Source organism: Cololabis saira, chromosome 15 (genome assembly GCF_033807715.1).
Source record: "Cololabis saira isolate AMF1-May2022 chromosome 15, fColSai1.1, whole genome shotgun sequence".
Classification (NCBI taxonomy): domain Eukaryota; kingdom Metazoa; phylum Chordata; class Actinopteri; order Beloniformes; family Belonidae; genus Cololabis; species Cololabis saira.
In genome coordinates, this window is record NC_084601.1 from 37,722,276 (window position 1) to 37,794,364 (window position 72,089).

The 72,089-nt window shown below is 37.0% G+C and overlaps 2 protein-coding genes across 3 annotated transcripts in view; both read left to right on the forward strand.

Moving 5' to 3' along the window:
• The first annotated feature begins 11,710 nt into the window (after nt 1–11,710).
• On the forward strand, nt 11,711–59,253 carry shisa7b (shisa family member 7). Of its 2 annotated transcripts, XM_061742184.1 has the most exons (8): nt 11,711–14,508; nt 19,410–19,652; nt 21,944–22,060; nt 23,294–23,433; nt 26,570–26,638; nt 36,544–36,780; nt 53,764–54,145; nt 57,773–59,253. In XM_061742184.1, the coding sequence occupies exons 1-8, from the start codon at nt 14,120–14,122 to the stop codon at nt 58,263–58,265; spliced, it is 2,070 nt and encodes a 689-aa protein (XP_061598168.1). In that variant the 5' UTR covers nt 11,711–14,119; the 3' UTR covers nt 58,266–59,253. The 2 variants fall into 2 exon arrangements, with proteins under 2 accessions (XP_061598168.1, XP_061598169.1); XM_061742185.1 differs by lacking the exon at nt 26,570–26,638.
• A 9,511-nt stretch (nt 59,254–68,764) lies between these two features.
• The window catches only part of LOC133460747 (BOLA class I histocompatibility antigen, alpha chain BL3-7-like), an 8,997-nt gene continuing 5,672 nt past the window's right edge, over nt 68,765–72,089 (forward strand). Inside the window, exons 1-3 of the mRNA XM_061741493.1 lie at nt 68,765–68,882; nt 69,947–70,213; nt 71,784–72,065. Of these exons, the coding sequence (XP_061597477.1) occupies nt 68,831–68,882; nt 69,947–70,213; nt 71,784–72,065 (601 nt within the window). The 5' untranslated portion in view covers nt 68,765–68,830. The remainder of the gene's footprint in view (nt 68,883–69,946; nt 70,214–71,783; nt 72,066–72,089) is intronic.

A 72,089-nucleotide genomic window follows, 5' to 3' on the forward strand; every position in this document is an offset into this window, starting at 1 on the left:
TTTAAATCTATTGGGCAAATTATCTACTTTGAAAAAAAATTAAGCAGCTTTTTCACATGAGATTTTTATGTAAATCAAGAAAGACTAGTCTTTGTATAAACTACTTAATTTTTAGTATGTACAAAATTCATTTGCAAGTAAAGTCAACTTAATTTTGACAGATAAAGTAAACTTAACACAGTTAAGTTGACTGTACTTGCCAACTGTATTATTTACATACATAAAATTAAGTAGTTTATAAAAAGACTAGTCTTTCTTGATCTACATAATAATCTCGTGCAAAAAGTTGACTTATTTTTTTCAAGTAGATCAAGCACAATATTTGTATCAGTGAGGGATTGGACCTGAATTTGTCCTGGAATGTCAGACCGTGCCTTTAGTTTGTCACTTCTGGGTGAATTTGCTGCTTTTAATCCGGTCTAAACAGGGCTGACGCTAATGTGTTGCACCAAACTGATCAATGTGTTTCTTTGCTTCTTCTTTGCCATCAAGCCCAAAGTGTTCCCAGGAGTGAGTCACCGTGACCATAAATCAGCTCGTCCGTCTGTGTTTTGTGACCTCCGCCTGTCCTTTAGCAGACACCTCCAGGTTGTCAGTGTTTTTAGTAAACGGAGCTCAGAGGAGACTGGCACTACGTCTCTGAACGTTTGACTCACTTTGGGGAGTATTACTCATACGCTGAGGTTTTGTAACACCGAGCTTAAAATAACTACATTTTGAGGTAGATTGTCTTAATGAATACCACAGTTTGGATAAATGACTCCTGATAAGAGCAGATACGGCAGGAGGGCAGGGGGGATTACAGTTAGTGGTGTGCAGAACTGATGTAGATTTTAGTTTTAAGTTAAAGGAGACCTATTATGGCATCTAATACCTATTTTAAACAGGCCTTGAATGTCTTAAAAACAAGCTTTTGATTGTTTTTGCTAAATAAATTAGAAATTCAGCCTCTGAGCCATGTCTTTATCTTCCCAGTTTCTAACCTCATTATCTATGCGGGATTCTGAGTGGGCGGGGCTATGATAATGAGGCTCTGTGCTGATTGGCTGCCTGAATGACGCGATACACCGCTACGAAAAAATGGTGGAAGCTCCGGCCGGCGGAGTTACCAAGTCCTAACACCGTGTCATAACTGCATGCGATGCGAGCGAGCGTCAGCGACAAAATCAATTCCATTGCTTTATTTTCTATTGGACTGTCCTAACTGGACGCAGCGAAGCAGCGCTTCCTGTCGCTCGCGTTGAAAGCGCTGCAGGAAACAGTCGCGGACGAGGAACGGCTGATCCAGTTAGTTGAAATGAGAAGTTATCTCTATGATTCCTCCTCATTTCACTACAAAAACCTCAATAAAGTGGCAGCTGCTGGAGGGAGATGGACAGAGAGTATGATGTCACGCAGTGCTACGATAGTCGGACGCTCATGCAGTTACACGGTGTTTAGTTGTGGGCGTGGTTTGCATTTTGGTTACGTAACGAAAATGTGCCGAATCTGAACGGCTCGTAGATCCACATCACACTGGACGATCATCCGGGCGGCTGTACAGACACTGCAGAATTTGGTTGCTTTCCTCCTTCTCTGAGTTGGCAGGCTGAGGGGAGACCACTTTATATATGTTAAAGCAAGAAAAGACCTGTTTTTCATAATAGGTCCCCCTTTAAACCAAATTAATTTATTTTAGAAATCGCTATTGTAGTTTTTGTGTAAGTGATGCAGACAAACAAACCAAACAACTTGACCCTCCTCTTTTATGGCATTGTAGCCTTTATTTGATTGTGGCTATAGGCAGGATACTTGGGGTAGAGAGGAGGATAAGACATGCAAGAAAGAGTCACAGGCCGGGATTCAAACCTGCATTTTCAGCACAAAGTGAACGTCTCAGTATATGAAGCTTCTGCTCAACCCACTGAGTTATCCGGCGCTCTACGATGTGACCGTTCTGAAAAAGTAACATCTTGTCCAGGACAGCAGGCTGTTGCCTTTGCATGGTCATTTATGGAATAACAAGTTCATCGCTGGTTTATCAAGGATTAAATAACTACTTACCAGCTGACAAATGTGAAGTATTGCAATACTTCTGAGAAACTACCTCAGGGCTGCGACGATTCCTCGAGTAACTCGATTACAAAAATCATCCAGGAATTTCCTCTGCCTCTAAGCCTCGTTTAATTAAGTTTGGCACAGACTATTTTTTGTCTCTTACAATGTGCTTACACGTGTGCGTCCCCTATAAAGTGGAAGACGACGGCAGCGGTTCTTTTCGTTACGTGTGTGAACAGTTTTGTCAAAACAGTGACCACGAGCAAACGCAGCAAAGCTAAAGTAATAAGAGACAGAAGATGTCGAAGGTTTGGGATCATTTTAAATTAAATTAAGGTCCCGGTCCACATTCTGTAAGACACTTGTTCCAAACTAATTATTGCTGTTTAAACGTGTTGGTTCTGAAGTTGCACAATTTAAAGTGTTTAAGAATTATTTTTATTTTTATTTTTGATACTTACAAAAAATAAGTTGGAAACAATTTTATTTACTGTATTTTTATTTAATTTTATGTCTCAGGAAATGTTAAGTTTGAAGTAATTTTATTTATTTTTATTGGGAAATTAACAAACAATTTACTAATTTGCATCATATGTAAATAAATGTAAATTCTTCTTATAAAGGAAACAAATTAATTGTTTTTAATAAGTGATATGTCTTTTCTTTACTGACGTTTTCTATTCTATAATTATAATTGGGCTTTAATTAAGCAATAGTAAGTTTTATCAATTAATTGATGGAATATTTGATAGAATAATCAATTACCAAAATATATTACAGCCATAAACTACCCATTTGCTTTGATAAATCTTGTTGGTGACCTTTTTTGACCATGCAGTGTTTACAGGTGGTGAACATGAATAAAACATGAATGACACAGTATATTCTACAAATGTACTTTGTACTCTAATGCCAAAAAGTTGTTTGCTCTTCCTCAAACTAATGGGATAATAATGTCCTATAGACAGTACTGGAGTTGTAAAATACAATCAGGGGGGATGGTGGATTTTATCATATGGGGACAGATAATTTGTGCTGATTACAAATAATACAATATATTACAAATAATAGCAGTGACCAAAACAGCTGCAGAAATACTGCAGGAATGACATAGCAGCAGTTAAATGCAGCCTTCTGTAAGCTTTAAATATCCACTGGGCTTACATCAAATACATCAAAACACAACAATAAAAAACACTTTTCTGAACTTATCAATATGACTCTGTCCTTCACAGGATAAGTAAAATGGATCACTGCAAAAACTCAAAATCTTAACAAGAATATTTGTCCTATTTCTAGTTAAAATTAAAAACAGTCCCTCCAGGAATTATTGTTTTTTTTTAAGTGGCTGAAATTTGCACATTTGTGGATTTTAACTGCTAATAAGAAAGAAATATTTTGCAAAACCAATGTGAGGCCCCTTGAGTTGTATTTTTGCCCTTTTCTTTGTTGTGCATTGCAAAAACTCAAAATCTTACCAGGAATATTGGTCTTATTTCTAGTTAAAATGTCTCATTTTTAGTAAAAAAATCACTGGAAAAAACAACAATTTTCACCTGTTTCAAGTAGATTTTCATTTGAAATAAGTAGAAAAATCTGCCAGTGGAACAAGATTTTTTTTGCTTGTAATGAGAAGATAAATCTTGTCCCACTGGCAGATTTTTCTACTTATTTCAAGTGAAAATTTACTTGAAACAGGTGAAAATTGTCAAATAAGCTATTTTTCTGATGATGTCATAAAGGATGGAAATGTGGATGGCAGTTTTACTGGGGAGATGATTTGGACCGTTTTTATTTCAGGGGGGATGCCATCCCCCCTCATCCCCCCTCATCCCCCCTCAACTCCAGTACTGCCTATAGATGTGTGGGGGAACATGAACTGGTGGCCTGTAATACAAATCAACACAAATACAAATCAACTGATAAAAAAATAAAGATACAAGTGGACTATTAAAACAGCTGGTACAGTACAGTAGCTGCAGCCCCGGATGGAAAGTTGGAAGTTCATGAAAAATTGAGTTGGACTCTTTCAGATGAAAGGACACGTTTCTCTTTGTCTTTTGATGGCACACACATGGATGTAGAGGACACACTCATGGCAGTAACATGTGCTGCCTCGTATACCGGCTCTCTGGCACATACTGTTGGCGGGGAAGCTGCACAGCAGGAGCTCACTAAGCAGGACAAATCCATACATGCATGTGGCAAACGCAGCGAGTGGACGGGCCGGATCAGCGGGAGACTGGAAGAGCAGGAAGATCTGCTTCCTGCAGGTTTAGGCACGGATTCAGATGCAGGAACGTACATGAGAAACAGTTCAGGCATGCACTATGAAATAAGACAGGAATACGGCATGCACAAGGTCTAAATTCTTTTATAACAACCCCCCTCAGGTTTTGTAAAATACTACTTATTTGTATATTTTAGTCTTCTTCATTATTAGAGCCCGAGCACTTACAGTGCAAAGGCCCTATTGTATCTGTAGGAATTTTTTATTTATTTTTTCCTTCTTTCCTTCTTCCTTTTTTTATTTTTATTTTTCCGACGAAATGAGGGCCTTTTTCCCCCTAAACGTGTCCCAAAAGTCACCAAATTTTGCACCAAGCCAGGCCTGGCGAAAAATTTACATTAATGGGCGTGGCCTAATGGCTCAACAGCGCCCCCTAGAAAACTTTGTGCCTCAAGCCCCACAATACGGTTTGACGTACATGCACGAAAATCGCTACTCACCTGTATCATGTCGCAACCAGTGGTGTAAAGTAACGAACTACAAGTACTTCGTTATTTTACTTAAGTAAGATTTTTGAGAATTTGTACTTTTATTGATACTTTCATTTTTCTGTACTTTTACTTTTACTTCGTTAAATTTTCAAGGAAATAATCGTACTTTTAATCCGCTACATTTAAAATTGGACACGTCGTTACTCGCTACAAATTAAAGAACAGCACAGCGGGGGCTGATTTATGGTTCCGCGTTACACCGGCGCAGAGCTACGGCGTAGGGTACGCGGCGACGCACACTCTACGCCGTAGCCTACGGCGTAAGGTGTGCGTTGATTTAACGCGGAACCATGAGGCGGACGGGAAGGAAGGGGGCGCGTGAATATACCGAGAAGGAGCCGCAGCTCCCGGGAGAGTTGCGCCGCAGAGGCGGGCCGGGAGGCCGGAGGAACCGCCGTCGCGTCGAGTAGCCTACCGAGGAGGACTGAAGCCTGAATTATGGTTCCGCGTTAAATCGACGCAGAGCCTCGCCGTAGGGTACGGGCGTTGGTCTAACGCGGAACCATAAATCAGCCTTGAGCGGCAGCCGACGCGTGTCCATGCGCACCATTCTTTGATTCCACCCCTTCTAAGGTGGTTTTGGCATTAAAAAGTTCAAAAGTCTCATCCTTTATCAGCTGGGGTCGCTTAATGTTGTCACTGCATACTACAGGCTGGGGGTGAACCTGTCAGCGGGGCCAATGGGGTACAGAAGCAGTGATGAGCAAAGGGAGAAATTAAAATGGGGTAATAAACGTTAAAGGGGTCAGAATAATATCAGCATTATTTAGAGTTGTAAGCAAATTCTTGGATTCTTCATTTCTTTGCAATCCTTTTGAAAATAATTTTGTACTTTGAATTTTGTACTTTAGTACATTTTAACCCATGTACTTTTTGTACTTTATTATATTTAAGTTGAGGTACTTTTATACTTTTACTTAAGTAATTTTCTTAATGGGTACTTTTTACTTTTACTTAAGTAATTTTCAAGCAGAAAATTTGTACTTTTACTTAAGTACAATATTTTTGTACTTTTTCCACCTCTGGTCGCAACTTAAAGTAAAATCTCTTGGCGCCATGGCCGAAACCCAACAGGAAGTCGGCCATTTTGAATTAATCGTGTAATTTTGGCGCAATTTATGCCACTCCTTCGTCCGAACCGTAACGTGCACCCAGATGTGTTATACATCAAAATGTGCGTCTCCATCCTGCGACAACGCACATTACTTTTCTCAGTCAAAAGCGTTACCGTGCCGACGATAAATGCCAAAAAGTGCGCCCCCCCCTTCATCTGATTGGTCCATATCTGATACTTCTACTTTCTGCCATAACTTTTGAATGGTATGACATAGAGAGTCGTGGGTGGTGTCATCGGACTCTGTATTGAGTCTTTGAACATAATTGGTGCAAATTAGCGCCCCCCCTTCTTCTGATTGGTCGATATTTGATAGTCCCTATTTTCTACCATAACTTTTGAATGGTTTGACATACAGACTCGTGGTGTCATCAGACTTAGTTTTGAGTCCTTGACTTTTATTGGTGAAAATTACACGCGCGAGGGCCCGTTCATCGCTGCTTGCAGCTTTAATTATTGGGTTTAAAATAATTTCACTTCTAATAAAAGCAACCAACATCCACAGACGTTCAGATGCAGAACATTGTATCCTTCGACCAAATGCTGATAGTGAAAAAAGAAATCCTTCCCTTTGCCTTCGTGTAGAGCAGTATAGTGTCAACCACATCCTGATAGTTTTTACCTCTGTACCTTTGTGCACATATATTCACAATATTTATTGAATTGGTCCACTTGCTGCCTGGAAAGCCAGTGGAAGTTCAGCTGTCTGTCAGCGGGGTCTTCTTAATTATGACATCTGAGGAAGCGGGTCGGAAAAGCTCCCGGAGGGTCGAGACACTGATGTGAAGCCAAGCTGTCAGGGCAGAGCTCTCCAGCAGAGAGGACCGGCCTAGTTACGCTACTGTAATTCAGGATATGCTTTCCATCAGCTCTTACCATTTCTGTTACCTCAGTCCTCAAACTGCAGTTTACCTTTCATCAATTATTTACTTTCCTTGTTTTTTTTCTGCTGTTATGTTGCATGTTTTGCTGTTGGCATTGAGGTCTGACTTCTGTCAGCTTCGGGTATTGTTGTTGCTCTGGAAACCGAGAATTGCCTCGTTTGTTGGCTTTGGAAAAGGAGCTGCACAATCTAAGGATCCTGGACAAGAGGCGAGAAATTCTGCAGATTTTATTTGTCATTTTTCTAATAAATCACTGTTTACAACTGTTCCAACATAACCCCGAAAAATAAATAAGCAGCACACAATATTTAGTGCTCATTGATGACTTATTTGACAATCGAAGTGTAACAACATCCTTTTAAAACAGATTTTTCTTTAATGTAATAATAATCACTATAAGCTTAAAATATTATAAGGACCGAAGTTTTGAGAGGGACAAGATAAATAAAATCAGTTTTGTTGTGATGGAATATGAAAATGGCAGTTAATGTCAGCACGAGGGGGCAATGGATCGACGTCAAAACAAATTCATATTTAAAGCCTCTGATAATACTCAAGTGTCATTTAACTAAAGTGATTTCTGTGGATCGGATCCTTAGCGAAAAACTTGGCTAGTTTTAACTTTGTACATGTGTTTTTTGCGTATACAAAGCAGACATTGTAACAATGAGCGGTCACTTACAAATGTTCACACTCCATCTGATTATAAGCTGTAGAGATGCTTTTACTCCCAAATGTTGCTTCTTTTTTCTTGAGCTCAAAACAACATGCAACTGTTTCAGACGGCATCTAGAAATGCAAGGACGCACAGAGCTGATGCAGAGCTGCGTTTTTTTTACAGCCGATCTTTGGCAGAGTACAGTCAGCAGCTTGCAGAGGCCGTCAGGGGGATAACAGGAAACATCATGTACTGTCAGAGTTACCCTTAAGTCATGACCAGTAAATATCTGGTAAATCACCTCTTTCTTTCAGTGATATTATTGATAAATAAATCTACATTTCCAAATGGATTTTCTTTCCTCTAAGAAAGAAAGACGAATGGATTTTACTCAGTGTCATTTGGGGCCAATTGTTATTAAAATTAAGGCTGCAAGCAGCGATGAACGGGTCCTCGCGCGTGCAATTTTCACCAATTAAAGTCAAGGACTCAAATTTGAGTCCGATGACACCACCATGACTCTCCAAATCAAACCATTCAAAAGTTATGGCCGAAAGTAGGAACTATGAAATATGGACCAATCAGTTGAAGTGGGGGGCACGCTTTTTGGCGTCTATCGTCGCCACGGCTTTTGACGGAGAAAAGTAATGCGCATCGTTGCAGGATCGTGACGCACATTTTGATGTATAACACACCTGGGTGCACGTTATGGTTCGGGCCGTATTAACGGCCAAGAAAAACGAGAAAAATGAAAAAAAAAAAAAAAACATTTCCTACAGATACAATAGGGCCTTTGCACTGTCAGTGCTCAGTAGGAATGGGTGATATTTTACCGTTCACGATAAACCGTCAAAAAAATTCCCCACGGTAAGAATTTGTATCTCACGGTAAAAACGATAAATTCCTGTTGATGATGTTTTTGTGTAAAAGCTGATTTATGGTTCTGTGTTAAATCCACGCACAACGTACGTGAAGGAAGGAAGGAAGGAAGGAAGGAAGGAAGGAAGGAAGGAAGGAAGGAAGGAAGGAAGGAAGGAAATGAGCGAGAAAGAAAGAAAGAAAGAAAGAAAGAAAGAAAGAAAGAAAGAAAGAAAGAAAGAAAGAAAGAAAGAAAGAAAGAAAGAAAGAAAGAAAGAAAGAAAGAAAGAAATGAGCCAGAAAGAAAGAAAGAAAGAAAGAAAGAAAGAAAGAAAGAAAGAAAGAAAGAAAGAAAGAAAGAAAGAAAGAAAGAAATGAGCCAGAAAGAAAGAAAGAAAGAAAGAAAGAAAGAAAGAAAGAAAGAAAGAAAGAAAGAAAGAAAGAAAGAAAGAAAGAGAAAGAAAGAAAGAAAGAAAGAAAGAAATGAGCCAGAAAGAAAGAAAGAAAGAAAGAAAGAAAGAAAGAAAGAAAGAAAGAAAGAAAGAAAGAAAGAAAGAAAGAAAGAAAGAAAGAAAGAAAGAAAGAAAGAAAGAGAAAGAAAGAAAGAAAGAAAGAGAAAGAAAGAAAGAAAGAAAGAAAGAAAGATTCCCGTTAATGATGTTTTTGTATTGGTATTTTTTAATCATTATCAGGATAAATGCCAGAAATTATCGTGATACATTTTTTAGTCCATACCGCCCATCCCTAGTGCTCAGGCCCTAATTACTCTTTTCATACAGTATACATCACCATAACCGATACTGTATGTATAATTAAGAGTAATAAAATGCCTCTTGAAGCGGTGTTACTGTATTTTGTCCCTCCCACTCCTGGCAGCGCAGGCCTTGGCCTGAGAACAGTACATGCACATACTGTACATGTGACATGACCGAGGTCTCCTTCCCTCCGTCCTTCTGTCACATACGTCCATATGGCATCTCTCATGTGTCCTGCTCTCTGCATCCAAGTCTGGTCACGGCGGAGGAGCAACATAGCTGCCTGGACTGAGCAAAATGACAGATTATAACATAAAAATCCCCCACACCTCTGTGATAATGTCATAATGTTAAAAATAACAGATTTGCTGCAGGGATTTTCTTTCCTATAAATTAAATAAGTATTTTTTTATTCATTAACTGCTTACGGCATTCAGCGTAAGTTCATAGTAGGGTTAACATAAATTAGATGTAATTTGTTGTATGTAATTAAACACATTCTGGTTTGAAATGCAGAAAGTTTAGTTCTGCACTGCAAAAACTCAAAATCTTAAACAAGAATATTTGTCTTATTTCTAGTTAAAATGTCTCATTTTTAGTCAAAAAAAATCTCATTACACTTAAAACAAGACTCATCACTGGAAAAAAAACAACAATTTGCACCTGTTTTCAAGTAGATTTTCACTTCAAATAAGTAGAAAAATCTGCCAGTGGAACAAGATTTTTTTTGCTTGTAATGAGAAAATAAATCTTGTCCGACTGGCAGATTTTTCTACTTATTTCAAGTGAAAATTTACTTGAAACAGGTGAAAATTGTCAAATAACAAGTTATTTTTCTGGTAATGACTCTTGTTTTAAGTGTATTGAGATTTTTGACTAAAAATGAGACATTTTAACTAGAAATAAGACAAATATTCCTGGTAAGATTTTGAGTTTTTGCAGTGGTCCTTTTCTTTTCTTTAATAACTCATGCAGTGAAATTTCTTGCCAGAACCAACCTGTTGGCTTTTATTATGTTTAAAACACATCCACACTCCAGGATGTTTAAAGACCCGCAAGTCAGTCACGCCCAAGATTTTACATGCAGACAAACCAGTCTCACATTACAGTGCTTTATTTTTACAAGCATTTTGAACATGAAATAACATCCAAAAATGAAAACTGTCAGTCTGTCTTTGTACAGTTAACGGCACCACAGGCCACATTATCTTTACAGTAAAAACAACGACGCTGTCAGGTCTTTTTTCACAGCTCAGAAGTGAAACCAAGATGGTGCTAAGAGCTAAACAGCTAAAGTGATGACAGCTGGCCTTTGGCTATTACTTATACATGTGTATCTTTATATAATTTACCTAATGTGGTACTGTATGTAAAAATGGGACTTATTTATGTGGTGTTTCTCTGGATACTCGGGCTTCCTCCCACGGTCTAATTTACATTCAGCTGAGTTTGAGTGTTGGTTCTGATCTGTCCAGGAGAGGAACTGCAAACGCAGCTGCGTGTTTGTGTCCGTTTGCTCCTTTTGAAGGATGAAGGATGTGTGAATTAAGATGTTGTTGCAGGATTTCTTTATATTTCAGAGCTGAACATTTCTAAACATGTGCTTTTCTGCATTTTTAAAGGAAAGTGGATGTTCTTTATTTGTGCAGACACCAAAAGCTCTTTATATTAAAAAATGATACCGTCATATTAAGAAAATGATTTGAAGCTATATATTTATTTGCTATTTGAAGACTGATGAATTAAAACTGAGAATATAAACGACACACGAAGTTAAGACTTTCATTTTAAAATATCAGTTTGACTTTCATTCGAGAAATGTGTTGACTTTTAGAAAGGATATGATTGTACTGACTTATTGTTGAAATATGGAGGCAAACATATGTTTGTCTCTTATTGTGACTTAGATTAAGATCATATTTGTTAATTAGATAAGCCTCAGTCTGCCAGAGTCTGTCCCATTAACCAACACCTAATCCAGATATTTTATTTACAGTATAAAATATCTCGGCCAATATCATACATTAATACACTGCAAAAACTCAAAATCCTACCAGGAATATTTGTCTTATTTCTAGTTAAAATGTCTCATTTTTAGTCAAAAAATCTCATTACACTTAAAACAAGAGTCATTACCAGAAAAATAACTTATTTGACAACTTTCACCTGTTTCAAGTAAATTTTCACTTGAAATAAGTAGAAAAATCTGCCAGTGGAACAAGATTTATCTTCTCATTACAAGCAAAAAAATCTCGTTTCACTGGCAGATTTTTCTACTTATTTCAAGTGAAAATCTACTTGAAACAGGTGAAAAATGTTGTTTTTTCCAGTGATGAATCTTGTTTTAAGTGTAATGAGATTTTTTTTTTTCTTTTACTAAAAATGAGACATTTTAACTAGAAATAAGACGAATATTCTTGTTAAGATTTTGAGTTTTTGCAGTGTATCCTTATTGGCGCATCTCTACCAAAAAGGCAGCTAAATTACTTTTAGACTTAAGTGCTTTAACATTGGCAGCTGCAGCTTAACCGAATGTTCTTATTCGCATATAGCATTAGCATATATACTCATTAGCATATATGTGCTAATGTTGTCTTCTTCTCTTGCAGTGTGGAAACAGATGAAGAAACAGATGAGGGAGAGTGAAGGCTCTAACCAGGACCGTCTCTGAACCAAGTGGAGGATTCCAGGGGAATTTTCCATCCGTTCCCTTTCTTTCTTTCAAAGCCAAGACTCGTCACAGACTAATCCCAGTCCGTTTGTCCCTTTTTTGGGGGTGTTGACTGTTGAGACTTCCGACCTCTACCCTCACCATCTGCCATCTTCCCTAGTGAGACCAAAACCAGACGCTAAACTGACTGTGTCAAGAGAGAAAGCAAAAAAAAAAATGAGAAGAGATAATCACCAGTCTTTCAGGACCTAATTTCATTAACTAACATTCAGCTCAGAATCCCTTCAGAACACAAAGACATTCCACCGTCACTCATTAAAATCATCTGTAAATCTGGACTACCTTAAAAGTTTATACGTGCAATCTCCGTCCGGCGTTTGCTGCTGAGACCATGACCAGTGCTTTACTGGTTCAAAGTGCTTTATCGACAGATAAATCCTCCGGCTCGTAGTTTGCTCGTAGTCGTGAGCGACGGCGGAAGCGCGTGCTAAGCAGCGAGAGCTTTCTGTCGTGCTCTCGACTTCGTCTGAACGCATTAACGGTTCGACGCGGCGGCGTTTGAGTGACGCGCAGCAGAAGCCATGTCTAAGCTGATAACGCCAGGCCCGACTGCTGCTGCTGCTTCTTCCTCGCAGGCTTAAACGTGCACCGTCCTCCCCGTCGTCCTCCCCGTCGTCCTCCCCGTCGCCGCTGCGTTAACACTGTTGACACTTTTGCTGGAAGGGCCTCTCACTACGGCTCTGAAAGCTCCTTTATCTACTCCCGCTTACTCCTCCATCCTTTCCTTTTACTCTATTACAAACATGCAAGTCAAAATCTTTTACATTTTTATTTGTGAGACGAGACCACGTTTGTAAATCTAAAGCCATACTGAACACCAGCCATACGGATACCTTTTACATTTACGAAACTCCTCATAATGTTACGTTTTCAGGGAATCTGTGAAAGAAAACACTAGATTTCATGCATTTCAACAGAACAGCTTTGTAAATTCTGATTTATTGTATTATTTTTCTACGTGCGTCTTGTTAGATCACGCTCTGTTGAATCAGCGACCGCCCGGCCTTGGGTGTTACAGCGTGGCAGTGACTGTGAGTTCCCGTCTCCGTCCCGTGTTTTTCCCCGTGTTTGACGGATGAATCCAGACATTTTCATGTCTGTTCTGTGGGCAGAACCTCGCTGCCCTGCTAGAACCGGGCCCAAGCCCTCCTTCGTTCTCTTCTGTTGGGCCAAACTAAATTCAGAGCAAAGACACTCGCGCAAGGAGCGCACATAGATCCAAAGCTCGGAATCTTTTTTCTGGACTTCCTAACCGGCCGCTCCCTCGTGAAACGGCTTTATAGACACTCGTCTTCTAGTAGCTGCTTGACAGTGGAACCGAGCAATCGTTCATTCCTCGCACTGTTGGAGAGAAGTTGTTGGTCAAGTAAATCTTTCTTTAGTGGCGGCGTACGTGAGAAATACAAGACATTTCTTATTGCAAGAAATAAGAGTAAAAAGCGTGTGCCAAATTTGGACGGACTTCGCCGAACAAAGCTGCCAGCGCCTGCCGTAGACGAACGGCAGGCGTGACATTTTAATTTGACTTTTTCCACGTTTGACAACAGAAGTGCCAAAGTGTAGGACGTTGACATCCAGCATCCGTTAAAAACCCGCGTTCTCTGTGAAGTTTACATATAGCGCTAAATGTTTACAGACCACGGTTCCTTTCCCGGCACACAGCCGTCAGAATAGTTTTCAGTTAGAAATACGATAGTTTAAGACGCTCTTTTTGCTTTTATATTAAGAGTTTACAGTTTTCTTCAAATCATTTTGTTTACATAAAATTAAAAAAAGAAAGTACTGCCAATTTTGAAGATTCTGAATTTTGGAAAAGGGACAAATGTCACTTTTTCAATCGAAAGACCAAATTTAATTCTTCAGTACCCAGTGCCATAAAACAAACCCATAATATTCTGTGTTTGTAGTTCTGAATATTCATTTTAGACAGACTATATTTCTGTGCAGGCGGTTTGTATAAGTTTGTATAAGGCCTACGATATCTGAACGACCTCAATGTTTACACGAGCTGCTTACAGGAAGGATTCACATACCGACAAATGTTTACATTCATATAAAAGAAGTAAATGCCAAACACATTCATGAAACAGCTGCTGAACACCGAGAACAACCTTCGCACCTGAACCGTGCAGTCAACATCACGCTGAAGATTCAACTTTTCATAAAGGATTTATTCTTTTTTTTTTAACTCAAAGAACCTGCTACAGTATCTTGGAGGAGACTGATAGTTGCTAAGGAACTATTTGTGAATATTTGTTTTTTTTTTCTTCCTAAGATTCTTAAGTACTTTGCCACAGAACAATGAAACCTACATTTCCAGAAGGGATGTTTTCTGCATCCGTCGTCCTCTTCCTTTCCTGCTGCCTGGCTCTTCCCGCCGTCCTGGACGCCGCGGGGCCGTCCCGTGCCGCTGACGAGGACGTCAGCAGCAACTCTGCTGCTGCAGCCGCTCCGTCCTCCACCTTGTTCCTCCTCACCGGCTACAAGTCCCGGCTGCCCAGCGGCTCCAAAACGGCCCCGAAAGCGGCCGAGGTGGAGGAGGACGGTCCGGCCGTGGCCGAGCTCCCCCCGAAGCCTCTTCCTCAGACCATGCTGCCCAGGAACGTGACGGCCGACGCCCTGAAGCCGCCGCTCGGCGCCGCCAACGTGGCCCCGCCGCCCAAACAGCTGGTGGACGTGGACGTTTGCAGGTACGACGGGGACGAGTGCAGTCATTTATGCCATCAATAGGGCTGCAATTAACGACTATCTTAATAGTCGACTAGTCACCGACTATTGAAATGATTAGTCGACTAATCGGATAATTAGTACCGTATTTTCTGGACTATAAGCCGCTACTTTTTTCATAGGTTTTGAACCATGCAGCTTATACAAAGGTGCGGCTATTCTGTGGATTTTTCTTCCACCGCTCGGGGCGCTCTAACCGGAATTAGAATCAAAACTAAGACAAAATAAATGCAAAGAAAAATACGCTACTTCTTCTTTAGCAGATAGAAGTAGAAGTAGATTTCAAACAGATAAATAGATAAATAAATACTGGTTATTTTCTCTTGGTTCTGTCCAGTTTTAATCAGCAAAGTTGCTGCCGTGTTAAAAGACACTGTTAGGAAAGGATCTATTTAGGTACAAACATGTACATCATTTACAGTTCAAAATCCTTCTGTACATGTAGTAAATATCTAATCTAACAACATAAATATCTGCGGCTTGCATGTCTTTTTTTTTTTAAATAGAGCGGGTGCGGCTTGTATGCAGGTGCGGCTTATAGTCCAGAAAATACGGTACATATTTTCTGCACTATAAGGCGCACCTTTCATTTCATTTTATTTTATTCTTTATTTCATTCAAAAAATAAAACAAACAATTCAATACAAATACAAATGTTCATAAATTGTGAATGAAAAGGGAGCAGAAAGAAGAAAAATCTTATCTAATCTGCCCCTTTTTCCAAGAAAATAAATTCACAAATAACACAAATTAAGAAAAAAAAAAAAAAAAAACAACTACCAAGTAAATAAAAAACTAAAACAAAATAAAATCACTGCCGTCTATGGGTATGTCAATCAAACTTAACTAAAATATTTCATTATATTTACTTAACATACAGGCTTTAATTGTTCTTTTGAATGTAATGTTTGATTTGGATTCTTTGTTTTCTTTATTCAGATTGTTCCATAAACTGATTCCTTTCACAGAAACACAACGTTCCATCCATTTTGTCCTGAATCTTGGTTTAAAAAAAAAAACCTTCAATGAATGACGTATTTTAAAACGTTTTCCATATATAAGGCGCACCGCATTATAAGGCGCTACAGTAGAGGGTGGGGTTACGTTATCATCCATTAGACCAACCCGCAGCTCTTTCATCCTTATACTGCGGCTCCGAGTGGCTTGGGAAAATAAATTACAAAAAAATAAAAAACGAATTATTTAATTGAAGTGTATTTTATTTGTGTTAGTTCTTTAATATTTTAGTTCTAAATTGTAAGATTATTGTGATCTTGACATATTAGAATAAATATATTTTATTGTTTTTCGTCGCTTTAAATAAACGTCATACTCGTGAAAGTCGGTATACCCGCCAAAACGCCATCCATTCATCGCGACTTTCAACCCCAGCAAGGCCAAGTATGGAGAAATGTAAGAAAAGAAAAATATCTGAAGAAAATGGAACATTCAATGATTCCTGGGCAGATTCATTTGCATTTACCTCTGATGAGAGTGGCCTACCAGTAGGCCTGATTTGTGGAGAAAAACTGTCTAACAATAAACGGTCAAATGTCGCAAGACATTTCAACAATACACACAGAGCCTTTGCTGAAAAATATCCAGAGGGAGAAGAGAAAAAAAGCTGTTTCGGAAGTGATGCGGAAACACTGATCTGACGAAAAATCCCTTCAAGAAGTGGGTGAAGTTGCGGCTCAATATTTATCCACATATAAGGCGCACCGGATTATAAGGCGCATGGTCAGCTTTTGAAAAAATTGGTGCGCCTTATAGTGCGGAAAATACGGTAATTAAAAAAAGAATTAGTATGAGGTTGCTTTAATTATGTGGCAAATGATAATAAACACAAGAAAGATGGCACTAGAGCCCTGATATAGCGGGACTGTTTTCTACATCCTGCTCCCGCATCCGCATTGATTTAGTGTCTTCTCTCGTCCCGCAAGAGAAATGTCAGGACAAATCTATCTGATTTAATGTTAACATGATAATTGTGAGCTTGATGGATAATTGACAGTTCATAGGCACCTGACTGAACGTTAGATGCAAATCCATCATTGTCATCGCACAAGCTTTTTCGCCCTTCACGCCGCATCAATTATGTGATTGAGGTTAAAGCAACGAGAGTAGTGGTGAGTGGCTCAAATAATACTAATAAATAACATGGAATAAACAAAGTTAACGAATGAAACGAATTAATTTAAGAAATAAAAATAGGCTTAATATCTTACCAAGGCGTCCGTTTCGTTCAACACTCCGACGTGCTTTCTCTTCAAATGCATTACACATGTGCTCCCGTTAAAAGCAACGTCGGGTTTGCAAACCTTGCAAGTTATCTTTTTACTCGCCGTATCGAGGCTAAAATGCTCTCAAACTTTTGAAGTTTTAATCATAGACGTATATACGTAGACACCACATCGAGTGTTCTTGCTGCTGCTGCGATACGTCAACGTCGCCGCCATATTGGATGTGGAAAGACTGCGCTGTAAACTAATACAAGTAAATAGACTTATTTTCATAAAGCGCCTTTCTACAAAGAAATGTACGTTTTACGTCTCATTTATTCATTCACACACGCACTAATATACTTGGGAAACAGTTAGGCACCAAATATAATATATTTAATTTTCTCAGATCACAAAAATAAGAACTTTATTGATCCCACATAGGAGTAATTCATGTTATATCAGCTATAGAGAACAAGGTAGTGCCGAAAAACAATATATATCCCCCCTCACAAAAATAAGAAAAATAGAGAAACATATTTTCTCATCGTTTGATTGATGTGAAATCATCATGTAGGGAGGTTTAATCTTGATAAAAATGTAAATATGTGAGATCTGAGGAGACATGGAGATGCTGGATGTTTTCCTCGTAGCATATTTCCTATACTATTAGGCGTGCGGCTGAATAGACGCCGCTCTTTTATGCTGTATATATGTATATTTCACGGATGCATCATGATTGTGCTGCAGCCCTCTTCTCGATCTCACCGAGGGTTATATTTTGCTCTGAGAGGCGTCTTGTTGTTGCTAAGAAACGCATAATCAGCTCCAAATCAGTTGTCTGTTGGAAAGCCACACACGGCAACTGTGAACAGCAGTTACGTTCAGGGAGGTGGAAACGGCACTAACGGTGTGATTACAGAAGACATTAAATCCAAAACCTGCTCGAACCTCCAAACCTCTGTTATTCATTCAAACTTTCACCGGGACGATCATCATTTCTGTTTGTCATGAATACGTCGCCCTCCGCTCCGGTGTGAGGGTTAACAGTTGGAGCTAGGGTTGCCAACTCCCTGAAAAATAAATAAGGGACACCTCATCCATGGCCTTCACCCTTCCTGGCGTGGTGAATTTTTTTAGCCCCTTTTTATGTGAGTGAAACTATTTTTTAACTATTTGACTCGAACCTGAATTGAATTAGATGCATATTTTTGAATGCCACGAACACATGGAAAAGAAATTATCCAGCAATTCCCTTTAATACAAAATAACAAAATGAACTGAATAAAATAAGTATCTTTCTTCAACAGAAACCTGTCCTGTTTAACTTAAAATTGTATAAATTAATATAAAACAATAGAAAGAAAGCAGAACATCCATTCTGTATTTAGTGCACATTTTTAGTGCAATAACAAAAGTGCAAACAGAAAGTCTGTAGAAAACTTGTAAACATATTTGTGCCTCAAAGGCCATGACTGTAGCTACAGTTGTAGTAAAACAGAAAATATAACTTATGAACTCAACAGCTCACACTGCAAAAACTCAAAATCTTAACAAGAATATTTAGTCTTATTTCTAGTTAAAATGTCTAATTTCTAGTCAGGAAATCTCATTACACGTAAAACAAGACTCATCACTGAAAAAAACAACAATTTTCATCTGTTTCAAGTAGATTTTCACTTAAAATAAGTAGAAAAATCTGCCAGTGGAACAAGATTTTTTTGCTTGTAATGAGAAGATAAATCTTGTTCCACTGGCAGATTTTTCTACTTATTTCAAATGAAAATTTACTTCAAACTGGTGAAAATTGTCAAATAACAAGTTATTTTTCTGGTAATGAGATTTTTTGACTAAAAATGAGACATTTTAACTACAAATAAGACAAATATTCATGGTAAAATTTTGAGTTTTTGCAGTTGCAATGCCATTTTCCATTGGCATTTTATGACTATTTTCTGACTCTCACAGTAATACGGGACAAAGTGCGTCCCTTTTCAGCTCAATACGGGACACGTACTTTAGTTTACAAATACGGGACGATTCCGTTTTTCAAGGGACGGTTGTCAACCCTAGTTGGAGCTAAAAGCCCCACTCCGTATTCAAATAAATTCATTCATTTTATTTATTCCGATCATGGAAATATGCAAACAGAAAAAAACTAAAAACAAACAAGTAAAATAACAACAACACAATCATCAACTAAAGCATATTCCATAACCAGAAAGGAGCAGGAAGAAGAAAATCTTATTATTCCTGCCCCTCCCTCAAAACTAAATTGAACAATAATAACAGATGCACAATTACAATTACTCAGTTAATATCACAAAGAAAGGAAAACAAAAAGAATCAAAGATAGATTGCCTGTCTCCATACGCATATATTATAAATCTTAACTATTTCATCCATACATTGCTATTTTTTCTCTTTACAACAGAAACACTCATCTGCTTTAAAGTTGTTCGGGCAAATAGATGTTTAAAATTACATTTTCTTCGACTATCTTCGTTATTTGAACTGAAAGTAAACATGTATTGTAAATGTTCTGGTAATGCTTTACATTTAGCTGTTACATGATTGTGAGTGTCTGTAACTTAACTAAATCATGGAGTGTCAGTAATCTTGATTCCGTGTTTGTTCTGCAGGGGTTACTACGACGTCATGGGCCACTTTGACAGCACGTTCAACTGCTCCCAGGGCAGTTACATCTACTGCTGCGGCACCTGCCACTACCGCTTCTGCTGCGGCCACCAGAGGAACCGGCTGGACCAGGACGCCTGCAACAACTACATCTCCCCCGTGTGGGCCGAGCCGCAGGACCCCGTCACCGTGCCCACGGGCAACAAGCCCGACCCCGACTTTGAGACGCTGCAGCAGCAGAGCAGCAGGTCGGTCCGCCCGCGTTTCACACTGCAAAAACTCTAAATCTTACCAGGAATACCTGTCTTATTTCTACTATCTACTTGAAACAGGTGAAAATTCTTGTTTTTTCCAGTGATGAGTCTTTTTTAAGTGTAATGAGATTTTTTTTTACTAAAAATGAGACAAATATTCTTAAGATTTTGAGTTTTTGCAGTGCAGTACCCTGTACTCCCACTTTACCCTGTTAATGGTACAACCACCACTTCTAAATCAAAGACTATTTATACTATTTATACGACGATGCCTATTATTTGTAGATAATTATAACTTAGGAAATAATTTTCTTTAGACATGATATTTTAGATTGACATCCGCATGTCTTTCCTTACAGAGGACATATGAGAAGAAATAAAACACATTTTTTGTGCATGACCATATTTTTTGGTGACTGCACTGCAAAAACCCAAAATCTTACCAGGAATATCTGTCTTATTTCTAGTTGAAATGTCTCATTTTTAGTCAAAAAATCTCATTACACTTAAAACAAGAGTCATTACCAGAAAAATAACTTGTTATTTGACAATTTTCACCTGTTTCAAGTAAATTTTCACTTGAAATAAGTAGAAAAATCTGCCAGTGGGACAAGATTTATCTTCTCATTACAAGCAAAAAAATCTTGTTCCACTGGCAGATTTTTCTACTTATTTTAAGTGAAAATCTACTTGAAACAGGTGAAAATTGTTGTTTTTTCCAGTGACGAGTCTTGTTTTAAGTGTAATGAGATTTTCTTGACTAAAAATGAGACATTTTAACTAGAAATAAGACAAATATTCTTGTTAAGATTTTGAGTTTTTGCAGTGGAGTACCCTATAAAGTAATAATTTCCTGAAAATCTAATAAAATTTGCACTTAACTCAATCGAAAATGTAATAAAACCCAATAATGTAGTAACTTCCCCAACAATGTAATAAAATATCCTAACGGATATTGTAATAACATTTTTACCAATAATGTAATACCTTATTACGTTATTGGGAATTTATTACATGGTACTCAAAGTCTGCAATTTAACCCAATAGTCATTCTGGTGTTTCAAATCCAGTGTATATAACATTCTTAGATACTTAAAACACAAAATGTAGAACTATGGACTGAAAATGAACATATTACATTATTTGTCAAGTTCCCAATAATGTAATAAGTTATTACATTGTTTAGCTGCTGATGAATTTAACTGTAAATTTATTCTAATTTGAACCAAAACAAATTGTTATGATTTTGAAAGTTTTGTCAACATTTACAAATTATTCTGTGACAATCCTTGGTCTGGACTGGCCTTTATTTACACCATTTAAATAAATAATTTGCTATAGGCCTACACAGTGTCAAGTGTTTCTAATTTCTACACCATACAGGCGTTAAAAATTTGAATGCGTGTTCAGGGATGCAAGAATCTGGGGATGAGAGGAGAACAAGCGATGAAGGTTGGGGTAAATACTACTATAGTATAGGGCTGGGGGATATGGACCAAAAGTCATATCTCCATATTTTCTAGCTAAATGGCGATACTCGATATATATATCGATATTTTTTCTGTGCCATAATTGGGGTTTCCCCCAAAGCATTATAGCATCTCTGTTAGCTTCATTTTTTTCTGAGGGAAACCCTTAAAAAAACAGTCAGTTTTAATACAAAGCCTCGTGCCAAATGTCACACAGGTTCCTTTATTAACAGAGGTCTGCACAATATCAAGATGTATAAAACAAATGAAATAAAAATAAACTGCCTGCATATATAGAATAAAAATGCTTCTTGAATAAAATAAAACAAATATCCCTTTCCTGCATAACAATTAAATTAAAATACACTGTGCAATTAATACAATGTAGACAGTAACAGGCAGACTTTTCCACTGAGGGTGACAGTTGTGCAAATGACAAAACATTTGTGAAAATCTCAAATAAAACATTCAAGTCAATTTTTCACGCTATATCAAAATCGTAAAACATTTTTTTTTTTTTTTTTTTTTTTTAAATAATCGATATAAACGATATTGTCTCGTACCATATCGCGTTTGAAAATATATCGATATATATTAAAATCTCGATATATCGCCCAGCCCTACTATAGTAGTACCAGCAGGAACTTCTACTAAATCTACTTTCACCCCTGGTGACGCTAAGATAAACTCAGTGGTTCTGGTGGTTCTGGCAAGAAATCCAATCTGCATTCCCCCCAGCCAGCGCTGATAACAGGGCTATTGTTAAATGTGTTTCCTGTGTTCCTGCACTTGCTCTAACGTATCTGTCTGAAACAGCACGGCGTACGTGATCGGAGGGGTGATCTCCTTCACGCTGGTGGTGGCCGTCGGGGTCAGGATCGCCTTCAGCAAGGTGGCACGTCGACCTCGCAACAGGGAGATCAACATGCCCCGGTGAGACCAGCAGCCTAGAGCTTTATTATACAGCTCATCAGCTTTTCCTCTGGTCCTTGAACGCCTCACAGGCAGGAAACCAGTTCACTGTAACAAACGCAGGAAGGACAAAAGAAATCAACTTGTACCTGAATGACTTCAGACTTCCAGCTCTGCTGTTTCTCTGCTCTCTGACAACGAACCCCGTCGGTTTGGAGTCCATGAGATGATTTGTTGTAGTGGTAGTAGTTTATTTTGTTTTGGTCATTTACATTTAAGATATTTGCATATACACACTGTACAGGACTTTCTCAGAAAATTTGAATATTGTGATAAAGTTCTTTATTTTCTGTAATGCAATTAAAAATGTCATACATTCTGGATTCATTACAAATCAACTGAAATATTGCAAGCCTTTTATTATTTTAATATTGCTGATCATGGCTTACAGCTTAAGAAAACTCAAATATCCTATCTCAAAAAATTAGAATATTCTGGGAATCTTAATCTTAAACTTTAGCGCCGCCCTGGTGGCTCCTGGAGCTTTTTCAAAAATGTTTGACCTTGTTTTTCCTTTTATTCTTCTTTTTTATTTTTTTTGTTCTTTTTTTCTCTTTTTTTCTCTTTTTTTCTTCTTTTTTCTTCTTTTTTTTTCCTTTTTTTCTGTGGAATAATCTCGAAATTTCGACTTTTTTCTCGAAATTTTGACTTTTTTCTCAACATTTCAACTTTTTTCTCGACATTTTGACTTTTTTCTCAACATTTCAAATTTTTTCTCAACATTTCAACTTTTTTCTCGACATTTTGACTTTTTTCTCAACATTTCGAATTTTTTCTCAACATTTGGATTTTTTTCTCGACATTTCGACTTTTCTCTCAAGATTGTCCTTCAACATTAATCTTGACATTTCGCCTTTTTCTCGACATTTCGACTTTTTTTTTCAAACTGCATAATGAAAAAAAAAAATCTTCCTCAGCAGCATGGGTTTCTTATACAAGACTTTTCATTTTTTGCAGCTCCACACATATTTGTTTTTTGTGTTTTTGGTCCAATATGGCTCTTTCAACATTTTGGGTTGCCGACCGCTGGTCTAAACCTTTTGGTCCTTGGTTATTAGCTAAAATTGTGTAACAATTGTATATATATACCAAAAATTATATATATTTTTTTGTATAACACCAACGAATTACACCTGTACTGGGAATTGAAAGGACCAATAAACTAAACTAAACTCTCGTCTGTCCGTGTGTCAGATCTCTGGTGGACATCCTGCGTCACCAGTCCAGCCCCGTGCAGCCGGGGGAGAGGAACGCCTCGGTGCTGAGCGCCGCCTCGGACGGACGCACGCCCAAAAACCTCTACACCCCCATCCTGCAGATGAAAGACAACCGCAGTAAGTGCTGAGCCGTTCCAGCAGCAGAAAACACGTTCAGGTTAAACGTGCGTCTGAATCAGAGCAGCCCTCGTGTCCCCAGAGACGGGGACCATAATTACCAGAGGTTTTTTCTTGTCTCACTTCAACCTCAGTCTCCGTGGCACATTTTCACACTTTAGGTGGAATTCATTTGTTGTGACTGAATTGTTGCCAGACACCACTGGGTTGCAGAAGTCTCAAGAAAAATGTTAGTGGATCTGTAGATCTGAAACAGCATCCGTTACCTCTGACTTATTCTGTGTTTTTAAAGGACAATAAACACATTTCACCACATACACTGCAAAAATCCAAATCTTACCAGGAATATTTTCTTATTTCTAGTTAAAATGTCTCATTTTTAGTAAAAAAATCTCATTACACTTAAAACAAGAGTCATTATCAGAAAAATAACTTGTTATTTGACAATTTTCACCTGTTTCAAGTAATTTTTACTTAAAATAAGTAGAAAAAATCTGCCAGTGGGACAAGATTTATCTTCACAAAAAAATCTTGTCCCACTGGCAGATTTTTCTACTTATTTTAAGTGAAAATCTACTTGAAACAGGTGAAAATTGTTGTTTTTTCAGCGATGAGTCTTGTTTTAAGTGTAATGAGATTTTTTTTTTACTAAAAATGAGACATTTTAACTAGAAATAAAACAAATGTTCTTGTTAAGATTTTGAGTTTTTGCAGTTAGGTTATTAAAATATTTTAACTTTATATAAACACTGCAAAAACTCAAATATTACCAGGAATATTTTTCTTGTTTCTAGTTAAAATGTCTCATTTTTAGTCAAAAAATCTCATTACACTTAAAACAAGAGTCATTACCAGAAAAATAACTTGTTATTTGACAATTTTCACCTTTTTCAAGTTAATTTTCACTTGAAATAAGTAGAAAAATCTGCCAGTGGGACAAGATTTATCTTCTACACTGCAAAAACTCAAAATTTTAACAAGAATATTCGTCTTATTTCTAGTTAAAATGTCTCATTTTTAGTCAAAAAAATCTCATTACACTTAAAACAAGAGTCATCACTGGAGAAAAATTTAAAATAAGTAGAAAAATCTGCCAGTGGAACAAGATTTTTTACTTGTAATGAAGATAAATCTTGTCCCACTGGCAGATTTTTCTACTTATTTCAAGTGAAAATTTACTTGAAACAGGTGAAAATTGTCAAATAACAAGTTATTTTTCTGGTAATGACTCTTGTTTTAAGTGTAATGAGATTTTGTGACTAAAAATGAGACATTTTAACTAGAAATAAGACAAATATTCCTGGTAAGATTTTGAGTTTTTGCAGCGTAGCTTCTTGGCTCAGAGATCGTTTTGTCACTTGTTATCAGATTATTATTATAAACGGTCTGAACAGGGTCATAGTTTAGGGAACCTCTTAAACATGAGCCAAAAAAACCCCTAATAATTCAGAGATGGATTTAATAACTAGTACTCATAAAATGTATTTTACATCCAGACTCTTAGAGTTTATGACGGCTGTAATCTTGAAAAGAAGATTATAGCTTCAGAATCAGAGCACGTTTAAATTGAATATTGTGCCCACGCAGAGACGTAAAAACGCTGCTCATAATATCAAGTTGAAAAGATTATTGGATGCAATTATTATTTTTTTCTTTATTTGACTGGCAGAAGTTTTGCAGGGAGTTGTAAAAAATGTAGTTCTTTTTCCGCTCTGGTGGAAATCAGAGCTGATCTGAACAACAAAGCTCACACACATCTCTCCCTTCACCTCTTCTCTGTCTCTGTCTCTGTCTCTGTCCTCTCATTCTCTCCAGGATTTCAATTGTTCTGCAGATCATTTCTCTGAAAATTCATTCAAAACCTTGATGAGAAATTCAGTAAAAGACAATTTTCATAGGAAGAGCAGAAGCATCTTCTTTACCAAACTTGGACCTGGAACACCTTTTTCAGTTAATAAACACAGAATACGTGTCTTTTGAGGCTCCTTTTTGTTTTTGTAAAGTAATTATTATAGTATATTATCTTCTAACAGATTGCAATTGTTCACTTATCCATGAAATGTTATGAAATCATGAAACCGTATCAAAATGACACCTTCAAATGTAATTAAAAGGAACAGATCTACACTTCTGAGAAACTGAACATTTTAGTTTGAGCGTTTGCTTAAAATGTATTAAACACATTTGGTGTGGATTGATTTTTGCATTCAGCAGATTTATTGACTAGTTGGTTCTTGCACACTGCAAAAACTCAAAATCTTAACCAGAATATTTGTCTTATTTCTAGTTAAAATGTCTAATTTTTAGTCAAAAAATCTCATTACACTTAAAACGAGAGTCATCACCAGAAAAATAACTTATTTGACAATTTTCACCTGTTTCAAGTAAATGTTCACTTGAAATAAGTAATATTTTGAGTTTTTGCAGTGTTTATATAAAGTTAAAATCTTTTAATAACCTAGCTGCAAAAACTCAAAATTTTAACGAAAAAATCTTATCTTATTTCTTGTCTTATTTCTAGTTAAAATGTCTAATTTTTAGTCAAAAAAAAAAATCTCATTACACTTAAAACAGGAGTCATCACTGGAAAAAACAACAATTTTCACCTGTTTCAAGTAGATTTTCACTTAAAATAAGTAGAAAAATCTGCCAGTGGAACAAGACTTTTTTGCTTGTAATGAGAAGATAAATCTTGTCCCACTGGCAGATTTTTCTACTTATTTCAAGTGAAAATTTACTTGAAACAGGTGAAAATTGTTATTTTTACCAGTTATGACTCTTGTTTTAAGTGTAATGAGATTTTTTGACTAAAAATGAGACATTTTAACTAGAAATAAGACCAATATTCCTGGTAAGATTTTGAGTTTTTGCAGTGCACAACAAAGAAAAGAGCAAAAATACAACTCAAGGGGCCTCACATTGGTTTCTTTCTTATTAGCAGTTAAAATCAACAAATGTGCAAATTTCCGCCACTTAAAAAAAAACAATAATTCCTGGAGGGACTGTTCTTTCTCTTTCTCTTGCTGTTTCAGCCGCTGCCTCTCTGTCTCTTTGACACAAATGCTTACTCCACATGCGCCTGTTTGTGTCTCTCGAGTGGTTGTCCATCAGTTTGTTGGCTCTGTTCTTTTTGCAGCTGGGAACTTGCACCACCCTTATAACCAGCAGGGTTCTGCTTCCAGCCCCAAACACTCTGCTACCATCGGTAAGCCTCGTGGTGTAGCAGGCCGGACCAGCGCGGGTGGTGGTGGGCCGGCGGGCCTCTCCACCGCGCTGTCTGTCTGTCCTGCGTTAGTATGACGGCCTGCTCCGCTGCTGCACTCTGCTGCTGCTGCACTGCAAAAACTCAAAATCTTAAGAATAATTGTATTTTTTCTAGTTAAAATGTCTCATTTTTAGTAAAAAAAAAATCTCATTACACTTAAAACAAGACTCATCACTAGAAAAAACAACAATTTTCACCTGTTTCAAGTAGATTTTCACTTAAAATAAGTAGAAAAATCAGATTTTTCTACTTATTTCAAGTGAAAATTAACTTGAAACAGGTGAAAATTGTAAAATAACAAGTTATTTTTCTGGTACTGACTCTTGTTTTAAGTGTAATGAGATTTTTTGACTAAAAATGAGACATTTTAACTAGAAATGAGACAAATATTCCTGGTAAGATCTTGAGTTTTTGCAGTGTGTTGCCAGTGTCAACACCACTTTGCGGCAACGTGTACTTGATTTGAATCAGAACATGATCATACACTAAAAAAAAATGTATCTAAGCGCATTTAAATATAACATATTTAAATCTGTGATATTAAAAATTAAAAATGAAGTTGCTTTACATGAATACATCTAGTTTTGAACTTAATCTGCATTTGTTCAAAAAACAAGACATTGTGCATTTTTTCCTTAACAAGCAGTATTTATGTAATCCCAGTAATCTTTAATTTACACACAAACAACAAGCATTGATCTTGTTGTATTTACTTTCCCTTTAACAATTTTAATCTATTGGGCAGATTGACCAACGTTTAGATGAAACATGCTTTATTTGTTTAAGTAGAAACCACAGTAAAAAATATCTTGCTTGATCTACTTTAAAAAAATTAAGGCAACTTTTTTGCATGAGATTTTTATGTAGATCAAGACTAGTCTTTGTATAAACTACTTAATTTTTAATATGTACAAAATTCTTTTGCTAGTAAAGTCAACTTAATTTTTTTATTTTTTTTTCTTCCTTGTTTTTTCTTTTTTTTCCCTCTTTTTTCCTTTTTTTGTTTCTTTTTATTTTTTCCATTTTTTTATTTTTTTTCCTTTTTTCTCTTTTTTTCTTCTTTTTTTATTTTTTCTTTTTAAAGTCAACTTAATTTTGATAAATACAGTAAACTTAACACAATTAAGTTGACTGTACTTGCAAACTGTATTATTCACATACATAAAATTAAGTAGTTTAAACAAAGACTAGTCTTTCTTGATCTACATAATAATCTCATGCAAAGCTTATTTTTAAGTAGATCAAGCACAATATTTGTATCAGTGTATGTTGATATAATTCTCCTTGCCGCATAGTTGTGTTGAATCGACACGTTTTTGATAAGAGTGTGAGCTGAAACTTGTCTGACCTTGCTGACTGCAAGCCTGTCTTCCCTGTTCCCCACAAGCCTGCCTGTTCCCGTTCCTCTCTGTGTAGCGGTGGCGTGCTCTTGTGCTTACAGATGACACTAAACATGAGAGGAGGTCGTGGCAAAAGAAGAAAAAGAAAAATCACGCCTCTCGTCTGTTTTCCCAGGCTCCGCAACTAGAAAACAAAAAAGCAATGCTAGTGATTTATCTTCCAAAAGTATACACTGCAAAAACTCAAAATCTTACCAGGAATATTTTCTTATGTTTAGTTAAAATGTCTCATTTTTAGTCAAAAAATCTCATTACATTTAAAACAAGAGTCATTACCAGAAAAATAACTTGTTATTTGACCATTTTCACCTGTTTCAAGTAAATTTTCACTTGAAATAAGTAGAAAAATCTGCCAGTGGGACAAGATTTATCTTCTCATTACAAGCAAAAAAATCTGGTTCCACTGGTAGATTTTTCTACTTATTTCAAGTGAAAATCTACTTGAAACAGGTGAAGTCTTGTTTTAAGTGTAATGAGATTTTTGACTAAAAATGAGACATTTTAACTAGAAATAAGACAAATATTCTTGTTAAGATTTTGAGTTTTTGCAGTGTGTTTTCCCAGGCTTCGCAGCTAGAAAACAAAAAAGCAATGCTAGTGATGTATCTTCCCAAAGTAGCCCACAGTTGCATCCATCACCTAAATGAGCTCCTTTTTATATGTAGAATAATCGTTTATGGAGGCCTTTTCTGGTGAGTCTAGCACGGCTATGACAGAGTACTGGATGCGGTTGCCATGGAAACGTGATGATGATGGAGATAAGGATGATTTCCACTGAACTTTTGAAGTTTCAGAGCCAGTTATTCTGAGCTTTTACACCTACATGCGTCCCTCCTGGACTGAATTACACAAGAAGACAACAGCAATGAATAAAATCACATTAGAGTACAGATACAGTACAGTTGAACTGAAACGCTTTGTAGATTAGGGTATTAAATGACGATATAATAAAATGAAAAAAAAAATGAGGGAGGGAAGATTAGTTTTCAAATCATTCATGTCTAATCATTGGTTGTAATTGCATGATTTTTAAACTTAAGATACTTAGTTAAATTAAATAATTTGGTTTTCTCTGTCCTCATTTTTCTATAGTTTTTCATTGTTCTTACGCTTCATTTATTATGGCCGTCTTCCAGTGCATTGTATGTCTCAGCTCAACTCTGTTCTTCTTTGGTTGTCCATCTTAGCTGTTTTAGGAGTGTTTTCTTTTCTTCTTAAGGTAATCTTTTCATTTTCTTTTCTTTTTTTTTATCTGAGTGAGAAACACTCGCCCTGTTAACAAGTGCACACTTCCTGGATCTCTGATGGGCCGGATCTGTCACAGCAGTGGAGCGAAATGTCAGACCATTTTCCTTTAGTGCAGCTCACACGGCACCGAGGGGCAGAATAAAGGAATAAAGGTGTTACTGCGCAGATTGAGAGTTGATACCCCACGTGTGCACGTGGACACCAAAATAGGGCTTTCCGACAGCACTAGCACTGCAAAAACTCAAAATCTTAACAAGAATATTTGTCTTATTTCTAGTTAAAATGTCTCATTTTTAGTTAAAAAAAAATCTCATTACACATAAAACAAGACTCATCACTGGAAAAAAACAACAATTTTCTCCTGTTTCAAGTACATTTTCACTTAAAATAAGTAATCTCATTACACTTAAAACTGAAAATCTACTTGAAACAGGTGAAAATTGTTGTTTTTTCCAGTGATGAGTCTTGTTTTAAGTGTAATGAGATTTTTTTTTTACTAAAAAATAGACATTTTAACTAGAAATAAGACAAATATTCTTGTTAAGATTTTGAGTTTATGCAGTTAGGTTATTAAAATATTTTAACTTTATATAAACACTGCAAAAACTCAAAATATTACCAGGAATATTTGTCTTATTTCTAGTTAAAATGTCTCATTTTTAGTTTAAAAAAAATCTCATTACACTTAAAACAAGACTCATCACTGGAAAAAACAACAATTTTCACCTGTTTCAAGTAGATTTTCACTTAAAATAAGTAGAAAAATCTGCCAGTGGGACAAGTTTTTTTGCTTGTAATGAGAAGATAAATCTTGTCCCACTGGCAGATTTTTCTACTTATTTCAAGTGAAAATTTACTTGAAACAGGTGAAAATTGTCAAATAACAAGTTATTTTTCTGCTAATGACTCTTGTTTTAAGTGCAATGAGATTTTTTTTGACTAAAAAATGAGACATTTTAACTAAAAATAAGACAAATATTCCTGGTAAGATTTTGAGTTTTTGCAGTGTACTGATTCGGTGCCGAATAAACTGGTGCTACGCTGCACCTTGCTGGGCCAGATGCAAGAACGCTACGCCATGAAAATGATAACCAATCGCAACTGCCATGTTTAAACAAACCTCTGAGTTTAAAACTCCTGCATGCATTCTTATTGATTTAACCATGCGATCAAAAATACATCGACTGTACAGCAAACATGTGACTATTGTCCTGAAATGTTAACACCATCGGTATTGATGGTTGACACTTACACAAAGTCCATTCCGGCCTCTAAATAAGATTTTTTGGGCCAGGATCAGAATCTGCACAAACCGAAATTCGATTTCCATCAGTTGCATTTCCATTACACCAAAGAAACCCAAAACTCTGAATTTGTGATAAATGTACGGCTGCAGGGGGTCCGTGTTTCTCTTTAAAGGGGTACAAGTCTCCTAGCCCTCTCTCTCTGTATCTCCATATCTCCATATCTCATCATGTGAGACTTCTCTTCAAAATAATGGATAAAAACATATTTAGTCTTTGACAGATTATTATTGCTGTTGCTGCTGCTGCTGCGAAAATGGTCAACAGGAGACGAAGGGAGTACATGATCATTAAAATGATGATGCAGAGGCAAAGGCCTTCTGTAATGCAGTCATGGCTAATGATTGAAGCATTGTTGTGGCAAAACTATCATATTAATGAGGCCAAAAACCTCTGGAAACTACATTTTAATGACCTTAGATTACCCTGCAACGTCACAAGCAGTTGTGCCAGACACGTTTCTGCAATAAACTGGATTATCGACGCGTCTGAGAAACCACCTCATGAAAGCGTAAAAAGGTTTTTGCGATGTTTGGCAGTTTTTTTCCAATTAGAGGCGTTTCCGTTACAGGTTTTACTTCGCTATACTTGTGTTTTTTGTGCAAATCTAGGGGTAATGGCAATCAATCATCATTGTGATTCTGAGGGATTTCATGCTCCTTTTAATCATTCCCTGCCTCGGCTTTGGGGATGTAATACATTTCGTAGGGTCCTGGCTCTCCAGTGCTCTCCGGCCAGTGGAAAAGAGAGCCAGCTCTTTGTAGAACCTGTTAGAAATGGCTTGAGCAGCAGCACCGACACTGAGTTGGTCAAAAAGCCCTTGTAGCACCCTATAATGTAATAATTTCCTATAATGTAATAATTTCCTATAATGTAATAATTTCCTGAAAATGTAATAACGCCTGAAAATGTAATAAAATTTGCACTCAACTCAATCGAAAATGTTATAAAACCCAATAATGTAATAACTTCACCAATAATGTAATAAAATATCCTGACTGATATTGTAATAAAGTTTTTACCGATAATGTAATACCTTATTACATTATTGGGAATTTATTACATTTTCAGGTGGGTCTTTTTTTTTCTTCCAAAACTGATAATGTAAAACTTGACAAATAATGTAATATATTTGTTCCTTTTCAGTCCAGAGTTCTACATTTTGTGTTTTAAGTATCTAAAAATGTTATATACACTGGATTTGAAACACCAGAATGACTATTGGGTTAAATTGCAGACTTTGAGTACCATGTAATAAATTCCCAATAACGTAATAAGGTATAACATTATTGGTAAAAAAGTTATTACAATATCCGTCAGGGTATTTTATTACATTATTGGTGAAGTTATTACATTATTGGGTTTTATTACATTTTTGATTGAGTTAAGTGCAAATTTCATTACATTTTCAGGCGTTATTACATTTTCAGGAAATTATTACATTATAGGAAATTATTACATTATAGGGTGGCACTGGCAGATTTTTCTACTTATTTTAAGTGAAAATCTACTTGAAACAGGTGAAAATTGTAGTTTTTTCCAGTGATGAGTCTTGTTTTAAGTGTAATGAGATTTCTTTGACTAAAAATGAGACATTTTAACTAGAAATAAGACAAATATTCCTGGTAATATTTTGAGTTTTTGCAGTGTTTATATAAAGTTAAAATCTTTTAATAACCTAACTGCAAAAACTCAAAATCTTAACAAGAATATTTGTCTTATTTCTAGTTAAAATGTCTAATTTTTAGTAAAAAAAAAATCTCATTACACTTAAAACAAGACTCATCACTGGAAAAAACAACAATTTTCACCTGTTAATAAAATTTGCACTTAACTCAATCGAAAATATAATAAAACCCAATAATGTAATAACTTCACCAACAATGTAATAAATTATCCTGACTGATATTGTAATAACATTTTTACCGATAATGTAATACCTTATTACATTATTGGGAATTTATTACATTTTCAGGTGGGTCTTTTTTTTTCTCCCAAAACTGATAATGTAATACTTGACAAATAATGTAATATATTTGTTCCTTTTTAGTCCAGAGTTCTACATTTTGTGTTTTAAGTATCTAAAAATGTTATATACACTGGATTTGAAACACAGGAATGACTATTGGGTTAAATTGCAGACTTTGAGTAGCATGTAATAAATTCCCAATAATGTAATAAGGTATTACATTATTGGTAAAAATGTTATTACAATATCCGTCAGGGTATTGTATTACATTATTGGTGAAGTTATTACATTATTGGGTTTTATTACATTTTCGATTGCAAGTGCAAATTTCATTACATTTTTAGGCGTTATTACATTTTCAGGAAATTATTACATTATAGGAAATTATTACATTATAGGAAATTATTACATTATAGGGTGAAATTATTACATTATAGGAAATTATTACATTATAGGGTGAAATTATTACATTATAGGGTGCTACAGCCCTAAAAGACCACAATTTGTAAACCAAGAGCAGAAATTTCAACTTTTCTGTTATATGGCATCAAATATCTTTTGTAATGAGCTGCAAAATCACATGTGCAGCTTCCACTCTACACATGGAGATGTTTTGTGTTGCCTCTCCCATGGTGGGAACGAGCTAATGCCCTCAGGTTAACGGGAACTGCCTCCAGTGGAAAACAAAGCAGAGATGAATCGAGTACAAACGAGTTGAGTTGAGCTGTAGTATGCAGTGGAAAGAAAAACGACATTAACAACGGCTATGTGTTAGGAAGATCAAAAGATCTGAACTCGTGCGCTCCTCACAGTTCAAACAATGTTCATTTTTTCCAGTATCAAAGTTCTAAAGAAAAAAATCAATGACTTTTGACTCATGAAAGCAATCAGAATAATCCTGTATCCTCACGCAAAAGCAAAGTGCAGTTTTCTCACTGTGTGTGATTCTTACTTATTTCTTTTCTACGAGCTTCACCGTGCTCAGTTGTTGCTTTTAAAACGGTCTGACCTCAGAACTAGCATTGCTTTTTCCCACTCTATGTGTAATAAGTAGCGTGTAAAGGTCGATGTACTCTGTGCTCCCTGAGTGCCACTTAACAGAGACATCACTGGCCGTTACTGCCCGTCGCTGGCACTGGTCAATGGCCACTATATGTTTGGCATTTATCTTAATAAGATCACAGCCCTCGACCATCACCACCCTGAATGGACTCAACACTGATGGTGTCTCCCTTTAAGATGCAAAACAACCGTAAAGAGCCACCGTTGCATAGTTTAACAACACTGCAAAAACTCAAAATATTACCAGGAATATTTGTCTTATTTAATATTTGAAATAAGTAGAAAAATCTGCCAGTGGGACAAGATTTATCTTCTCATTACAAGTAAAAAAATCTTGTTCCACTGGCAGATTTTTGAAAATTGTTGTTTTTTCCAGTGATGAGTCCTGTTTTAAGTGTAATGAGATTTTTTTTTTACTAAAAATTAGACATTTTAACTAGAAATAAGACAAATATTCTTGTTGAGATTTTGAGTTTTTGCAGTGGGGAAAAATGATTTTTTTTTTAACTTTATTTATCACAGGTGAACTTGGCAGCGATAAACTATCCTGTGTTCGAAATTCCACTTTAAGGATTACAGTTACCTTTACAGTAAAATGTTCAAATTTGACTGAATCACATATTAAATATTCACATGCAATTCTGCATTTTTTATTTAAAAAGGCCTAATTTTGTTTTTCCATGATTTCTGAGTTACTTACAACATTACACTGCAAAAACTCTAAATCTTACCAGGAATATTTGTCTTATTTCTAGTTAAAATGTCTAATTTTTAATTAAAAAAAATCTCATTACACTTAAAACAGGAATATTTGTCTTATTTTTAGTTAAATTGTCTCATTTTCTAGTCAGAAAATTCTCATTGCACTTAAAACAGGAGTCATTACCAGAAAAATAACTTGTTATTTGACCATTTTCACCTATTTCAAGTAAATTTTTCTACTTATTTTAAGTGAAAATCTACTTGAAACAGGTGGAAATTGTTGTTTTTTTCCAGTGATGAGTCTTGTTTTAAGTGTAATGAGATTTTTTTTTACTAAAAATGAGACATTTTAACTAGAAATAAGACAAATATTCTTGTTAAGATTTTGATTTTTGCAGTTAGGTTATTAAAAGATTTTAACTTTATATAAACACTGAAAAAACTCAAAATATTACCAGGAATATTTGTCTTATTTCTAGTTAAAATGTCTCACTTTTAGTCAAAAAATCTCATTACACTTAAAACAAGACTCGTTACCAGAAAAATAACTTATTTGACAATTTTCACCTGTTGAAAAAAAATGAGACATTTTAACTAGAAATAAGACAAATATTCTTGTTAAGTTTTTGCAGTGTACTGCTTTATATATTTAGAATTTAACATTCCCTTTTAAAACCCAGTTTAAGTTACAATTTCTGATTCAATTTCAAAAGTTGATGACGACCCAGCCGTACATGGCGCATGTTTGAGATTTCCGACGTAACATTGGACGTGAGCCTTCGTCCCTGTTCAAATCTAGAGAAGCTCCACCGCTGAGTGCACCAACATGTTGGGTCATTTAGAGTGCTGTGTGTTTGCTTTTTGGAGCGTATGAATGTACTTGTATACCTTTTTTATGATGTAACTGATACCAGTATACATGTTGCAAAACAGACATTGGTCCCCCTCCCCCACGCAGCAAAGCTTACATAAGGCAAACCCATTTTTACGTGTATTGATCAATGTGCTGCTTTTGCACTTTGCATTAATGTGAATGTGTGTGTATGTATATTCTTCCTGATGCAATTAGTTTATTTCTATGTATATATATGTTGCTGTAGGAGCCTGAGATGAACAAAGTAGTATTTATAGATGATGCCACTTCCCGTGTTCATTTTCTCACCTTCCTATCTTCATTTTTAAATTTGTTCCACTTGCTGTTACTTTTGCTTTGTTTTCAAGACTTTTCTTTAATATCTGTCATTTTGTGCTTTCATTCTTTTCCCTCTGTATTTCATTCATCCATTCCTTCTCCTTTCACCCCTGCTCATAATTAGGGCCCGAGCACTGACAGTGCGAAGGCCCTAATGTATCTGTAGGAAATGTTTTTGTTTTTCTCGTTTTTCTCGTTTTTCTTCCGACGAAACAAGGGCCTTTTTTCCCCCTAAAGGTTCCTCAAAAGTTCCACCAAATTTTGCATGCAAACCAGGCCTGGCGAAAACTGTGATATTTAATGGTTTGCATTAATGGGCGTGGCCTAATGGCTCAACAGCGCCCCCTAGAAAACTTTGTGCCTCAAGCCCCACAATACGGTTTGACGTACATGCACCAAAATCACACCTGTATGATGGCACAACTTAAAGAAAAGTCTCTTGGCGCCATGGCCGAAACCGAACAGGAAGTCGGCCATTTTGAATTACCGGTAGTCGTGTAATTTTGGCGCAATTTATGCCATTTCTTCGGCCGTTAATACGGCCCGAACCGTAACGTGCACCCAGGTGTGTTATACATCAAAATGTGCGTCTCCATCCTGCGACGATGCACATTACTTTTCTCAGTCAAAAGCGTTACCGTGGCGACTATAGATGCCAAAAAGCGCGCCCCCCCTTCATCTGATTGGTCCATATCCGATAGTTCCTACTTTCTGCCATAACTTTTGAATGGTTTGACATAAAGACTCGTGGGTGGGGTCATCGGACTCGGTATTGAGTCCTTGACCTTTATTGGTGGAAATTGCACGCGCGAGGGCCCGTTCATCGCTGCTTGCAGCTTTAATTTTCCTTGTCATCCATTTTTCATTCTTAATTTCATCCAGTCAATCCACATTCTTTGTGTTCCTCTCTTTTATATATCTTTTTTTATCATCCACTCACTTCCCTTGTTTTCTCTGTCTCTCTGCAGAGCGTGGCGCCCGTATGAACAACAGCTCCCAGCTCTCGTCCGGGTCCTCCCTGATCCCGGGAGGGGGTAAAGGTCTGGCAGGGCTCGGCGGCAGCAGCATGATGGGAGGCAGCATGAGACACAACAGCAGCCACCCGTCTTTCTCCCACTCCTTCCACAACCTGGCCCAGCTGCCGCCCTCGTACGACTCGGCCATGAAGCCCGAGATCAGCCGCTACAGCTCCCTAAAGAGGCTCGGTGAGTCCTGAGGGCGCTGAAAAAAGGGAGGAAGAGAGGGTGGAAAAAGAAAGATGGCAAAGAAAAGATACTAAGGGAGAGGGGAAGGGACTAATTGAATATTGAGAAGCTCTGAGATTTGACAGGTGACACAACACACCAACCAGTGGCCACATTAGAAGTGGCAGTTCCGATTACTTTCATGAATTTGACCTGACCAGAGCTTATTTCAGTCACTTCAATAAGGATTTATCCACCAGATTTTCCGCTAATGATAAACACAGAAAAAAAGGGCCGGGCCAGACAGGTATGTGTTTAGTCTGTGTTGCATCATCTCCACTTTGAACATCAAGCATTTGAAAACTCATAAGTTAAAATACTTTCCCATCCTTTCTTAATACAGACATATCTTTTCTTACAATTTTTTGCTTCTATTTTGCGTGTCCCAAAACTGGAGCAGCATTATTTTGTTACCATTGATGAGCATCATTATTATATCAGTACTGATCAATGATGACTATGATGTTTTCCTCTCCAGAGTTTGGTCACTGGTAGGGCTGTTCGATTTTGCCCAAAAATAAAATCTCGATTTTTTTCTCTCAAAATCCGATTTTCGATTACGATTACGATTATTTTGTGAATTGACAAAAGGCAAAGAAATGATTTCAAATATGCTGTTTTTTTATTGAACATTTGCCCCATTGGGCTTAAAGTGCAAACTTTGCTCTTATTAAACCAAAAATGAATGAATAAAGTGCAAAACTGTAAAATAAGTTAATAAAAAGATTTAAAAAATATAATAAAATATAAAGTTTTATCTCTGGAAAAAAAATCAGCAAATCAGCACTTGCAAACATACAGTAAGTTATATTTCCAATTAAATAAAACAAGACATTTTCTAATTAAAATATCGTGACACTATAAATCACGATATTTTGATTGAAAAATTATATGATTACGGTATCAGAGATACAGCTTTAAGATGGATCAAAAGCTATCTATCTGGTAGAGTCCAATATGTCCAGATGGGAACAAATACGTCTACATGCCTGGATGTCGTCTGTGGGGTCCCACAGGGGTCAGTCTTAGGCCCTAAGCTATTTACTCTATATATCAATGACATAATCAAAACATCTGATGTATTAAAACTTATTTTATTTGCTGATGATACAAATATTTTCTGCTCAGGAAACGACTTGAATATACTGGAAAAAGCGATTAACAGAGAAATGACAAAACTAAATACATGGTTTAATATAAACAAATTATCACTAATTATCACTGGCAAAGACCAAATTCATGTTATTTGGGAGAAATAATGTAAAGAAAAGCATAAACTTGCAAGTTAATGGATACAATATAGAAAGAGTGAGGGAACATAAGGTTCTGGGTATATTAGTGGATGACCTCTTGACATGGCGACCACATGTAAAAATAATTCAAAATAAGATGGCAAGGAGTGTGTCTATTCTGTGGAAATTGCAGAAATCTCTCAATTTAAACTCGCTTAAGACCATATATTCGGCACTAATAGTCCCACATATGAGGTACTGTGTAGAAAATTGGGGTTTCACTTACAAGGGCATTACAGAACCAATATTTAAATTGCAAAAAAAAGCGCTTCGCATCATTCATTCTGTCCCAGCCAGGGCACATACGAACGAACTGTTCATAAAGACGAAATATCTAAAACTGAGAGAGATACTTCATTTTCAGATGCTACAAACAATTTACAAAGCAACACAGGCGGCATTACCAGTAAATGTTCAGAAATTGTTCACTCTTAGTCAAGGTCCTCACAGCATGCGCAGCTTGCTGCAGTTTCAACAGAAAAAGATAAGGACAACGATGGGAAGCCATAGTTTGTCAGTAGCTGGTGTGAAAATGTGGAATAGCCTAAACAATGAATTAAAGTTAGCAAGAAATTTAACTGTTTTCAAACATGGGTTAAAGAAACTGTTATTGAAGGATTATCAAACCTAGGTACAGGAAGGCAATGTCTGGCTATGTGTACAAAACAATGGCAATGTGGGAAATTCAGCACTGGAACACCTGGCATGGAAACAAAACATGGAAACAAAACAAAGTCACTATAAAATGTGTGTGTGTGACATTGAGCTCTATGTATGGTCGGAGGTGTCCAAAGCTCGGGAAGAGATGAAGTCAGTACGAGCGGAGGGGGCAAAGGCGGCTAGAGAGCCAGAGGACGGCGACTAATCAAAATCTGCATTGACACACGCACCTCCATTGCAAAGTGGATTGCATGCAAAAAGAGGCTTGGACATAAAAATAACTGAACAGTGGACACAGTAGTAAATCACAGGAACGGTGATCAGGATGAGTGGACTGGACACGTGTACAAACATACATGCTATCTGGACCGTGAAGGATGAAATTAGACAAATTGCTATGTGGTAAACTATGTATCTTACTGAATTCTGTTGTTGATGTGATCATGAATCTTACATAGAACGGGGCGGGACTTTGATAAGCGTCAGCTTCTCCCGTACCCTTTTCGTCATGTGCTGAGTATGCAATGTATAATGTTCTGGAGATGAAATGTGTCTATATAAACATGCCGAAATAAACGAAATAATAATAATAATAATAAATTAAACTAAACTGGGTCTTTGCATGCTAAATAATAATGCAACCCATGAAGGAGGTAGAGGTGTGTAATGTCAGTCATTACATTTGCTGTTCACATTTGCAAGTTTTTTGCAAGGAACACGAGCCGGTCTACCGCATCTGGCTTGAGGGATGCCCGGTGGCATGTTAGTATATCACCATGGTTACAACGCCCCCTCCTACACTAAAGAGCCTCTCCGATGGGGCACTTGTCGCAGGTATTGAGAGGTATTTCCATCAATCATTAATATGGTATCAATCATTAATATGTGTGCAGACAAGGTAAAAAAAAAAATAAAAAAAAAAAGTGAAAAATCGATTTTACGATTTTCACGTTTTAACATCGTTCTAATTACATAATCGCGATTACGATTTAAAATCGATTAATCGAACAGCCCTAGTCACTGGTTTTGATTTTGGAAGCTCAAATACATGACCACATCTTTAGGAAATACGATTTAAGTATTTCTGGTGCAGACATTTCACCTTGCTGCACACATTCAATCCAATTTTATTTATATAGCGTCTATTACAACACAAGTTATGTACAATACAATACAATTATTATATTATTATATTAACAATGTCAGGTAAAAACTCCCCTAGTGGGAGAAAAACCTTAAGCCAAACAGTGGCAAGAAAAACTCCCCTTTAGGAGGAAGAAACCTTGACCAGGACCAGGATCATAAGGGGGGACCCTCCTTTCGGAGGCCAGCTGGGCAGAGCAGGAAAAGAGAGATCAGACAGAGATAATGAAGAACACAGGCAGGAGCGACGCAGACACAATGGTAAGTTTGTGTACTACAGGGATAACTAGATGAGCAGATGTAGACAGAAAACACTGAGGTGGTCAGAGGGGGGGACTGCAGGGCAGCATGCAGCTCCTGAAGCTCTGGCCTGCAAACATGCACAAAAGAGAAAAGGAAGGGGCAAACCAGCACAACAAACTACAAGAACAATGGAGAACAGTTATGATGATGAGATACTTCTGATTAATAACTGAGGGGTTGATGTGAGGAAAGGAAAGAGAAGAAGAGGAGGGAAGGAGGGACATCGCTCCGTGGATCATGTTGGTGTCTCCCTACAGCGTAGGTTTATAGCAGCATATCTAGGATGAAGCTATTACGTTTATATGTTTAAGACCAATTGCTCTCATCTTATCCTGTATCTGCAGCGATGACTACTGACCCCAACACACTAGAGTTTACACTAACTATAAGATTTACTAAACAGAAAGGTTTTAAGTTTAGTTTTAAAGGTGGAGGTGGTGTCAGTCTCCTTAACCCAGATTGGAAGTTGGTTCCATAGTAATGGTGCCTGATAGCAGAACCCCCGCCCTCCAAATCTACATTTAGATACTCTAGGAACTACGAGTAAACCTGCACTCTGAGAGCGGAGAGCTCTGCCAGGAACATAAGGCACTATCTGGTCTTGCAAATAATGCGGAGCTAAGCCGTTTTGGGCTTTATACGCAAGTAATACATTTTTAAATTGGATTCTGAATTTTACAGGTAGCCAATGGAGCGACGCTAACACTGGAGAGACGTGGTCCCTCCTGCTGATTCCTGTCAGCACTCGTGCTGCTGCATTTTGGATCAGCTGGAGCCTATTCAGCAAATTACTTGGACATCCTGCTAATAACACATTACAGTAATCTAGTCTAGAAGATACAAACGCATGAACTAGTTTTTCTGCATCACTCTGCGAGAGGATTTTCCTAATCTTTGCAATACTTTACGGGGAGCCAAAGGAGGGATGCTACACTGCAAAAACTCAAAATCTTACCAGGAATATTTGTCTTATTTCTAGTTAAAATGTCTCATTTTTAGTCAAAAAATCCCATTACACTTAAAACAAGAGTCATTACCAGAAAGATAACTTGTTATTTGACAATTTTCACCTGTTTCAAGTAAATTTTCACTTGAAATAAGTAGAATAATCTGCCAGTGGGACAAGATTTATCTTCTCATTACAAGCAAAAAAATCTTGTTCCACTGGCAGATTTTTCTACTTGGTTTAAGTGAAAATCTACTTGAAACAGGTGAAAATTGTTGTTTTTTCCAGTGACGAGTCTTGTTTTAAGTGTAATGAGATTTTTTTTACTAAAAATGAGACATTTTAACTAGAAATAAGACAAACATTCTTGTTAAGATTTTGAGTTTTTGCAGTGTAACACTGGTCTCTCCTGCTGATTCCTGTCAACATTCACGCTGCTGCATTTTGGATCAGCTGGAGTCTCTTCATAGAATTCCTTAGACATCCTGCTAATAAAACCAGGGCCGTTTCTAGAAAATGATGACTAGGGCTGCATCTCAGATCAGAGGGGGTGCACATGCCTGGCACGTTATTCAACACTAAATTATGCATTTTCCCATAATTTCAAGCGGAATGATACTAGTAAAACAAGAATATTTAAAGTGTATTTCAAATGCTTTATTGCAGCAATATTGCTGCAGAACAAAGAAAATGCTACATTTAGTCTGGGCTACCTCACCCATCAGATAATCCAGGGGTTCTTAACCTTTCTGACCTGGGGCCCAATTTTTTCAGTACAGAGTGGCCCGGGGCCCATTAAATATAAACACTGTATAGCAGGGGTATTCAACTTTAAGAGGTCCATTTAGAGAAAATGTACTCAAGCGAAGGTCCAGAACATCATAATATATATATATATATATATATGTTTGTGTGTGTGTATATATATTCAAGTAGCCTCATAGTTGTATCAACATCTGCATCTGACTGTTATATTAAAAAAGTACATATTTGCCAATTAACATGTTTAACTTGAATTAAACATATTTTTTTCTCTTAAAAATAAAGTAGATTTTATTTTATTTTTCAAATGCTATCTTATTTTATTTCTCTACCAGCAGTTTGAATTTCCCCTTTTCTTTGTTAATTGTCTCAACACATTTTTATACTAAATTAATATAAACACATCTTAACAATTTAAGGTTCAGGTTCAGGTTCTCATATGCATGTGGAGGTGCTCATTGATGAGCCTGAAACGATATTTAGTTTTAATTATGTTCACTGTGGAGAAAGCTGCTTCACAGCTGTATCTGGACCCAAACATGGGTGTTTTAAGATGCTCAGCTTATTTTTCTGTGACTTCAGTTCAGACTTGAGTGGATATGTTTGATGAAAAACTTTGTGTTTTGTTTCAGTGGCGTTTCACTTTCGCACTTTGAACGCCACGGTCTCTGAACGTATGAGACACTGGTTTTGTCCCAGTGGGAAGACTGAACCAGGATGAATCTGTCCATTCCGGGTTGCATATTTAAAAATACAGCGAGGACAAAACTTAGTTTGATTTTACTTTAAGTTATTTACATTAATAAGTTGTCAGGACTCAGTGTGTCGGGTTCATCCGAGCCTGATCAGCTGCGACGGGCACAGCCCGCACAGCCCGCACCGCAGCTCTCTGGTCGCGCTGCAGCAGTTACTTTCCGATGCTTTTTCGAAAGCCCGAACAGTCCAGTCCAGCAGACACGACAGCCCACGCATCTACATCTACTATCCTTCAGCAGTAACGACGGAGCCGCCGCCCGAGCGGCAGCCTCAGCCGACCTCCCCGGCCGCGGGGACGCGCCGGGATAAATGAGCACGCCGCGCTCGCTCGCTCTGGGCGCAGACCCAATTAATCGATCCCTAATCCTGGCGGATCTAAACCTACTCTGTGCAAAATGAAGGATTTTCTCTGTAAAGACACACCATTTCTCTTACTATTACACGTACAGCTAGCTGAGTGTCTTCTTCTCCTCATTTGGTCGGGAGTTGCTATGCAGTCCCGCGGCCCCCGCGGCCCACACGTACAAAACTGATTTTTTTTTTGGCGGCCCACTAGATGGCGCTCGCGGCCCAAGTGTGGGCCGCGGCCCTATGGTTAAGAATCACTGGTATAATCTACACTGCAAAAATTCAAAATCTTAACAAGAATATTTGTCTTATTTGTAGTTAAAATGGCTCATTTTTAGTCTAAAAAAATCTTATTACACTTAAAACAAGATTCATCACTGGAAAAAACAACAATTTACACCTGTTTCAAGTAGATTTTCACTTAAAATAAATAGAAAAATCTGCCAGTGGAACAAGATTTTTTTGCTTGTAATAAGAAGATAAATCTTGTTCCACTGGCAGATTCTTCTACTTATTTCAAGTGAAAATTGACTTGAAACAGGTGAAAATTGTCAAATAACAAGTTATTTTTCTGGTAATGACTCTTGTTTTAAGTGTAATAAGATTTATTGACTAAAAATGAGACATTTTAACTAGAAATAAGACAAATATTCCTGGTAAGATTTTAAGTTTTTGTCAGTTTTTTTCCCGTCTTTTCAACTGAGCATGCAAACACATAAACTAAGGGTGCAATGCATGCTTATGCACCCTCGTAGAACCGGGCCTGAATAAAACCTTACAGTAATCTAGTCTAGAAAATACAAATACGTGACCTCGTGACTGTAGTCCTGACAATGTATTTGCATTCAGTGAATATAGGAACACAAATGCTTAAATCAGTCAGGCGTGCCAAGGTGCTGATTTTAAGCTGTCGATTCCTTATCACAAAGTACAAATGATGTCTAAAGGAGCACCATGTGAATATAACAAATGTGTACCATTCGCTTCACTGCACTTGGCTGCACTTCGCTGCATACTTTGTGTGCATAACATTTAGCTTTATGTGCCATAAATGTGGAAGGAGAATGTGTGAACGGATGACTCCGGACGATGTTTGGACATGAATCTGCCAAGTCTATATATGAAAAAGGTGAAAGATGAAAGAACTGGAGGGAGCTGTGTGAGACGAGTGCAAAGAGGAAGGAAAATAATTGAGAAGGCAGAAAGTGCCAGAACGCTGGACTTAAAGGGGCAAAGAAAACCATCACTCTAAAAAGACTAGACACGCAGAAAAAGAAAAGGCAGCTGCAGAGACGAGGGCAGACAACCTGAAGGGCTGCAAAGAAATGTTAAAAAGACAGAATGAGAGATCCAGAAGCATGAATGTGAATATAGTAAAAGAAATTGGCTTTTTAGAAAGGAAGCAAAGGCTTGTGAGGGAGCTGACGGTGTAAATAAGGGGCAACATGAAGGTGAAACAGATAAAGGAAGATGGAGATGCAGGGAGGTCGAGCGAGCAAATGGAGAGAAAAAAGGGATTGGATGGGGGAGGGACATTTACTGTCTGGTCTGCAGAGGCCGCGCTGCGTTTTATGAAGAAGAAGAAGAAGAAGAGTGGCCACAGCCTCTTTCTGTCTGTCTTTACCTCTCTGACTGCAGGGGGATGGGAGGAACGAGGATGAGTGATGGATGGTTGATACTAGGGATGGGCGGTATGGACTTAAAAATTTATCACGATTATTTCTGGCATTTATCCCAATAACGATAAAAATGACGATAGAAAAAAAAAAACAAATTCAACTCCACCTTTTCAACTATAAATCTATCTCGCTCTCAGATCTGCCATGTTTGTTACACAAAAATGTATCAACGGGAATTTATCCTCTTTCTTTCTTTCTTTCTTTCTTTCTTTCTTTCTTTCTTTCTTTCTTTCTTTCTTTCTTTCTTTCTTTCTTTCTTTCTTTCTTTCTTTCTTTCTTTCTTTCTTTCTTTCTTTCTTTCTTTCTTTCTTTCTTCCTTCCTTCCTTCCTCCTGCTCTCTCCTTCCTTCTTCCCTTCCCCTTTTCTCCCTTCCTTCTCCCTCTTCCTTCCTTCCTTCCTTCCTTCCTTCCTTCCTTCCTTCCTTCCTTCCTTCCTTCCTTCCTTCCTTCCTTCCTTCCTTCCTTCCTTCCTTCCTTCTTTTTTCCCTTCCTTCCTGCTTTCCTCCTGCTCTCTCTCTCTCTCTTCTTCCCTTCCTCTTTTCTCCCTTCTTTCCTCCTTTCCTTGTTTTCTCCCTTCCTTCTCCCCTTTCCTTCCTTCCTTCCTTCCTTCCTTCCTTCCTTCCTTCCTTCCTTCCTTCCTTCTTTCCTCCTGCTCTCTCCTTCCTTCTTCCCTTCCTCTTTTCTTCCTTCCTTCCTTCCTTCCTTCCTTCCTTCCTTCCTTCCTTCCTTCCTTCCTCCCTTCACGTACGTTGTGCGTGGATTTAACGCAGAACCATAAATCCGACTTTACACAAAAACATCATCAACAGGAATTTATCATTTTTACCGTGAGATGACAAATTTCTATCGTGAGGAATTTTTTTGACGGTTTATCGTGAACGGTAAAATGTCACCCATTCCTAGTTGATACACCAGAAATGTGTGTGTGTCTGCATGCAGGAAGCATGACTACATCTAGAGGGAATACTTTGCTGAAATGGGGCACAAAATGAAACCATACATTACTTCAGTTCAGTCAGTTGAAGAAAGAAAACGCCTCCACAGACTCGACTGTGTAAAAAGTAAAACGTCTCCACTTATTTTACATCAGACAGATCAGTCACCGGCATCGCTTTATTTCCCTTCAGGATAGATCAGGATACGATATCTCCATCGTTTCCACATTCATCATCATAAAAAGGAGCTTGTATGTTGAATTGCAGAGCGTTAAATTCTGTAATTCATCATTTTGCTTTTACCTGCTCTTTCATTTTTCCCAGTCACCATATATTTCTCATTCTTGTGTTTTTCTTCTCTTTAAAGTACTGATTTGTATACAGGACTGTCTCAGGAAATTTGAATATTGTGATAAAGTTCTTTATTTTCTGTAATGCAATTAAAAAAAACAAAAATGTCATACATTCTGGATTCATTACAAATCAACTGAAATATTGCAAGCCTTTTATTATTTTAATATTGCTGATTATGGCTTACAGTTTAAGATTAAGATTCCCAGAATATTCAAATTTTTTGAGATAGGATATTTGAGTTTTCTTAAGCTGTAAGCCATGATCAGCAATATTAAAATAATAAAAGGCTTGCAATATTTCAGTTGATTCAGTTATACAGGACTGTCTCAGGAAATTAGAACATTGTGATAAAGTTCTTTATTTTCTGTAATGCAATTAAAAAAACAAAAATGTCATACATTCTGGATTCATTACTGAAATCATGTAATTCACCAAGTAAGTTCAAACAAATCTTTAAAAACAATACTCTGTATGGATACAAAACGGAAATGGACACATGAACTGACAGCCAATGACCAAAGTGCCTTGCTCAGCTGAACCACTTTTTCTTTTCTTTTCTTTTATGCTTTTCTTTTACAAGTTCTGTGAAATGAAGAAATGGTAAAAACAGAACACTAGAAGGGGTGGGACTAGAAAAGTTTTTTGAAACTTCATCCTACACCCTTTCAAACAGGAAATATTTATTTACATATAGATTTGTCTCTTTAATTAGCTTTGTTTTGCTTATGGTTTTCTTTTTTTTTTTTTTTCGGTATATACCGGTACATTTTATGTATTCTGATTATTTTGTTTTTGTTTTAACCTGTTTGAATAAATAATTAAATGAAATGAAAAATGAAAATGAAATTACAAATCAACTGAAATATTGCAAGCCTTTTATTATTTTAATATTGCTGATTATGGCTTACAGTTTAAGATTAAGATTCCCAGAATATTCAAATTTTTTGAGATAGGATATTTGAGTTTTCTTAAGATGTAAGCCATGATCAGCAATATTAAAATAATAAAAGGCTCGCAATATTTCAGTTGATTTGTAATGAATCCAGAATGTATGACATTTTTGTTTTTTTAATTGCATTACAGAAAATAAAGGACTTTATCACAATATTCTAATTGTCTCAAACTCCTAAGCAAATCATCATATATACAACTGTAGTTCTGCTGTGTATTAGTGCGCATGGCCTTACTGCTGAATTTAGCCAGCATTCACTACCCCTGACAGTGGTTTTGAAATTATATAAAATTATTATTTCTTCCATTTCCAGGTGATTAATTTCACATTAAATATTTATGAAGAGAAAAAAAGTGCCACAGTGCCACCATTTGAAAGATTAACAAACTCTGGCTCATCCTGCGAACTCCAGGAAACCAAAGTAACATTCCTTATTTTGTTCCAAACTCCGACTTCCAGTTTGGCCTGGACCAGATTGACTAACGGAACCAGTAGCTGGTGGTTGAGCTGCAACGGAGCTCCAGGCCGTGGTCAGTTACCGGAGTGCAATCTGAGCCCTGGCTGGCCTTATTTCAGCTCAGGCAGTGCTCATTTTAGATGTTACAGTAGCAACATTTGACATTCAATTCAATTCAATTTTATTTATATAGCGTCTAATACAACAAAAGTTGTCTCTAGACGCTTTCCAGAGACCCAGAACATGAACCCCCGAGCAATTATTACATAAACAATAGCAGGTAAAAACTCCCCTAGTGGGAGAAAAACCTTAAGCCAAACAGTGGCAAGGAAAAACTCCCCTTTAGGAGGGAAGAAACCTTGAGCAGGACCAGGCTCGTAAGGGGGGACCCTCCTGCCGAAGGCCAGACTGGTGGGTCAGGGACGTCAGCAGCACAGCAGGCAGGTGGAAGCAGCAGCGGGATGGCCGGGGGTGGGGACCGCAGGCCAGCACGCAGCTCCTGAAGCTCCGGCCCAATCATCAAGTCCCAGGTTGGGGTGCAGGGTCGGGGAAAGGTTGAGAAGGGGCAGGGCCAGGGAGAGGAGTCTTGAGGGACGAAACTTCTCCCCCGCCTGACCGGGCCGTTACCCTGCCCCTCTCACTCCCACGCTGCAGGATCCGGTGTTGTGCATTCAGAGATGCTCTTTGCCACCGGCAGAGGATGCTGCACCATGTACAAGAGAGAAAAAAGAGAAGAGAAGGGGGGGCCAGCACAAGAAACTACAGGAGCGACTCTAACACACTAGAGTTTACACTAACTAGAGATTTACCAACACCAGCTAGAGGTTTACTAAACACTAACTATAGGCTTTACTAAACAGAAATGTTTTAAGTTTAGTTTTAAAGGTGGAGGTGGTGTCAGCCTCCTTAACCCAGATTGGAAGTTGGTTCCATAGTAATGGTGCCTGATAGCAGAACGCCCGCCCTCCAAATCTACATTTAGATACTCTAGGAACTACGAGTAAACCTGCACCCTGGGAGCGGAGAGCTCGGCCAGGAACATAAGGTACTATCAAATCTTGTAAATACTGCGGAGCTAAGCCGTTTTGGGCTTTATACGCAAGTAATACATTTTTAAATTGAATTCTGAATTTTACAGGTAGCCAATGGAGCGACGCTAACACTGGAGAGACGTGGTCTCTCCTGCTAATTCCTGTCAGTACTCGTGCTGCTGCATTTTGGATCAGCTGGAGCCTATTCAGCAAATTACTTGGACATCCTGCTAATAACACATTACAGTAATCTAGTCTAGAAGATACAAATGCATGAACTAGTTTTTCTGCATCACTCTGCAAGAGGATTTTCCTAATCTTTGCAATATTACGGAGATGGAAAAACGCTATTTTACAAACCTGATTAACATATGGTTTAAACGACAAATCCTGATCGAAAACAACACCAAGGACAGATGGACGGACTCGATCAGATATTTGCAGGGCATGACTAATTAGCCTCGTCATAACCTAACATGAGATACACCAAGCTAAAATGGGGAGTAGTGATGCACCGAAATGAAAATTTGTGAACGAAACCGAAAATAATAATAAACACTTGGCCGAATACCGAATAATACCGAACAATGGCTCTTTGCAGTTTTTCATTTATTTTGCCAATTTTTTCACCGTTGCATAAATCAAATAAATGTGCAGTGAAATACTATCAGTCACAATTTGTCTTACTGTACTTATTGTATCTTTTCTCATTTTCTTTTCATTTTCTCCCGTTCAAATCCAGTTAATCGGGTCGCGGTGCGGCTGATCTCCGCAATTTGAAGCCTTGTATAATAATTGTAAAAATCTGGGTTATTTTCTTGGAGGATCTCGTCATATCAGACAGTAAGGGTTTGCGCACCGCATCTGTAGTACGGGCCCTTTTCTCTGCGCTCTCTCCCCAATCTCCTGCGCTGTGCGTCCCGCGACCGTCTCCATCACCAAGCGGCTTCAAATCCAACTCAGCCTGGATCATTTCTCGTGTCCTCTGCTTTTTCCCCACATCCAAGTAATGATCTGATGATCTGCAGTTTTGGAGCACTTCCGTTTGTAGTGACCGGTTATGAAGCGTTTTTCTTTTGAAGATGGTTTCTTGTTTTATATCGTTTTGTGCTTTGCATCGTTTCTCTATTTGCAGCACGTTTGATGATGCTGCATTTGTCTTTGTTTTTTGCAGCACGTTTTTTCATTTGCACCACGTTCCTCTTTTTGTACCTCGTTTTGAGTTTGTGAATTTGAATCGTTTCTGTACTTGAAGCCGTTTTCCTTAACTGAGACACATCAGGCCGTTGCAGTGCGTTTGGCCCTTGTCGGCCACCGTACATGGTACCCATATACCATGGCAATGATGATGGGGTTTTTTAGTTTGATTAAAATCGTAAATAGAATTTGAAAAAAAAAAAGAAATTGGAGATTTTATTTTTAGGCCATATCACCCAGTCCTAGATCCGAGGGTTTTCCTAATTCTTTCTGTAGAGTCTTTGCTCAAAGAGCTGGAATTGTGCCGTTCTGGAGCGAGGGATGCAGCACTAACCCAGCGAGTAAACAAGGCTTGAGGGGTCAATCACACGGTGCATGATGCAGATTGCCCATTGTGTGTTTGTCAGGATCTCTCATCCGTCTGACTGCCCAAGAAGGTTTTCCTTCCCAAGATGCATTAATACCCTTTTGGCCAACATCCCTTCAAACTCCACGTGAAGTGCATTAGATCTGCTATTAAACTCATGATTAAGGAGACCTCAGTTTTTAACTCCAGTTTATTCAAAAACAGACTCCGTTCTGTTAGCTGAAATTATAAAACTCTCTTTTAACTAATATGAAAAGCTATTATTGTTGAATAACAGCTTTTAATTTTTTTTATTTTTTTTTTACACTGCAAAAACTCAAAATCTTACTAGGAATATGTGTCTCATTTCTAGTTAAAATGTCTCATTTTTTAACTTAAAAATGAATACTTTATCCAGGTTTTCATCTTTTCTAGTAATTTTGGCATTTTAATATTTAAAGCCTGTATTTGGCAGGTTTTTGTGATCCACAATGTGGAGGTTTGATATTTTATTGGGGCTTAAGTGCAAAAACTCAAAATCTTACCAGGAATATTTGTCTTATTTCTAGTTAAAATGTCTAAAACAAGAGTCATTACCAGAAAAATAACTTGTTATTTGACCATTTTCACCTGTTTCAAGTAAATTTTCACTTGAAATAAGACAAGATTTATCTTCTCATTACAAGCAAAAACAAATCTTGTTCCACTGGCAGATTTTTCTACTTATTTTAAGTGAAAATCTACTTGAAACAGGGGAAAATTGTTGTTTTTTCCAGTGATGAGTCTTGTTTTAAGTGTAATGAGATATTCTTTACTAAAAATGAGACATTTTAATTAGAAATAAGACAAATATTCATGGTAAGATTTTGAGTTTTTGCAGTGTGTGTACAGGACTGTCTCAGAAAATTAGAATATTGTGATAAAGTCCTTTTTATTTTCTGTAATGCAAAAATGTCATACATTCTGGATTCATTACAAATCAACTGAAATATTGCAAGCCGTTTATATATTGCAAATATTGCAAGCCTTGAAACAGGTGAAAATTGTAGTTTTTTCCAGTGATGAGTCTTTTTTTAAAGTGTAATGAGATATTTTTGACTAAAAATGAGACATTTTAACTAGAAATAAGACAAATATTCTTGTTAAGATTTTGAGTTTTTGCACTGAAGCCCCAATAAAATATCAAACCTCCACATTGTGGATCACAAAAACCTGCCAAATACAGGCTTTAAATATTAAAATGCTAAAATTACTAGAAAAGATGAAAACCTGGATAAAGTATCCATTTTTATTCATTTTTTGCAGTGTATAGAAAGCGTGGTGAAGGTCAGTTTCGGTGGAATACCCTTTTCCAACAAGACTGTAATATTATTAGTGTGACGCAGAGGGAATTCGACCTCAGCAGCAGGTTGTATGAAACCTGGAGTTTTCTGATGTGGCTCTCAGCGGAAAAAGGACTGATAAAAGCCTCTTTGTCTTCAGCTAGGGAGAAATCTCAACAGTTTTCGCCTTACCTGAGTAAACAGAGAGGGAAATGAGGGGGGAGAAGGTGAGGAACGGCAGGCTGAGGACACGAGCCAAGCAGAGAAAGGTCAAGAAAGAGAGGGGAAAGACAAACAGAAAAAACCTGGTTGAGGATGGAAAAGGAAAAAAAGGACGATCTTGGAGACAAAGGAACAAACAGTCAGGGAGAGACCTTAAAGGGAGAAGAAAATAGAGGGAGGAAGAAGTAGCAACGTGTCTGGTTAAAGGTCAAAATTAAATTGGCTCTCAGTGAGGCGCTTTCATGGAAATGCTTTGCAGATTGAAGCAAATTATAAAGCAGAAATCTCAAACACTGTATTTCGCTGTTGATTACTCCCTTTTTCTGTCTCTTTTTCTTTCCATCACTTCACAGAATATTGTTCTTTCTTATTCAACATCAATGTTTTTTTAATATATCTTTAGCTTTTAACACCTACATTGTCCTTTCTGTTCCAACAGTTTTTTGTAACTGTTTTTCCTCATTTCATCAAGTTATTTTCATTGTTGCCAGGTTTTCTTTACTTTTAATTTATCTCTCTTTATTTGCATTTTGGTACATTAAATGTGTTTCCTCTACCTCGTTTTGGGGCTCGTTTATCGGTTAGATTTTGCTAATGAGTACGTGCAGTCTCTTACTTTTTCCACCACATCTGGGAGACGAGCCATGTACACTTTCAATAAAGACACAAAACATATTATCATATTTTATCAGCTTTTAACCACATTGTCTTTGTATGTTGTTGTGGGGATCAGATCACCTTTTATGACAAATTGATCGAGAAAACAAGTTAATTCCAAATGTTATATGTTTTTTGTTGTTGTTGTTGTTTTCCCCCTGTAGGCACGCTAAATAATATAAGTTTATATATCATCTTGTGGTTACCACTTTCTCACAGGTTTGTGAAAACAGTTAGTCCATGTATAACATTACTACGTAAGAGTATTAGGGCCAAACTAAGACAAAACATTTTTTGGAAATTACGAGAATGAAGTCTTAGTATAATGAGAATAAAGTTGTAAAATTACGAGAATAAAGTAATAATGTTGCGAGAATAAAGTCGTAATATTAGGAGAATAAAGTCGTAATATTATGAGAATAAAGTCGTAATATTATGAGAATAAAGTCGTAATATTACGAGAATAAAGTCGTAATATTACGAGAATAAAGTCGTAATATTACGAGAATAAAGTCGTAATATTACGAGAATAAAGTCGTAATATTAGGAGAATAAAGTCGTAATATTATGAGAATAAAGTCGTAATATTACGAGAATAAAGTTGTAATTTAAGAGAATAAAGTCATAATATTACGACGTAATTTATGAGAATAAAATGAGGAATATCGAGCATCTTGTGAAGTTATATTTATAATATATTTAATATTACGACTTTATTCTCGTAATATTACGACTTTATTCTGGTAATTTTACGACTTTATTCTCATATTATTATGACTTTATTTTCGTAATTTCCATTTTATTTTGTCTTAGGTTGGCCCTATTACTCCGTCGTACATTACACATGTTTCTCATGGATTTTTTTTGTCTTGCATCTTTATATAAAGTTTAGAATAAAGTCGTAATATTATGAGAATAAAGTCGTAATATTACGAGAATAAAGTCGTAATATTACGAGAATAAAGTCGTAATAGAATAAAGTCTTAATATTACGAGAATAAAGTCGAAATATTACGAGAATAAAATCGTAACATTACGAGAATAAAGTCGTAATATTACAAGAATAAAGTGGTAATTTAAGAGAATAAAGTCGTAATTTATGAGAATAAAGTGTTAATTTATGAGAACTCGTAACAGGGACCTGTGTTAAAATGAGGAATATTGAGCATCTTGTGAAGTTATATTTATATATTTATAATATATTTAATATTACGACTTTATTCTGGTAATTTTACGACTTTATTCTGGTAATTTTACGACTTTATTCTGGTAATTTTACGACTTTATTCTCATATTATTATGACTTTATTTTCGTAATTTGCATTTTTTTTGTCTTAGGTTGGCCCTATTACTCCGTCGTACATTTCACATGTTTCTCATGGATTTTTTTTGTCTTGCATCTTTATATGAAGTTAAAATCTTTTAATAACCTAATTCAAGTCATTGCAGGGTATTCAGACTTTCTTGTAGACTAGAAATCCAACTGATCCCAGAGATGACCATACTATCTCAATAAGAGAAGTTGTTGTTACTTGCCATATATTTACGTATTGCACATTTTGTCCCTTTTCTGTATGAATCAGAGAAAGAACTCGACGAATACTCGAGCCACTACAGTTCCAAGCGTCGCTCCAACAACGCGCCGCCCTCCTTCCACTCCTCCCAGCACCACCTGGCCTGGGGGGGCGACTACACCCTGGGGTCCCGGGGCACCCTGCCCCTGCACGGCTCCCGGCCGCACCTCCACATCCCGGCCTCCACCCCCAACCCGTACCCGCTGCCCTCCCAGACGCCCTACGCCAGCTCCACCTTCGACCGGCCGCCGCGCCGCGTGCGCTCCCAGGACCAGCTGCTGGCGCTCGGGGAGGGCAACACGCTGTCCCGCCTGTCCAAGAACCAGCAGCACCAGTACCACAAAGCCATGATGAGCACCAGTCGCAGCTCCACGTCACAGACGCTGCGCAGGTGAGTGCACAGGGCGGGGAGGAAGGACGTCAGCACAGGTGAACCCAGGAGAGGAGAGAGGAGAAGGGAGTGAGCTGACATGGCAGGAGAAGTGACTGAAATACTGAATCTAAACACTGCAAAAACTCAAAATCTTACCAGGAATATTTGTCTTATTTCTAGTTAAAATGTCTCATTTTTAGTCAAAAAATCTCATTACTCTTAAAACAAGAGTCATCACCAGAAAAATAACTTATTTGACCATTTTCACCTGTTTCAAGTAAATTTTCACTTGAAATAAGTAGAAAAATCAGCCAGTGGGACAAGATTTATCTTCTCATTACAAGCAAAAAAATCTTGTTCCACTGGCAGATTTTTCTACTTATTTTTGAAACAGGTAAAAATTGTTGTTTTTTACAGTGATGAGTCTTGTTTTAAGTGTAATGAGATTTTTTTTTTACTAAAAATGAGATATTTTAACTAGAAATAAGACAAATATTCTTGTTAAGATTTTGAGTTTTTGCAGTGAAGGAATGAGATCAGAGAATTTATATACTGTAGATATAATCTTGAGCAGTCCAAGAGAGAAATTCTATGTGAACTGGGAAGGTGGAGGTAGAACTCAACAAATTCTACAAAAGTTAATCAATGACTATGTTAACATGCATCAATAACCCTTTTAAAACCTGAATATTGGCAATAACTCGGTTTTGCACGGCCATGTAAACACCAATAACCCCTTTGAATAACCTGAATTTGCTCATATTCCGTTTTTTAAAAACCAGAATATGACTCCTGGGTTACTCCTTTTAAAACCCGAATATTTGGTCATGTAAACGCCAAACAGAATATCCCCATCAAACGGAACATGAATTTGTTTTCTGCACATGCTCTGTTCACAAGGAATCCTGGTCTTTTGAGTCCAGGAAGTTCTTATAAACACGGAGAAACACAAGACCAGGAGGAGACTAATCACTTCATAAATGTAATGAAGGATATGAACATTTCTGCATTTGTAGACGGTAGAAAGTACCGGGATAGCCAGATTTAAAAGAAGGTGAGCGAAAAGTTGCGCGAAGCAGCATTTGTTTTGAATTTGGATACAGGAAGAAGAAGCGGAAATTATGGGAATTGTGTCATGATGTTCTCCCTGCGTCGCTGGTTTGATCCAGATATCCTGAATGATTAATTACCATGTATACAGGGATAACCCAGTTTGCTCACGCATGTAAACAGAATATTCCGAATGTCTCAGTAACCGGAATATTAGCAATAACCCGAATTTTGACTGCATGTAAACGTGGTCAATGTAACATTTAATACATGTCAAGAATAGGAAATCTGTTCTGACTAATTTGTTTCTACCAAAACATGTCAGGTAAACAATAACCTAAAAAACCTTGTATGAGATAAAAGAAACAGCAGAGTTAGCTAACTGTTATGTTTCATATGGCTTTGTAGACAAATAGAGCTGCGTATCATCAGCATAGAAATGAACATTTCTGCTGTGAATCTGGATTATACTTCCCAACGGCTGCATGTATAAACTGAACAAGACTGGCCCTAGCACTGAACCCTGCGGAACACCATAACAGACCCTTGACTGTTCTGAAGAAACCTCATGTACATGAACAAACTGGAACCTGTCAGATAGATATGATTTAAACCAACGTAGAGCTGTCCCTGGATTGCAACTACCTTTTTCCAGAATTGTAGAAACAACTGGAATGTTGAAAATTGCTCTATAATTTGCTAAAATGTCTGGGTCAAGAGAGGGTTTTTTAAGTAAAAATTGAATTACTGCAGCTTTAAAACCTGTGGCATTATCCTAGGTTTAGGGGTAAGTTGATCTGGTCCAGTATTGTCCTACCCATGAGAGAAAACATCAAGATCCCCCAAAACAACACACCCAATCACAAGCTCTCCAAAGTCTAAACTCCTCAAAATCAGATGTAACAAAAAAAATAATTAAGGCTGCAAGCAGCGATGAACGGGCCCTCGCGCGTGCAATTTCCACCAATAAAAGTCAAGGACTCAAATTTGAGTCCGATGACACCACCCACGAGTCTCTATGTCAAACCATTCAAAAGTTGGGGCAGAAAGTAGTCATGAAATATGGACCAATCAGAAGAAGGGGCGGGGCTAATTCAGGCCAATGAAGGTCAAGTACTCAATACCGAGTCTGATGACACCACAACACGACTCTCTATGTAAAACCGTTCAAAAGTTATGGCAGAAAGTAGGGATTATGAAATATGGACCCATCAGATGAAGGGGGCGTGCGCTTTTTGGCGTCACTTGTCGCCACGGTAACGCTTTTGACTGAGAAAAGTAGCATGCGGCTCTAGAGCCGCGGGTTGCCGACCCCTGGTCTAGGCTCTTTAGCGCCGCCCTAGTGGCTCTTGGAGCTTTTTCAAAAATGTTTGACCTTTTTTTTTCCTTTTTTTTCTTCTTTTTTTTCCCTTTTTTTAATTTTCTTCTCTATTTTTTTCTTTTTCTTCATTTTTTCCTTTTTTCTTCCTTTTTCCTTTCCTTTTTAATCTCGATCTTTTGACTTTTTTCTCGTAATTTTGACTTTTTTTCTGGAAATTTTGACTTTTTTTCTGGAAATTTAGACTTTTTTTCTGGAAATTTAGACTTTTTTTCTCAACATTTTGACTTTTTTCTCAACATTTCGACTTTTCTCGAGATTGTACTTCAGCATTAGACTTTTCATTTTTTGCGGCTCCAGACATATTTGTTTTTTTTTGTGTTTTTGGTCCAATATGGCTCTTTCAACAATTTGGGTTGCCGACCCCTGATCTAGACGCACATTTTGATGTATAACACACCTGGGTGCACGTTACGGTTCGGGCCGCATTAACGGCCGAAGAAAAGGCATAAATTGCGCCAAAATTACACGATTAATTCAAAATGGCCGACTTCCTGTTGGGTTTCGGCCATGGCGCCAAGAGACTTTTCTTTAAGTTGCGACATGATACAGGTGTGTACCGATTTTCGTGCATGTACGTCAAAGTGTATTGTGGGGATTGAGGCACAAAGTTTTCTAGGGGGCGCTGTTGAGCCGTTAGGCCACGCCCATTAACGGTGAAATATCACATTTTTCACCAGGCCTGGCTTGGTGCAAAATTTGGTGACTTTTGGGGCACGTTTAGGGGGAAAAAAGACCCTCATTTCGAGAGAAGAAAAATAAAAACGAGAAAAGTTCCTACAGATACAATAGGACAGGGGTCGGCAACCCGCGGCTCTAGAGCCGCATGCGGCTCTTTAGCGCCGCCCTAGTGGCTCCTGGAGCTTTTTCAATAATTTTTTTTTCCTTTTTTTCCCCTTTTTCTTCTTTTTTGCTTCTTTTTTTCTTCCTTTTTTCTCTTTCTTTCTCTTTCTTTTCTCTTTTTTTCCTTTTTTTCCCTTTTTTCTTCTTTTTTTCTTCCTTTTTTTCTCTTTCTTTGTCTTTATTTTTTATTTTTTTCTCTTTTTTTCCTTTTTTTTCTTTCTTTTCTTGTTTTTTTGGGTTGCCGACCCCTGCAATAGGGCCTTCGCACTGTCAGTGCTCGGGCCCTAATGAATAAATTAATCAAACATAAAGTCTAGTCATCATTGTATAATGGTGTGTATATTAGTTTAAGCTAAACGAGTGTGTGTTTCCAGGTCCCACGAGCGTCTCCTGGTCTCCCCCGACCGCCTGGAGGAGCGGCTGATGTCCATGGGTCTGATGGGCGGAGGAACCAGAGCTCCGGGAACCACGGGGACTCCCATGTTCCCCACCATGGGCCGGCTCAGCCACCACCAGAAGGCCCAGTCGCAGCAGAACATCTGCGTCACGCCGTCCATGGACCGCCACCACATGATCAAGATGAACTCCCAGCCGTCGTCGGGCCACGAGCACGAGCGCGGCCCGCCCGCCGCCGCCATCGTGCCCGGCATGGGCCTGCGCGGCGCCTGGGACTCCCACGGAGACCACGGCGGCGGCGGAGCGGGGACCATGGGAGGAGGACACCCCAGCGCCAGGAGGATGGCCTTCGCCAGCAAGAGGCAGAACACCATCGAACAGCTGCACTTCATCCCCGGAGGAGGAGGAGGAGGAGGAGGAGGAGGAGGGCAGGGACTGCGGACTGGGAGTAAGAACGAGGTGACGGTGTGAGAGGACGAGGAACAGAAGATAAAGAGCGATGGCGGACTGGCAAAGGCTGATGTTTTTAAAGAAGCTGAAACACGACGAGAAAGAAACATTCAGTAGGAGGATGGAGTGAAGAGCTGAGCAGGGAAAAAGAGGTTTGATCCCCGCTGCACGCCCGTAAAGGGTCGACTCTGCCGTGAGAACGAGCAGCTCGTTTTTAAAGAAAAATAAAAGCGCGGTGGGTGACGTTGATCTCATAGTGAGTAAAAGCCAATTGATTCTCTCCTTGTCATTTTGTGCATTGAAAAACGAGAATATTCAGCCATTCTTTAAGGGGAAAAAAATCCCTGGTAAAAATAGCAAAAATGCAATTCAAAGGCTGTGACTTTTATTGAAGAGAATTCGCTGAGCTGTCGATTCGTCCTTGAGCTTTATTGCGCCGTCATCGATTCTCTGACGGATTGATCCGTCTCTGAATCCACTGTGGAGCCGGGCGGGTTTGCTTGTTGTATTTATAAAAGGTATTTAAACCAAACAAGTTACTTTTGTATGAAATTAACTTGATGACAATATTAACCTTTACTGAGCCCTGTAGGATTTTATGTATACTTAGCTGAAATTCATCTTTAACCCGGCCGGTTTGTAACGTAAAGGCTGGCCTCGTGATCAGCCCGTCATCGCTTTCTCTAGTTGTGATTGGACAAAAGTACAACTGCTGAACAGTTGAGTGCAGCTAAATGTCATTTGATGGCTTTACGGCTTTATACTAATGATTTAAGGTGATAAATTAAACATTTAGGGGAGAAAAAAAGAAAATTCTGCTGCCGTAAAGGCCCAGTCACATCAGCGTTTTACAATGAAATCAAAAATGGAATTGCTACGATGCATCTTGTTTTTCACGCTCAGCTGTGGTGAACTTTCTCTCGGCGGCTTGGACCGTTTTTTATTTTAGCAGGCGAGAAATGTTCTTTTTTTTAGTCTTGTTTGGTGTCAGAGTTCGAGCATCTCTGTGTTGGTGGTCGTCTACGAGACAAGAGTTTGAAAATTTGCAAAAACTCAAAATCTTAACAAGAATATTTGTCTTATTTCTAGTTAAAATGTCTCATTTTTAGTCAAAAAAAATCCTCATTAGACTTAAAACAAGACTCATCACTGGAAAAAACAACAATTTTCACCTGTTTTAAGTAGATTTTCACTTAATATAAGTAGAAAAATCTGCCAGTGGAACAAGATTTTTTTGCTTGTAATGTGAAGATAAATATTAAAATTTTAGAAAAGAAAATGTACTTGAAACAGGTGAAAATTGTAAAATAACAAGTTATTTTTCTGGTAATGACTCTTGTTTTAAGTGTAATCTTATTTCTAGTTAAAATGTCAAATTTTTAGTCAAAACATTTCATTACACTTAAAACAAGAGTTATTACCACAAAGATAACTTGTTATTTGACAATTTTCACCTGTTTCAAGTAAACTTTCACTTAAAATAAGTAGAAAAATCTGCCAGTGGGACAAGATTTATCTTCTTATTACAAGCAAAAAAATCTTGTTCCACTGGCAGATTTTTCTACTTATTTTAAGTGAAAATCTACTTGAAACAGGTGAAAATTGTTGTTTTTTCCAGTGATGACTCTTGTTTTAAGTGTAATGAGATTTTTTTTTTTACTAAAAATTTGACATTCTAACTAGAAATAAGACAAATTTTTTCGTTAAGATTTTGAGTTTTTGTAGTTAGGTTATTAAAAGATTTTAACTTTATATAAACACTGCAAAAACTCAAAATATTACTTATTTCAAGTTTATTTCAAGATTTTCCCTAGAACAAGATTTTTTTGCTTGTAATGAGAAGATAAATCTTGTTCCACTGGCAGATTTTTCTGCTTATTACAAGTGAAAATTTACTTGAAACAGGTGAAAATGGTCAAATAAGTAATTTTTCTGTTAATGACTCTTGTTTTAAGTGTAATGAGATTTTTTGACTAAAAATGAGACTTTTTAACTAGAAATAAGACAAATATTCTTGTTAAGATTTTGAGTTTTTGCAGTATGGCGACTGGCCTGCTTACTGACTGAAATGATGGCAGAAGAAATCCAACATATTAAAAAAGGTTTCTGGCAGTATTTTTAACCTGGAATAGGTTTGGCTGCCCAACCATCCTAATAGTTTTTGTCTTTGATATAAAGATTTAGTCTGGTTCCTCGTGATTTGCACTGCAAAAACTCAAAATCTTAACAAGAATATTTGTCTTATTTCTAGTTAAAATGTCTCTTTTTTAGTTAAAAAAATCTCATTACACTCAAAACAAAAGACATCACCAGAAAAATAACTTGTTATTTTACAATTTTCACCTGTTTCAAGTTAATGTTCACTTGAAATAAGTAATATTTTGAGTTTTTGCAGTGTTTATATAAAGTTAAAATCTTTTAATAACCTAACTGCAAAAACTCAAAATCTTAACGAAAAAATGTGTCTTATTTCTAGTTAAAATGTCTAATTTAAAAAAAAAAAATCTTATTACACTTAAAAAAAGACTCATCACTGGAAAAAAACAACAGTTTTCACCTGTTTCAAGTAGATTTTCACTTAAAATAAGTAGAAAAATCTGCCAGTGGAGCAAGATTTTTTTTGCTTGTAATGAGAAGATAAATCTTGTTCCACTGGCAGATTTTTCTACTTATTTCAAGTGAAAATCTACTTGAAACAGGTGAAAATTGTTGTTTTTTCCAGTGATGAGTCTTGTTTTAAGTGTAATGAGATTTTTTGACTAAAAATGAGACATTTTAACTAAAAATAAGACAAATATTCTTGTTAAGATTTTGAGTTTTTGCAGTATGGCGACTGGCCTGCTTACTGAATGAAATGATGGCAGAAGAAATCCAACATATTAAAAAAGGTTTCTGGCAGTACTTTTAACCTGGAATAGCTGCCCAACCATCCTAATAGTTTTTGTCTTTGATATAAATATTTAGTCTGGTTCCTCTGGATTTGCACTGCAAAAACTCAAAATATTAACAAGAATATTTGTCTTTTTTCTAGTTAAAATGTCTCTTTTTTAATTAAAAAATCTCTTTACACTTAAAACAAGACTCACCACTTGAAAAAACAACAATTTTCACCTGTTTCAAGTAGATTTTCACTTGAAATAAGTAGAAAAATCTGCCAGTGGAACAAGATTTTTTTGCTTGTAATGAGAAGATAAATCTTGTCCCACTGGCAGATTTTTCTACTTATTTCAAGTGAAAATTTACTTGAAACAGGTGAAAATTGTCAAATAAGTTATTTTTCTGGTAATGACTCTTGTTTTAAGATTTTTTGACTAAAAATGGGACATTTTAACTAGAAATAAGACAAATATTCCTGGTAAGATTTTGAGTTTTTGCAGTGTGGCTTTGATTTCCAGCAGATGAAGAAACTGGATGCCGTCGGAGAGTCACAGAAATGATACATGTGACATAAACGGAGCAACAGCCAGACTAATATCAATGAAAGACATCCAGAATGGCATGCAGTACTGTAGTTAGGAGCACCGGTGAAAAACTGTTGTCCGTTTCTTTGTAAAAACCTGTTAATCCAAGGTGTTATTAGCACTTCTGCAGCCCTCTCAGTAGTTTTGAGCTGAGCCTCCTGCATCACTCTGCCATTGCTTTGGTACGTTCTCTACTGGTGCAAATGGTTGTGAAGGAGGAGTTGATTAGATTCAGGGTTAGAAATTGCAACGAAGGGCTGTGAAGGGGGGGGTTCTTTTTATGAGTGGTACTCTCCTAGTTCTCCCTCCGTATCGCCGGGATTGTCTGGATCTCGTGCTGGGAGACTTCTTCTAAGTCAGATAGGCAAGCCATTATATAATGTGTAATGATTAAGTAGTCTTAAACCACAACTACATCATATAAGGCCCAAAACAGGTGGTTACTAGATTTTGATGGCTTTGGATCGACCGGCGAGGTCACATCCAGGGATGTCAGAGAAGTGTTTCCATTACCTTTTTGTGCTAAACTGAATTATCAACACTTCTGAAAATCCACCTTGTGAAAGCATAAAAAGGTTTTTGTAATATGTGGACAGTTTTTGTTTTTTTGGGTCATTTTTGGTGACACACTGCAAAAACTCAAAATCTTAACAAGAATATTTGTCTTATTTCTAGTTAAAATGTCTCATTTTTAGTAAAAAAAAATATCATTACACTTAAAAGAAGACGAGTCACTGGAAAAAACAACAATTTTCACCTGTTTAAAGTAGATTTTCCCTAGAACAAGATTTTTTTGCTTGTAATGAGAAGATAAATCTTGTCCCACTGGCAGATTTTTCTGCTTATTACACGTGAAAATTTACTTGAAACAGGTGAAAATTGGGCTTCTGGGACTCGTGAGACCTCACTGCAAAAACTCAAAATCTTACCAGGAATATTTGTCTTATTTCTAGTTAAAATGTCAAATTTTTAGTCAAAACATTTCATTACACTTAAAACAAGAGTCATTACCAGAAAAATAACTTGTTATTTGACAATTTTCACCTGTTTCAAGTAAATTTTCACTTAAAATAAGTAGAAAAATCTGCCAGTGGGACAAGATTTATCTTCTCATTACAAGCAAAAAAAATCTTTTTCTACTTATTTTAAGTGAAAATCTACTTGAAACAGGTGAAAATTGTTGTTTTTTCCAGTGATGACTCTTGTTTTAAGTGTAATGAGACTTTTTTTTTGACTAAAAATTAGTCATTTTAACTAGAAATAAGACAAATTTTTTCGTTAAGATTTTGAGTTTTTGCAGTTAGGTTATTAAAAGATTTTAACTTTATATAAACACTGCAAAAACTAAAAATATTACTTATTTCAAGTGAACATGTACTTGAAACAGGTGAAAATTGTCAAATAACAAGTTATTTTTCTGGTAATGACTCTTGTTTTAAGTGTAATGAGATTTTTTGACTAAAAATTGAACATTTCAACTAGAAATAAGACAAATATTCTTGTTAAGATTTTGAGTTTTTGCAGTGCATGACAGTTTTTTTTTGCCATATTTAGATTTTGCGCAATTCTGGTGGTAATGGATGTGCGACTTCTGCTCCTCCAAAACGCCTAAATCCAGGTGTTTGGTGGAGAAATCTGAATGTAACCTCATGTTTGTGGTGTGACTGGGCCTTAAAAGTAACACGAACTATATGGTAACTTCTCTTTTTTTAAAAAGCTAACTTAAAGCCTTGTACAGTAAATTCTAGTAAGTGTACATTATCTATGAAACATAATAATTAGTCAAAAGTTTTGAATTACACTTTTCATACCAAGGAATCTGTGAACAAAGGGTGTTTTTAAAGTTTTTGTTGGGAGTTTGTAGAGAGTCAGACTGGACAAACAGACCAATCCTCCAGTACGTCAACGACAAACCTGCAAAGTTGAGCTGCTCACCTTGTATGAAGTGAAGGGGGGCAGACGGTTCCAGGCGGGGGGCGGTGGACACTTCACACCAAGGGCTAAATCCAATTATCTGTGCGTCTGTGCTCTGTACAGTGTCTGCTTCCCACTTTCATTTCTTCTATCTGTTAAGAGGCATGCTCGTGCATATTTTTTAGTTTGTTTTTTTGTATTCTTATGTAGAAAGAAAATATAAACCTGCAAGGAATTTCTGCAAAGAAAAGGAAGTTTCGTGTTATATGTAAAAAAAAAAACAAACAAACACCATTTTGTTGAATATTGTCGTGGGAGATGAGGTGACCATAATGATGTCATATTTTGTAAGATATTTTTTTGTTTCTCTGGCGGTGAGGTGGTGGACGTCCTGGCTGGATTCACTCGTCATGGGGTTTCTGGGACTCGTGCACTGCAAAAACGTATTTATAGTCTTATTTCTAGTTAAAATGTCTAATTTTTAGTCAAAAAAAATCTCATTACATTTAAAAAAAGACTCATCACTGGAAAAAACAACAATTTTCACCTGTTTCAAGTAGATTTTACCTTAAAATAAGTAGAAAAATCTGCCAGTGGAACAAGATTTTTTTGCTTGTAATGAAAAGATAAATCTTGTTCCACTGGCAGATTTTTCTACTTATTTCAAGTGAAAATTTACTTGAAACAGGTGAAAATTGTCAAATAACAAGTTATTTTTCTTTCTTTCTTTCTTTCTTTCTTTCTTTCTTTCTTTCTTTCTTTCTTTCTTTCTTTCTTTCTTTCTTTCTTTCTTAAACCTTTAATAAGTAATAAAAAATCTCATTACACTTAAAACAAGAGTCATCAAGATAACTTGTTATTTGACAATTTTCACCTGTTTCAAGTAAATTTTCACTTAAAATAAGTAGAAAAATCTGCCAGTGGAACAAGATTTATCTTCTCATTACAAGCAAAAAAAATCTTGTTTCACTGGCAGATTTTTCTACTTATTTTAAGTGAAAATCTACTTGAAACAGGTGAAAATTGTTGTTTTTTCCAGTGATGACTCTTGTTTTAAGTGTAATGAGACTTTTTTTTTACTAAAAATTAGACATTTTAACTAGAAATAAGACAAATGTTTTCGTTAAGATTTTGAGTTTTTGCAGTTAGGTTATTAAAAGATTTTAACTTTATATAAACACTGCAAAAACTCAAAATAATACTTATTTCAAGTGAACATTTACTTGAAACAGGTGAAAATGGTCAAATAACAAGTTATTTTTCTCTTAATAACTCTTGTTTTAAGTGTAATGAGATTTTTTGACTAAAAATGAGACATTTTTACTAGAAATAAGACAAATACTCTTGTTAAGATTTTGAGTTTTTGCAGTGTTGTTCTCCGATGAACAGACATGATTGATTATTGATTGATGCTTTCTGCCAGTCATTTGTAGTGTTTCCATTAATGTGCTCACCTGTTAAAGGTTTATGATAATAATTACTCTTTTTGTTTAGTTTTTTTGGTCTTTGACTACAGTTTATTATTTTGGTCTCTGTGAATTTTAATGTATAATCCAAAAATTTCAATATTAAAACTTTCTTGTGGAATTAAAAAAAATAATAATACAAAAGCAAAACCTTTTAATTAATGGGAACAAAACACTGATGCAATCAAAGAGAAAAGACGAGCCGCATGATGATGTCGGAAGCCACTGTTGGTGATGTCATAGTTCTCACATGATGTCATGGCGTGTGTGCGAATGTACATGCGTCCGTTTTGATTTACGTGCCCACATGTGTATCAATCTCCCTACTGTCCTTTTCTTAGGAATGTCAGTCCTCACATTTTGACCGAAATTGGATCATGTTTTCAGGACACGTAGACATTTAGTCCCACGCTGCGATCGTTTTATTCGTTCATATCAACCTTGTCATGAAATGTCGAAGATTTGTTGTCGTTTTTTCTACTTTAGAGACACATTCATCATTCACAGATGTTTTTTCATCGAGCTACGTTCACCAAAGCGATAACTTGAAAGAGCTGAATGCTAATTGTTAAAGACTTTATTGCGCTGACTTTGGTATCTAAAGAGAAGTGTTAAATGCAGACACGGTTCATGAGCTTTGACACTGTTGTTTGACTTAAACACGTAGTTGCAAGCGGAAGTGTAAGCAACTTACTCATTTATGTTCGTTTTTAAACACAATTTTAAAATATAACATTTTTTTTAAATCCCTTTTTAAAGGTGTAGTAATGACAAGAAGAAAACTAATTATACTCAAGTATTTCTTAGTCATAATTAGGGTTGCAAAATTCCGGGAATTTTCAAAGTTGGAAACTTTCCATGGGAATTAACGGGAATAAATAAGAAATGTACAGAATTGAAGGTTGGCCCTTAACAGGGAACTTAAATATAGTTGGGGGAAATATATTGTAGCATAGTCTTGGCTAAAACAACCAGATTTAATGCAAGTACACTCCTCAATCACATGCACACAGCACATTGCTAACTGCAGGGCTATTGAGGCCACGCTCCCTAGAGGCACTGTGCATTCCTCCATCACATGCACACAGTTTACTGCAGGGCTATTGAGGCCACGCCCCCTACAGGCACTGTGCATTCCTCCATCACATGCACACAGCTTACTGCAGGGCTATTGAGGCCACACCCCCTACATGCACTGTGCATTCCTCCATCACATGCACAGGTGATTTCTTGAAGCCTGGAGGCCACACATTTGAGCTCAAAGCACAAGACTATTGAAGCCACACATTTGAGCCCACGGACTATATAAAGTCAAGTAAGTTTTGATAATATTATGGGGTAAATATATTTGATCTATAATGGTATTAATGTTTAACTTGCAAATATTAAATAAAAATGTATTAACACAGTAGCTAGCTAGCTGGTAAGTTAGGTGCTAATGTTTGGATATGATACAGTTTGTTTAAATTACCCCCAATTTCCAGTTAATTCCCATAAATTCCCATAAATTCCCAATAATTCCCATAAATTCCCATAATTCCCATAATTCCCATGGAAAGTTTCCAATTTGGAATATTTCCTAAATTCCCCAGCTTAACTTCCCATGGAAAGTTTCCGGAAAGTTTCCGGAAATTTACCGGAAATTTTCCACCCCTTTGCAACCCTAGTCATAATAGTTGTTACTGAAGTGAGGAAGAATCTTTGATGACTTGACATTGGATTACCAGTTGCTTTTTCAAGAGATGAAGCAAAAAAATGGGGGTGAAGTTGAGTTGTGTTTGTGACGTCCCGCTCATTTCTCCCCACACCTTCAACGTCTCTTACTGTTGTAATTCACGTTAAGTTAACGGCTGCCCTGATAAAACTGTGTGCCTGTATTTCATGTGTGTTAACCTCAAGGGGGGAGGCATGGGCATATTTATATGAAATCTACTCTGCATACCTCAGACTATCTGTACATTTATTTAAAACATTCCCTTCTATGTCTATTTCCAAGAATATCCCAACAAAGGTCTGACAGATGTGCAACCTTTTTGTTATTGGTGATCATTTCTTGCGTTTGTAGAAACCATATTGTTGAAATGATAACCTGTGAAAAAATAAAATAAATCCCAGTTAACCATATTTGTCTGTTGTGTGATTAAATAAAACATTTTGTAAGTGCGGATTTGCCTCTGATGTTTGATCCTTGTGGGTACCGGGGTCCAGGGCCCAGGCCTCCCTCTCTGCAGCTTCCTCCTCCAGCTCCTCAGGGAGGACAGGAGTTCCTACCGCTGATAAATAGAACGTCTCCATCGTGTCCTGGGTCTGCCAAGAAGAGCTCGCATGGTTGAACATTCCCAAAACTCGTCCGCTGGGAGAATCCCCGACCAGATGCTCCTGGAAAACTCACTCACGCCGGAATCCCTCCCGGATGACTGAAGCTCTCACCCTATTTAGCTGCTAATTGTGACTGTAATAAGGTTATCCTTGAAATTAGTTTAGTTTAGTTTAGTTTAGTTTAGTTTATTGGTCCTTTCAATTCCCAGTACAGGTGTAATTCGTCGGTGTGTACAGAATTTTTTTAAATTATTAATAATAATAATATTATTTGTAATAAAAAAAATGTATTACAAATAATTTTTGGTATATATATATATATATAATATACAATTTTGAAAAAACCAAGGACCAAAAGGTGTAGACTGAAGCTTAAGCTTATGACGCCTCCCCTTTTCACAAAAATGTTTTAGCTTTTACAAACTAGTGCAATGTCATTAATAAATATCATTCCATACAGTATTTGTATAAGCAATAATACAATAATACAATAGTACATACACACACCTACACATATACAGGACTGTCTCAGAAAATTAGAATATTGTGATAAAGTTCTTTATTTTCTGTAATGCAATTAAAAAAACAAAAATGTCATACATTCTGGATTCATTACAAATCAACTGAAATATTGCAAGCCTTTTATTATTTTAATATTGCTGATTATGGCTTACAGTTTAATAAAATTTATCATTTTTTTTCAATTTATCATTTATAAGTTTTATTGCTTTATTATATTTAATAAATATTAAATATAAATCATAATATAAAAGCAATCTAAACTTTATAGGCAGCAACACAGTCTAGAAATGTCAAACTATGGTTGTCTGTACATTTTATTAATACAAAGAAGCTGGTCAGGGAAGACAGTTAAAATATTTAGATATTCTTTACGTTAATGTTATTAGATGAAAACGCTAGAGAACACCGAGAGTTCAATTTTTATATCAGTTTGCGTTTTTAACCTAAAATATTCAATCTTACATCAGCTGTAGGATACACAACCAAACAAACAAGACATTGTTTTATTAGTAGCTCAAGAGACCCGTTTAAAGTATATTTAACACGGATATCTAATCTCTGAGGAGAAATAAACTGCACTTTAACCGTTTTCCTCACATTATTTTTGTATTGTATTAATTTATTTAACTTAATTAAAATCAGTCTAATATATTAATGGTATTTATTTCAGAAAGGTTAGACTCCCATGTGTTTCCACCATGAATCTTTCAGTTTCGTTTCAAACGTCAGTGGGTCAGTTTAACCTGGATACAGGTGACGACGACGCTCAGGGTGAATTCTCATCGGATCAGAAGGAAACTTGCAGCTTTATCTTATCTCTTTTTTCTGTCAGACCCGCTTTCCTTCTCCAACAGAGAGGAGATGGAAAGTACGCCTAACTCCGAAAACATTGCTGAGAGTTACGATGCAGAGACTTGTGTTTTTGCTTCTCTTCGGAGTTCCCGCTGTCACGGCAGGTGAGTTAGAAAATATTTTTGATTTTACATCTAGCCTATACATATAAAATACACGGAGATGGGTGGCTTTCGAGAATGTCTATGTATGCATTTTAGACCGCGGTTGAATTGGTTTGATATTGGATATTGGATATTATGAATTCAACACCCATACAACTTGTGATACATACCACTGATTTTGGTCATATTGCTTGTGATGCGTTCATGGTCATCTAGACTATTGCCGCGTTCCATTTGTCCTCGGAAGTGGGGATTTCCCAGTTCCCAGTCAGAATTTTCAACTGGAACGCCCCTCAAAGTGGGATTTCCCACTGGGAAAGTGGGAGAGTCTTCACCACCCCCGAGTTCACATTCCAAGATGGCTGCCCCGGTTGTAAACAGTAGAAGAGAGCTCTGTAAAAATTCGTAGCACTTCATTCTAGTTTTGGTCACACTAAATCAGTCGTATACAAGTATTGTTCGGCATATATATGCTGCTATAGTGTAATTTACATTTTTCATGTGGTATATGCGAACTACAAACTTGTTTTCCTACTTTGTAACTGGAACGCTGATAACTCGGCTGTGACGTCATTCCCAGTTCCGAGTTCCGACTTCCGAGGTAAATGGAACGCAGCATTAATATCACAAGAGAGTAATTATTATAAAATCATATTATGGGCTGATTTAATGAGGTTTAATGAATTAAACACCCATAAAACAATCAGTGGTATGTATCACAAGTTTTATGGGTGTTGAATTCATTAAACCTCATTAAATCAGCCCATATATATGATTTTTAAATCAGCCCATATATATGATTTTTTAATAATTACTGTTTTGTGATATATAGTCTAGATGACCATGGACACATCACAAGTGGATTGACCAAAATCAGTGGTATGTATCACAAGTTTTATGGGTGTTGAATGTCGAATATCCAATATCCAATATCAAACCAATTCAACCGCGGTGCATTTTAGATGAGATTGTAATCTACATCAGCTGTTTAATTCCCCCCTGAAAGGAAACGATGAGGCTGATATCCTGAAAACTAAAATCTCAACATTCGTTTCTTCTTGCAGTGACTCACTCTCTGAAGTATTTCTACACTGTGTCCTCTCGAGTCCCAAACTTCCCAGAGTTTGTGGTTGTTGGATTAGTTGATGATGTTCCGATGGTTCGCTATGACAGCAACACCAATAAGGCAGAAGCTAAACAGGACTGGATGAGCAGAGTCACAGAGGAGGATCCACAGTACTTGGAGGGACAGACTGGGATCTTTGCAGATGTCCATCAGGTCTACAAAGCCGACATTGAAACTGTAAAGCAGCGTCTCAACCAAACTGGAGGTTAGTTTCTGTTTCTCTGTTTATTGGAAATGTGTTTTTGTATCATCATGTGTTATGAAGTACCACACACACTTAGAAAGAGAATTTTGTTTATTTTGTGTTTGAAACACACATGAGTCAGAGTTTAAATAATCATGAATGATCATGTTTTAGCCAGGGCCGGTTCTAGAAAATGATGAGTAGGGGTGCATCTCAGATCAGAGGGGGTGCACATGCCTGGCACCTTATTCAACACTAAATTATGCATTTTCCCATAATTTCAAGCGGAATGATACTAGCAAAACAAGAATATTTAAAGTGTATTTCAAAAGCTTTATTGCAGCAATATTGCTGCAGAACAAAGAAAATGCTACATTTAGTCTGGGCTACCTCACCCATCAGACAATCTAGCAACAGAAAATAAAAAATAGCAACAATATAACCATAAATATACAGGACTGTCTCAGAAAATTTGAATTTTGTGATAAAGTCCTTTATTTTCTGTAATGCAAAAAATTCATACATTCTGGATTCATTAAAAATCAACTGAAATATTGCAAGCCTTTTATTATTTTAATATTGCTGATCATGGTTTACAGCTTAAGAAAACTCAAATATCCTATCTCAAAAAATTAGAATATTCTGGGAATCTTAATCTTAAACTGTAAGCCATAATCAGCAATATTAAAATAATAAAAGGCTTGCAATATTTCAGTTGATTTGTAATGAATCCAGAATGTATGACCTTTTTGTTTTTTTAATTGCATTACAGAAAATAAAGAACTTTATCACAATATTCTAATTTTCTGAGAGAGTCCTGTAAACTTGCTGGCGTGGTTGTGCTTGAACCACTTCCGAATATCCATCGTTACTTTGTGTTGCGGCTTCTCTATCAAAACTTTAGTGAGCCGCTACTGAGCGGGTCAACACAGTCAAAACAAAAGACAGACGCGGATCCAGCGTCACCTCCAAGTTGATGCAATTTAATGATAGTCCAGCAGATTATAACTTATGCAAAAAGTATTATCAAAAAGGCAAAAAAAAGCATCTTAATTTAATTCTACGATCTGCCCTTTGCAGTCAAAAAACTGTCCCGCTTCCCACTCTCACACTCTTCCCTTCATCTGCAGGTGTCAATAATCACGCATTAAATCACTGCAGCGCTGTTAACGGATCAGTGACGGACACTGGCTGATTTATGGTTCCACATATATATATATATATATATATATATATAAAAATATATATACATCTCCTGACAACATGCATGCTCCAAGCTTGTACATAACTGGCTGCTACATCTACTTCATCCAGCCAGCCGCTCTGCTGCGGTCTCGGACTCGCCGTGTGTCGTCTTGTGCTGAATTAGCAGGACAATCTCAATCCCCTCAAGTGGTTGATCAATTACCTGGATATGTAAATATTAAAGTTGTTTCTTGATTTCACTGTTTTTTTCTCTAAAACATCCACAAAGTAAAAAAAAAAACAACATTTTGTTACATCAGCACATATTTGAGTTTGCAATATATAAATTATTGATAAATCTCTGAGATCTCAGTGTTTCACTGCAGACTTTGTTTCTCTTTCTCAGGTGTTCACATTTTCCAGAACATGTATGGATGTGAGTGGGACGATGAGACTGGAGACGTTAAAGGTTATTATCAGTTTGGTTACGATGGAGAAGACTTTATATCGCTGGACTCCGAGAAGATGGAGTCATGGATCGCTGCAAAACCAGAGGCTGTCATCAGCAAACACAAGTGGGAAAATGAGAAAGCTTGGCTGTCATACTTGAAGAACTACTTCACCCAGGACTGTCCTGAGTGGGTGAAGAAGTATGTGAACTATGGGAGGACCTCTCTGATGAGAACAGGTAGAGTCACATGACCCAACAATT

What these genes read in the sequence shown, in the direction of transcription:
- shisa7b (XM_061742184.1), top strand. Translation starts at nt 14,120, where the DNA reads ATGAAACCTACATTTCCAGAAGGGATGTTTTCTGCATCCGTCGTCCTC. An exon ending in GTGGACGTGGACGTTTGCAG is followed by an intron (nt 14,509 to 19,409) that starts GTACGACGGGGA and finishes TTTGTTCTGCAG; the next exon opens with GGGTTACTACGACGTCATGG. An exon ending in CAGCTCCCTAAAGAGGCTCG is followed by an intron (nt 36,781 to 53,763) that starts GTGAGTCCTGAG and finishes TGTATGAATCAG; the next exon opens with AGAAAGAACTCGACGAATAC.